We start from the raw sequence: 71,830 nt of genomic DNA, 5'->3' as shown, positions 1-71,830 counted from the left end.
CCCTTTTAGAACCCCAAGTAATAAGAAGTTACAATGGGCCAACACTGCACCAGGTACATTATAACAACCCAGGGAGTAAGAAAACTGAGGCATGAACTGTTAACTTGTCCAGGGCCAAATAGGATTTGAACCCAGCTATTCTAGCTTCAGAGTCTGGGCTCTTAACCATTGTGCTCTATACTATCTCTGACTAAAGTGGCTTCTTCCCCTCTATCTTTATTTGGTTATCTTCTGTGTCACCTCAGTTGGATGTCACTAGTCCATGAAAACAAGAGCCTCTTCTATCTTATTCTCTCCTGTTTCTCCAGGACCACAGCAGTACCTGGCCAAGGTGGTTACTTAATACATATCTATTGAATGAATGAATAACCAACGAATGAATGAATAAAGTGTTCCAGCTGACTCCACCTCCTCCTGCCCTTTCTCTGGAGGGCTTTGGAGTCAGGCAAATGACACAGGGAAACAGAGCCTTGCCCGCTGCATGGCATGTGGGTAGGTCTTCAAAGCCTGGGCGCTAAAGTGACTCCTTGGGAAAAGACAGGTTAGCATTTGTAGCAGTTTCCCTAATCTAGACATTCTCTTGCTGCAGCTGGTTCCCAAAGTATAAGGGAGACAAAATAGCAAGTAGAGTTTGTAGTTCCTGAATTGTGATGGGCAGCAGGGAACAAGGAAGACAAAAATGCAGAGGGAGTGCCACACGTGCTGAAGAGAATGTACCAACAGGCCATCGAACATGGAAACTGCAGAGATCTCTGAGTCCGTACAGGTGCAGGAGGGAAGAAGGGGGGGGCCCACTTAGCACATTCCTTAGGACCGTTGTGGAACAAAATCGTCACCTATTAGGACTGTTACATGATAAGAACATGTGTGAGGGCAAAGCTCTGGTGTCTGTAGGTGACCATGATATAAACATGGGCCAGCAGAGTGAGGTGACTGCTGAAGAAATTTCGTTCACTCTTAGGCGATATCAATAGGAGTATGAGAGGGCTTCCCTGGTGGCGCAGTGGTTGAGAGTCCGCCTGCCGATGCAGGGGACACGGGTTCGTGCCCCGGTCCGGGAAGATCCCACATGCCGCGGAGCGGCTGGGCCCGTGAGCCATGGCCGCTGAGCCTGCGCGTCCGGAGCCTGTGCTCCGCAACTGGAGAGGCCACAGCAGTGAGAGGCCCGTGTACCGCAAAAAAAAAAAAAAAAAAAAAAATGGAGTATGAGGTACAGATTAAAGGTCATTGCCTCCCTGCACCTGCTCTGGCCAGACTTCCTTGGAATGTTGCATGGGGTTCTTACTACACTTCAGGGGGGAACTTACCAACTTTGAATGTCCACAGGATATAGCTCCAGCCCCACAGAAGGAACTGTGGCCATCCCCCCAGGAGGAGGTAAACGCAGAAGACCTTGACCTTTGTTTGCAATCCCTGAAGGCTACCTGGAGATGGAGCTCAACCTGGCAGAGAAATGAGGATTTGAGTTATAGGATTTGTATGGTAAAGGAACCTCACCCTATGGGTAGTAACATTCCTGTCCTTAGCAGGGTTCAAGCCACTTTTGTTGGTGGGCAGTGGCAGAGGGGATGGTGGGTCTATGAAGGTTTAGCCTGAAGACAGGAGCCTTGGAACTCAGAGTGTGTCCACAGGCCAGTAGCATCTTATTGCCTGGGAGCTTGTTAGAAATGGAGAATCTCAGCCCCCAGCCCTGCAAAATCAGAATCTCCAGTTTGACAAGATCCTTGGTGAGAGGCACTGGGTTAGAGGGCTGGGAGGAGGAGCGAGGCCTGTGGAAAAGAGAATGGCTCGGTCACCTGTTTGGAGGACACCAGCTGAGCACCTCCCTGCTGTCGGGCCCCAGCAGCCCCCCTGGAGGGTGGTCCAGTCTGCGAAGGAGACAAGAAGGAGCCCCAGAGTGCTGAGACCGGGGCAGTACAATGCGGGTGGTCAGCTCCGGGGGAGGGGGAGATGGGGGCAGCTACCAGAAAAGGCTTGAAAGTAACAGGCGACCTTGCTCAAGGTCACAGAGCAAAGACGTAACAGACACAGAACTCCAGGGCGCCTGGCCCCCAGCTCACCTGGTTGTGCTGTGTGTGTGTGAGTGTGAGCTCTGTGTGTGTCTGTGTGTGCATGGTTGGCGAGTCTGTTGGTTGTGAGTGTGTGTGAGCGTTCACATCTGTGAGCTGGGACATCTGTGCTCCTGTGTCTGTGTGGGAGTTGCGTGTAAATGGGTGGGGGCGGGGAGTGGCTTTGCGTCTGTGAGTGTCTGGGTGCAGGAGAGTTTCTGCAGGCCGGCGCCCAGCCCTGCTGACCAGCACCCCCCAGTCCACAGCCCTTCGGCCACATATAGCAGGGTCTCCCACCTTGCAGTTCACGCAGCCCCAGCCTGGGCTGGCTGCTATGGCTGGCCCTGGGGAAGCAGGGTCCTCTGGGGCTGTCAGCTGTCAGGCTGGGGGCCAGGACACCAGGGTCCTTGTTCCTGACTAACTGCCCTCTGTCCATGTGGCCTCAGGCAGTTCACAGGACATCTCTGTTCCCCAGCTTCCACCCCTAAGTCAAAGTGGACAGGAGCCACTGTGACTGTCCTTTCCATCCCCTCCCACCGCCACTGCAGCCCCACCACGGGGGAGGGCTCATTAGCAATAGCAACCAGTCCCCAGGTCCCACTCTGGTGTAAGAGAGCCCTCAGCACCTCTGCCCTTCGGCTTCTAGCTCAGAGTCCTGACCCAGCTTCATCCCCGTGTGCCTGGCCTCTGACTCAGTTTATCCTAAAAACCCTCTCCCTTCCCCACCTCACCCCGTACGAGCCATCCAGGCTTGGACGTGTGACAAGAGCTCCTCAGATGAGCTTGACCAGGAAGACACCTCCACACAGACAGATAGCCCGGACTCAGGGTTCCAGCCAAACCAGGGATGGGGAGGTGAGCTAGAGGGCAATGCGGCAGCACCTCTTTCTGTCTCCAGAATGTGGACTCTGGATTCCAGAAGATCAGCTCTACTTCTTACCTTGGTCAAGCACTCATGCTCTCCAAGAGTCAGTCCACACACCTGTAAAATGGGTATGTGATACCAGCTTCCAGCATCATGCACGGACTCTGTGTCAGTGGGTCAGCGGGGTCTTCTCTGATGCTACCTAGGTAGAGGAGGAGCCTGAGGGTCAGGATGGGTCAGGAGAGGAAGGGTCAAGACCAGACGTGGGTGAGATAGCCCTGGAAATGCCCAGTGCTGCAGGGCAGTTGGCCCTTGCGGGTCCACGAAGGCTGCTAGCGGAGTCAAGAGTGAAGAGGTGTTGCTCATGGATCTGGGATTCCAGAGCCTCAGCTTCCCTGGAGGGACAGAGGTCCCCAAGGAGACACGGGTCAGGAGCCACAGAGCTCCGGCCAGCACCTTGGGTAGAGTCTGGGGGCAGCAGCTGGTTAAAAGGGAAAGAAAGAGGATGGGCAAGTTCAGGGGCAGAATCTAAAGGCCTCTCCCAGCTGAGGCCCTGTCAGCCTTCTCTTCATGCGTGCCAGGTGGCCCTCAGGGACAGCTCACAGCCCAGAGCGGTCAGACTATGAAAATGTCACTCAGAGACATCGGGATTGGTGACCCGCACGGTCTGCTGCCCATAGGCCTCCGAGAGGGCCAAGGGTGAGCATAAGACTGAGTGGCCTCAACAGCCTAGGAGCCAGCCCCTGGGGCCCCCTTGGGGGTGGGAGTGCGGTGCTCAGGAAGTCGGCTCTGAGTCTCACAAGCTGCACGACACCAGGCTTGTCTGACTTGTCTCTTCCGAGCTGCATTGCCCCATCTGGCAGAGGGGGTCCTAAGCCAGCTTTCTGGGGCCACTCGGGTGACGAAGTGACATGATGAACAGCAAGTGCTTTGCAAAATCTCCGGTGCCCCAGGTGCGCTCAGGGTCTACCTAGCATCCCTCAGCTGCCCCTTTATTCCTCTTCCATGGCTCACATCACAATTTGCTAGTGTATACTCATTTGTATGGTTAGTAAACGTGCTGACCTTGTAGCCAAGCAGCCCAGGTTCAGAAGCCAGTTCTACTACTTCTTAGCTGGTCTAGGGCCAGTCATTTAACCTTGAGGTGCCTCTATTTTCCCATCTGTAAAATGGGGAGAATAGGAGCACCACCAAAGGGCTGCAGTGAGGATTAAATGAGGTAATAAGAGCTCCATCAGCACTGGCTACAATCATTCCTGCCAGTATTGTGATTAACATTGCCCACCTCCTCCCACCATGCACACATGCCCACGCACATGCACGCATACACATGTACACACACATGCACACTCACACACTGGGCAGTAAGTGTGAGTGGGCAAGCAGTCTGCTTGGCTCACCGAGGTAGCTCAGAGCCTTATACACAGCACTTTCCCAGTAAACACCTGCTGGCTGAGCGACAGGTAAATATTTGAGTTCGGCAGCTCAGCGAACTGACTCTGCTTCATGCCCCTCCTCAAAGCCGGGGCTCCTGACTATGGCTGCTCCCCCGCACCTCCCCCCACTCCAGCCTCTGCTGTGTCTTACAGGGAAACAAGGGTGAACTTCAGCACAAAGCAGAATCTGGACTTGCCCCTCCCTCGTGTGTGACCTTGAACAGCTCCTTTTGTAGCTCTCTGAGCCTCAGTTTCGTTGGTTGCACAATGAGGGTAATTACCTTCATTCCCCAGCACATGGGCTGGAACAAAATAGGCCCCAATACAAATGAACTTATCTACAAAACAGAAATAGCGTTACAGATGTAGAAAACAAACTTATGGTTACCAGGGGGGAAGGGGGGTGGGGGGATAAATTGGGAGATTGGGACGGACCTATACACACTACTATGTATAAAATAGATAACTAATAAGGACCTACTGTATAGCACAGGGAACACTACTCAGTACTCTGTAACGGCCTATATGGGAAAAGACTCTTAAAAAGAGTGGATATATGAATATGTATAACTGATTCACTTTGCTGTACACCTGAAACGAACACAACATTGTAAATCAACTATACTCCAATAAAAATTAAAAAAAAAAAATTAGGCCCCAAAACTGTTCCCAGGCACGTTGCCTCTCCCAATCCCACCCCTGCTGGATTCTACCCCTTCCTGACTCAGATCTGACCACAGCCCCTCCCAAGGCCATTTCCCTACTCTTGACCCCAAGGTCAAGGCCACGGTCCACATCTTTTCTGCTCAACTCCTGCTCCAACTGGATGATGCTCCCTAATAACCCCAGCCCCCAAGCTCCCTTGAAAACAAAGACTGTGGCTCCTGCATCATGTCTCTTCCCAGACCCTTCAGCCCTTTCTCAGCACCCAGGAGGCTCGTCTAAGATGGGCTGGTGCTTGTGGCATGCACTTAAGTTTGGGTACACTTCAGTGCATGCACAGGGGAACACAGACTGATGTGTGAGCACCCACAACAAGGACAAAGGTTCACACACGTGGCTACCTACACATGCACTCAGATTGACCAGATGTGCACACGCACAGTGTGGATTGAGATGGGCCGCACCACCCAAGAATGCAGCTGAGTGACCCAGGTAAATAGGTCTCCATCAGGGAAGATCACCAACGCCCCCACCTTCCCCTCATGCTCAAGAAGGATCCAGAGAAGCAATGTAGGAACAAGGGCTTCAAGCCTGGCTTCAAGGCCAGGCATACCAGTCTTTCTTTTAATGGGAGGCACAGCCAGTCTTTCTGGACCCCAGGCCCAGGCCACCATGTTCTCAGAACATCAGGGGGGCCAAGCCTCACCCCCCAAAGAAGCTGCCTCTCCCACAGCAAGAGGAGCTGCCCAGGGGCCTGCTCACCCTGCCCCCCCAGCAATGTGTGTTGCCCCCTAGAGTCTTCCTCAGCATCTCCAGACCCCACTGGCTTCCCAGCCCCACCTCCAGCTCCCCTCTGTCTCCCACACTTGGGGGTGGGGGACAGCAATTGGGCAGTGCCCGGGCTGGGCACTGCTAGGCTGGGGCGGCAGAGCTGGGCTCCAGCTTCAGGTGGGTCAATAGCTCTTGAAGTGGCCTCAGGCATGTCCCTTCCCTCCTCGGGTCTCAGTTTCCCCACCTGTAAAAGGACAAACATTCACACACGTGTCTGTGTGACTACAGACACTCACGGCCATTTCTCTAGCTGCGGGTGTCCAGGGCTAGGACCTCATGGGGAGTGATGGGAGGTCTTCTAACCAGGAAGTGGCCGCCCAAGGCCGGGCCAAGGTGGAAACCGCTGCTCAGCCTGTCTCCTCCACCAGAGTCCAGAAGCTGGCCCTGCCCTGGGGTCGAATCCCAGCTCCTGCACTCTCTCACCGCGGGACTTGGAGCAGGCGCTCCATCTTTCTTCCTCCATACAACGGATGCAGACAAAACACTTGGCATGGTTCCTGGGTCACAGCACGTCCCCAGTGGACGCTAACTGTGATTAGCTACTATTGCCTGCCCAAGAGGACGAGAGATGGCTTCACTGGGGACCAGACACTCCACATGTGCTTCTCTTGTGCTCCATTTTAACTGAATGGAATCTGCCGGAAGCTGAGTGGAGGGACAACCATTTCTCTGAATTGGAAGGATTTGGGTCACACAGTGGAAACCCTGGCAACCAGCTCCAAAGGATGGGGGTGTGGGAGCGCCTGTCTGCCACATCCCAACCGCCTCCATGGTGGTCTCCTAGACAGCAGGATAAGCGCGACCCGAGCCCAGGCCCCAGCACCCTGCTGGAGGCCGGCCCGAGCTGTCTCCCCTACCTCCGCCAAGGAAGGGGCGGCCCTCGCGATGGGGACTTTACCCACTGCCAGCATCTCTTCACATTTGTCCTGTGCAGCTCACAAAGCCCGTCCCCCACCCAAGTCGAGGCCAAAGGGTACTCCCCCATCCTGGATACTGGGACCCCCAATGCTGCAGCGGCACCCACAGCCCCTGAATCCCCACCACCCTTCTCCAGGATCTGCCGCGGGCTCCCTGATTGCTAATTTAGACTTTCCTGCCATCCCACGCAGGGGAATCAGGGGAAATCAAATTACCGAGTTATTCACTCTTTTTGTGCAGCTGATGGGCTGATTAGCTGTCAATCACAGCCCACATTAACATCTGACACTGTGTGCATAACAATTACCAGTCACATTAAGGAAATCTTTCCCTTTCTCTCTAAAGGGAGAGGGGAGGGGAGAGACAGGAGAGAGGAGGGGGCAGAAGGAGGCCCTGAAGAGAGGAGGGAATTCAATCAGCATAATTAGCTCAATCAGAGAACATCACTTCACCAGCTGAGCAGAACTGCCGCCACTGCCAAAGGCCCCCAGATGCCCAGCTGCTCCGGAGCCTCTGCCCACCCACCCTGCCCTGCAGTAAGTGCCTGGTCTCTCCCCGAAGCCACAGCTCTGGCCGAGGCAGTCCACCCTTCCTGTCAGTAAGCCACTTGGCCCCACCCACAGGTGCTCCCTGCTCCAATCAGGTAGGCCTGTTCCTGCCTGCTTCTCTGGGATTGGCTCTGACTGAAGAAGGGGCCTATAAGACTCCAAGGATGAGGCAGAGTTGGGAGTTGGGGGTGAGGTGGATGGAAGGGGTCGCCACCTGTTGGAATCCAAATTTATGGTTATTTTGTGGAAGAGACGTCCTCACATTTTGTAAACCATCCTGCCGTTCTTCCTGCTCCTTCCCTAGAGCCCCCATCTGCATCCTCTGGCCCTCGGCAATCCTGAACTGTCTGACCTTCTCCAGGCTGAATTATTTGTTCTTTTCACTTGATTTTCCAGGATAGTTTCAAGCCCCCTTTTCCTATCCTAACTTCCACTTCCTAACCCTCTCCAGTTTGTCACTATCCCTGAAACTCATCAGTATTCCTGGTATATTATAACCAGTGGGGCTTCCTTGGGGACTCAGTTTCCCCATCTGTAAAATAGGATGCCCCTACGGGCCCTCCAGACTCGCTTTCTGAGAGCCTCTCAGTCTGAGGAACCCCACTTCGGGTGCTGCAGCTGCCCCACCACCACAGGGATGGGTGCTTCGAGCTATTTCCCCTGTCTGGACGTGGGGAAGGTTGGTACGGAGTCAGCCATACGCTCCCATTCAGTCTCCTCAGGGCATCCTTGCGACTGAAGCAAAATAAACTGATAACATCCTTGGAAAGGGCTGAGCTCGGCCCCGGCCCACAGACCAATGATCAAGAGGTTGTGTTTATGGAGCTGCCCAAGAAGGCAGCCTTCTTACTTGCTCGCTTTCTTATCAACCAGGCCCAGATCTCAGGAAGGCTGACCTCAGCCTCCTTAGCTGCTCTGATTCGGTGAGCGAGTCAGAGGCAGATCAAGGGATGCAATTACAACCACATTGATGATGACCTTCAGGAAGGAGGGAGAGCTGAGGCCCAGGAGCTGTTGGTGGACTCAGGGAGGTCCAGGCAGAGGGAGGCCTGGGCTGCGCAGTGGCTGTCCCCGTCCTTGGAACGTCCCAGAGGGTGGAGACGCTCAGCCCAGTTCTCCGGGTCTCTGAATTTCCTCACCTAGTATATTAGTCTGCTCGGGCTGCCATATCAAAATACCGCACCCGGATGGCTTTACCAACAGAGGTATTTATTTTCTCACAGTTCTGGAGGCTGGAAGCCCAAGATCAAGGTGTCAGCCAGTGTGGTTTCGCCTGAGGCCTCTCCTTAGCTGCAGATGTCTGTCTTCTCTCTGTGTCCTGTCATGGCCCTTCCCCTGTGTGCCCACATCCCTGGTGGATCCCTGTGTGTCCAATCTCCTCTTCTTATAAGAACACCGGTCAGATTGGATTAGGACCCACCCTAATGCCTCATTTTAATGTAATCACCTCTTTAAAGGCCTTATCTCCAAATAGGGTCCCATTCTGAGTTACTAGGGGTGGGAGCTTCAACGGATGAGCTCTGTGGGAGGAGGGGGAGAAAGGCACAGTTCAGCCCAAAACACCCAGAGAATCAACAACAAAATCATCGTTGTTGATGTTGATGTAACTGGCCAACAGCCATGTAGCACTTACGTCATGCCGGGTGTGAGTCTAAGTGCTTTACTCATTCTCATTAAGCCCTCAGGGAGCCGAGTAGGTCCTATGAGGCAGATGTTACTACTGTCCCAACTTCACAGATGTGAAAACCAACGTATAGGGAGGTTCGGTAACCTGCCAACTAGTAAAGGGTAGAGCCAGGATTCAAATTCAGGCAGCTGGCTCCAGAGTCCACACTCTCAGCAACTGTATTCTATGCCTGGCTACAAGGTCCTTAGAGGCTCACAGGCAGTGCAGGCGGTCTCTCCCAGCAGCAGGAAGCTGCTGGCCTCCACCCCAGCAGCCTCCACAGTCGGGCCAACTCAGGCAACCTCCAGCGCAGGCCTGGTACCCAGCCATCTTCAGCCCAGAGAGCCCAGGCACCACCCCCAGCACTCAGGAGGGTCTCCCACGTGGAGCATCACGGAGCACATCTGAGCCTAACAGCCAACACTTACCCTCAGTGACGTTCTGACCCCATGCTAAGTGCTTTGCAGACGTTATGTCATTCAACCCTTGCATCAGCTCGTGATCCAGAGCCCGGTATTAAGCCCATGCTCTCCCTTCTCCCAGCAGGATCTCCCAAACTGACCTCAGCTAAGCCCACACAGGGTCACTTCTGGTCTACCATAACTTGCATGTTAACTAATTTACTCACTCATTCAAAAAATTACTTAACATACACACACTACTATATATAAAATAGATAACCAACAAGGACCTGCTGTATAGCACAGGGGACTCTACTCGGTACTCTGTAATAACCTATATGGGAGAAGAATCTGAAAAAGAATGAATATATGTGTATGTGTAACTGAATCACTTTGCTCTACATCTGAAACTAACACAACATTGTATTGAATAAATCAACTACACCAATAAAATTTAAAGTAATAAAATAAAATTATGAGTGAGTGCCTCGTATGATCCAGTCGCTGCTCTGGGTGTCAGGTATGAGTGGGAATGCGATAGAAAGGATTTCTGCCTTTGTGAAACTTATAATCTAGTAGGTGGACACTTTAGATATAGAGGTTGGGGAAGGCCTCACTGAGGAGGGGAACTAGCATCTGAAGGAGCCAGTCGTGAGGGGGAAGGTCAGGCAAGGCAGAGAAGACAGTAAGTGTAAAGGCACGTTCAAGGGACAAAATGAAGACCAGCTGGGCTGGAGTAGAGGGACCAGGGAGACTGGTAGGAGATAATATTGATGAGGTTTGAACCTGCGTCTACCTTCACATCATCGTCCACGGTGAGGTGACAGTTCCTCCCAATGTCTAATCCAAATCGTCCTAACTGCCGTGTAAACCTCATTGCCTTGCTCTGTCTTCAGTGAAGCCCAAACTAAAACTGGAGAACACTCACAGCAATCCCTCTCTGACAGAGCATCATCCCACCCAAAAAAAAATTAAAAAAACAGGACCCTCCCCTCTCCCCCCACACATTTCCAGGTGGCATTTAAGAGGGTGACAGGGGATGGGCTGGGAGCCTCTACCAGCTTGAGAAAATCTTTCTGATGTTTTCAGTTGCCGTCCTCCATAGGCTGTCAGAGTGTGACAAGGAGCATTTCTCACCAAAGGTTCCCTCGTGTTACTGCCTAAACTCACGCATAAATCCTTGCCTGAACCAAAAGCAAGGCCCTGCATTTAATATAAGAGAGGCAGAGAGGCTCGTAGGGAACCCTCCACCCCCTGCACTCTGTTTTCCTCTCCCTTTCTTCCCAGCTCCCAGCTGCAGAAGGTGGAAGAAACATTGCCACGAGTCAGGATGTCTGGATTCTCAAGTCTGCATACCCAACTACCAGCTGCGTCTCATGGCCAAGAGAGATGAATCCACAAACAAATGCAATGCATGCTATAGTCAATTAATGACTGAGGAGCCAGGGAAGACCGTGGTTAGAGGGGACGGGAAGCTCCATTCATTTATTCATTCAACAGCTATTTACTGAACACATACTCTATGCCAAGTACTAGGCTAGGCACTTGAATCGGTTAGGGTCTGGTTAAGAAAACAGAAACCATTTTAAGTGTTTCACACAGTGCGAATTTAATGCAGGGGATTAGTTACACAGATGATATAAGAGTTGAGAGGTCAAATTTGCACCATCAAAACATTTGCAAAGGCAGGAAGCCTCTAGCACCCCTAGGAATGAAAGAACCAGAAACCAGAAACCATATTTTCCCTACAGAGAGCTCGACCGCATGAAACGCTGCACAGAAGAATCTGGAACCTCAGTGGGGTCACTGTCTGGCAGAAGATGTAGTTGCTGCCAGAGATGGCTGCTCCTGGCAAAGAAAAAGGTGAGAAATGCCCCCAGCTTCTCCCTTCCATCCTCCGGTCTACTGCCAATGCCTCTGATTGGTCAAACCCAGCCAAAAGGCAGCTTGCCAGGAGCCCAGAAAACACAGCCTGCAGGAGTAAGCAATCCCCTACCCCCAGTGATAAGAAGAGAAGAGGAAGAACAAAGGATGGACTTGAGGGCAAATAGTCAAATAAGTGGCACAGTTCTAAAACCTTCACAGAGAAGGGACATTTGATGTGGGTTTTAAAGCATGAATAGTATCTTTGCAAGCAGAAAAGAGAGAAAAGTAGAGGAAAAGACAAGTTCAAAGACAGAGAATGTGGCTTATTCAGCTAACAGCAAAATATGCTGCCTGGCTGCCAGGAAGAGCATATGAGCAGAAGCAACGAGAGATTGGGCACCATCCTGAAGGGTCTTGAAGGCTGAGCTCAAGGGGTTGGACTTTATCCTGTAGGCAGTGGGGACCCCATTGGATCTCAATCATGAGCAACTCATTAGCAAAAAGGAGGGACCACAGATTGGGAAAAGAGGCAGTGAGGAGCCTTTGCAATGATGACCCTAGTGAGTGATGATGAAGTCTGAACTAGGGCTGTCTCCACAGACACTGGGGCGAGAGTGTGGATTTAAGAGAATTTTAGGTTATAGAGCCAACAGGACTTGGTGGCTGACTGGTTATGGAGGAGAGAGACAGGGGGAGAAAGAAAAACAAAATCTAATGTGTGTGGTAGTTTCTGGGTCTCTCTCCCTGCCTTCTTCCTCTTCCTCTTCTTCCTTCCACAGGGCCACCTGTGGCAGAGCCTCCACTTATCGCCTAATATCCAGTTTCTCTTTTTTCCATTGCATTAGAATCCCCAGTTTTTGGTGGGACAAAACCAAAGGGATGTCTTATCCCAGAATAAAGACTACATTTCCCAGCGTCCTCTGCAGTCAGATATGGTCATATGACTGAGTTCTAGCTAATGAGATCAGTGGAAGTGCCATGTGGTTGCTTTGGGGAGCCTCCCTTAAAGGTAGCTGGCACGTGTCCTTTGACACCCTCTTTGTCTCCCTTCTTCATCCTGCTGCCTGGACAGTAGGTATGATGGGTGGAGCTTTGGCCACTGTTATAGACCAGGGACCTAGAAATAGCCTGGGTCCCTGAGGACTTGATGGAGCAGAATTGGCACCAGCCTTGCATTGCCTACATCAGACTTGTAGAGAAATAAACATCCTCTTGTTAAGCCACTGTTACTTTGAGTTTGTCACAGCCAGACTTAATCCTAAATGTTACGATACTCCATCTCTCTAGAAATAATTTAAATATCTTATTTACTCCTCAACAATCCAATGATGTAGATAATATGTATGTACCCAATTTACAGATAAGGAGACTGAGGCTTGATGAGGTTGAGTCACTTGTCCAAGGCCACACAACGAGCAGGTGGTGCAGGTGAAATCTGTACTCTGGAAGGTTGACTCCAAATGCTCTGACTTCCCCAGAGGCTCCCCCTTTTCCCTTCCCAGACGTTTTTCATCTTCCCTCCTGCTTCTCTCCACCTGACACAAGCTTCTAGCAATAATAATGGCCTCAATAATAAGGACCATAATAATAAGAGCACAGAGGTTTGTTCTTTTGTAGAAATGAACAACTTCCCATTATTTCTGCCAACAAATGAGTCTTAGTTGCACTGTGGTATCATTAGGCAGCATTTGGGAAAACATAGAAAGTCCCCAAAATGTCAGGAATATAATTTGTTCAACAAAACATCTGAAAGAGAAAGAAATCAGTAGATGCTTATTTAAAAAAAAAAAGCCACTGGGCTGAGTTTTATAATCTGTCCTTTTAGCTCCTCTCTTTGTAAAAGACGAATTACACCTTGGTGGCTTCTGGGCTCTGCCTCACTGAACAGTCAGTGAGCCGCCTATGACACTTCCAGCTGAAATGCTCCCTGCTGTCAGCTGGAGGGAAGGGGTTATTTCACTGAGAGAAAAAAAAGTGTTATTTGGGTTATTTCTCTACTTCTACTCTTGCCCCTCTACAGTCTAATGAGCAGAGAAAAGCCAGATGAGGCATTAAACGGCTAAGTCAGATCACGCGACTCTTCAGCTCAAAAACGGACAGTAGCTGCCCATCCTATTTAGAATAAAAAAGCAAATTTTCATCATGGCCTACCAGACCCTGCACGACTGGTCCTTGCCCATCTCTCCGGCCTCATTGCCAAATCTCTGCTCTTCACTTATGATGTTGCTGCCACAATACACCAATATGTTCCTGCCTCAGGGCCTTTGCACTTGCTGCTCCTGCATTGGCACATTCCCCCACCACCCCCACCCCACAGATACCCATGTGACCTCATTCAGCTCTCTACTAAGAGTTACCTCCTCAAAGAGGCTGTCGCTGCCCACCAGAAAAAGCATCCCTTATTGCTATTCACCTCCTTGTTCTGCCTTTTTCCATTGAATTGATCACTACCTGTCATTATAATATGAATGTATGTGTATTTCTTTATTGTCTTGTTCCCCAAGTAGAATGTAAGCTCCATGAGGGCAGGGACTTTATCTGGTTTGTTCAACGTCTAGCCTCTATGCCTAAAACAATACATGACACATGGTGGGTTCTCAATAAATATTTGTTGGAGGAAGGGAAGGAGAGAAAGAGAAGGAAAGGAAGGCAAGAAGGAAGGAAGAGGGAGCAAAGCGGGAAGAAGGGAAGCAGGAATACAGGGATGCTGGGAGGGAGGGAGGGGAAGGCTGGCCAGTATTTGCAGAGGAAGGCATCAGAGAAGATGGGAATAAATTATTCTTGCAAACCAACCAAAATAAAATTCATTAAGAGGGATTGGAGTTAGACATAGAAAGTATTTTTTTGGCAGTGTGAGACGTAAGGTACTGGATCTAGATGGGGTGGTGGGTTAGGAGGAGATTTGCAATTAGGAATGTGGGTTCCCAGAGCGAGGGTCAGAGTGAGAGAGGCTATCTGATTTTGACCCGGCCCATGTAGGGAGGGCCCAGCTATAGCTGCATCCTTTTTTCCCTCTTCCTGCCTTTCTGTGGGAGCAAAGGGAACAGAAGGGATCTGGGAGCTTGGGGAGGGAAGGGGGAAGAGGAGAGGTAGTTCTTTTCTCTTAACCTCCCCACAAAGTTACAGAATAAATCTCAAGTGTGAATCATCCCTCTTTACAATCAAGCAGTTATTTAAAATGGGGAAAGGAAAAGAGACACAGAGAAAGTATCGCCCGCCAGCTCTCTCCCAAATTCCCAGCAATCAGCCTCTGAGCTGTGTCTAATCTCACGATGAGCTGCTTTCCTGATTGAGGGAGCTAATTGCAGGGCTGACACAGCTTCCCAGGAAAGTACTTGTAGACAAAAATGCCAAGTGCTACCACCACCAGCAAAAATACATCCAAGCGCACCCGTAAAGGCTCAGGACCCAAAAGGCCTGTGCTGACGGAGACCGTGCCTCACCCGACAAAGGAAGAGGATGCTCTGAGGCTGGTCAAACCACCAGGAAATCCTCGGGGAGAAATGGGCAGAGGACAGAAACAGCAGGTCCACAGAAGTGGAGGGACAATAGCCAATAAACCTAGGAAGAAAGGTTCAACCTTGCCAATTATAACAACCATTTTTGTGGGTCAAATTAGAACAGATTTTGAGAAAAAAAAAAAAAAATGTGCGTGTTAGCTTGCGTCTGTAGGGAAACAGAGACGAGACCCTGGGCAGATTTCTTTGCTGTGGAGGGTTCATCATCAAGACACCTAAGTGGAATGGGTCACAAGGGAACCATCTTTTCGGCCACTGTGGGCACAGAACCCAGTGGAAATAGAAAGAAATAGCTCAGCCTGCTCTGGGATGCAGCTAAGCCGCAGCCACTGCTTTCTGGTTGTCCATGTCCACCTGCATGGCAGCCAGAGAGAGGACTCGATGGGCATCCACCCAGAACGGAGCCTCCGCCCTGGACTCCCATACCCTAGGGGTCATGCTGAGATCTAGCTAAGGTCTAGCTATTTCCCCAGTCCCAGATCTAATCCACTGTGGCAGAAGTGCTCAGTTTCATTTCACCCAGGCAGACATCAGAGTCATAGCAACTTAGGCAAGAAAGAACAAGTTCTGGAGATGGTGTCCAAGGCAAGCAACTTACAGCTTCATAGCCTGCCTGACAAAATAATAATAATCATTTCTGGCAGAGATGTGGTAAGATGCACTTTCCTCTGTGCTGTTGGTGAGAATGGAAATTGATGCGATCTTTCTGGAGGACAGTTTGACCAAAACCTTCAAAATGTTCATTCCCTTTGCCTTTCTTGGAATCAGGAGTGGGAAGAAATGCTTCAGCTACTCCCCCATACAAGTCATCCCCTGCCTGATCCCTTTAGGACTCCACACTGCCCCCCAAAGAAGGAGAAGCTGCCGTCTGATTGACCAGAGCTAGGTGGGTGTTGACCTGCCCCATGTCCTTTGGCAGATGAGGTCATTGTGCATTCAAGTCAGCATCCCTGTGGCGAGCTCTTGATGGTACTTCCTGCTTCTATCCTGGGGGATGGAATTAGTGGGCTCCCCTAAAGATGTTGTTCTCAAGGCTTAAATCCAAGGAGAAGGGAAGTACTTGGCCTCGCTCGAGACTCAAGCTTCAGCTATGCATCCTGTGATGGTGAATTTTGTGTGGCCATCCGACCGGATCATGAGGTGCCCAGAGATTTAGCTCAACGTTACTCTGAATGTGTCTGTCACAGTGTTTTGGATGAAAATAGCATTTGAATTGGTGGACTCTGTAAAATGGTTTGCCCTCCCCCATGGGGGTGGACATCATCCAATTCACTGAGGGCCTGAATTAAAACAAAAGGTGGAGGAAGGAAGAATTCAACACTTCTTGCCTGATTGCTTGAGCTGGGATGTCGACCTCTCCCTGCCCTCGGATCTCCTGTCTCTCAGGCCTTTGGACTCATCCTGAATTACACCAACAGCTTTCCTGGGTCTTCAGCTTGCACATGGCAGATTGTAGATCTTCTCAGCCTCCATAATTACATGAGTCAATCCCTTATAATAAATCTCTTCCTATATATATATATCCTATCGGTTCTGTTTCCCTAGAGAACCCTGACTAATACACACCCCCCTCCGCCTTGCACTAGAGTACTGAATTTGGGACTTCGGGTACTTTCATAGCTATGAACAAAACGGTACTTGATTCCAGTTTTGCTGTCGTTTCTGGTGTTATGCTTCTTTAAGTCCTCAAATACAGGTGACAGTGACTAGGGAGGCTGGATTCTAGCATTTCTGAATTTCTGGCAGAAATACCTTCTGATGTCATAGAAATTCCTCCCCAATTTCTTTTCTTTTTTATTTTTAATGAAATGTAACCTACACACAGAAAAGCATATAAAGTGTATTTGTTTTCATTATACAGCTTGATAAATGTTTTACTTTTCTCTACACCCGTGTATCTCCACCAAGATCAAGATAAGGAATAATTCTGGAACTGCATAAGCTTCCTTCGTGCACTTTTGGAGTCTGTATCTCCCCACAGAAGTAACACCATTCTGATTTTAATAAACATTGATTCATTTTGCCTGTTCTTGAACTTCCTATAAACAAAGTTATACAGAATTTTTTTTCTGGCTTTTCTCACTCAACTTAATATCTATGAGATTCATCCATATGTTTGCATGTACCAGAAGTTCATTCCTTTTTGTTGCTGTATAATATTCCATTGTGTGAAAGCGCTACAATTTACTTATTCAGTTAACTATTGATGAGTATTTAGATTATTTCTAGCGTGTGGCTATGATGGAGTGGAACTGCTATGAGTATTCTTGTATATATTTTTTATAGACACACACACTCATTTCTCTTGAGTACAGACCTAGAAGTAAAATTTCTGGGCCATAGTGTATGTTTGTGTTTATCTTCAGGAGAAACCATTTTCCAAAATAGTTGCACCATTTTCAACTGCACCAGCAATGTCCGAGAGGTCCAGGTGCTCCTTACCTTTGCCAACACTTGATGCTGTTAGTCTTTTTAATTTTATCCGTCTGGCGTATCACGTAATCTCATTGTGGTTTGAATGTGCATCTCTATGGTGGGTAACGATCTTGTACTGCTTCATGGGCTTATGGCTATTTGCACAGCTTGTGAAGTGTCTCTTCGAATTGTCTGGCTGTTTTTTCTAACTCTAAATTTCTAAAGGGATCAATACTAAGGAAATAATCAGAGGAGCAGACAAAACTTCATCCATGAAGATGGACGCACAGCATTGCTTATAATATCAAAAAACCAGAAGCAACCTAAATGCTTCACATAGAAAATTAGTTGAAAATTATGATATGCATGTATTCAAATTCAAAAGATGTCATTTTAAATGATGCTTATAGGGCTTCCCTGGTGGCGCAGTGGTTCGGAGTCCGCCTGCCGATGCAGGGGGCGTGGGTTCGTGCCCCGGTCCGGGAAGATCCCACATGCCGCGGAGCGGCTGGGCCCGTGAGCCATGGCCGCTGAGCCTGCGCGTCCGGAGCCTGTGCTCCACAACGGGAGAGGCCACAACGGTGAGAGGCCCGCGTACCGCAAAAAAAAAAAAAAAAAAAAGATGCTTATAGTAAATGTTAATAAAAGGAGACAATGCTTATAATGTAATGTTTTGATAGTGACTTTTTTTAATGTAAGCATTAGTGGAAAACACTGGAAGGAGAAACACCAAAGTGTTACTGCTGGTTATTTCTCAAAGGTAAGACTACGGGTGATCACTATTTTCTCCCTCCTGCTTTCTTTGTTTCCCAAATGTTCTACTTTTATATATTACTTTATAATCAGAAACACAATAAAATCCTTTTTTTTAAACTGCTAAGACTATTGAGTCTGACTGAAATGGAATGTCACAAACAAACCATTGCCTCCGCGAAAACTAGCCCTGTGACTTTCACCATCTTTGGGCAAAATTTTCAAAGCCCGAACGCCCTACAAACACTTTCTCAAGAGGAAATTGTTTGGTTTACTCCACACAATGTAAAGGTACCTTTGTGTCTATGTTCCAATTAGTTCTCTATCAAAGGATGCCAATGGATGGCTTGAATTTGAATAGCCCTAAATGGGGCTCCGTAATGGGCATTTCAGAACAGGTAGAATCATCTGCAAAAGAACACATTTCTGAGTCTAGGCAAAGGAAAGAAAGGCCACGAGCTCCTTGAGGGCCAGGAACTCTAAGCCTGTCCTGCTCACTGTTGTGTCCCCAAGGCCTGGCATCCGACCTGGGCTCCATAAGTATTTGTTAGATAAATGAGTGAATACATTTAACTACGAAGTACTTCTTCCCCCTTACAAAAACACCAGACCTTGTATACACAAAGGAGTGTTTCCCTCACAAAAGTATCCCCTTGGGAGACTAAATAGTTCTTACATGCCCCCCCCCCATGGCATAAAACATTAGAAATTAGTTTTGTAGAATTGCTTCCAGAGTCTATAATGTATTCCTCTGAATAGTCTCAGGATGGCCAATCACGAAGAGTCAAAGGAAGACCTCCTAGAAGGGGGGCATGTTAGACGTAAAGCAGGAGGCAGGCTCCATCTCTTCCTCTTGGAAACAAACCATGGAACCCCACTATCTGCCAGGCACTCTGATTCTCCCTAAAGGTTTTGTCCCTAAAGCTAGCGGAGACTCAGCTTCTCTCCTACCCACGGCCATCACTCTCTTGGACACTGAAGAGACCCCGGACCAGGCAGGACCATTCAGAGAGCCTGGTCCAAACACAACGGACCTGTAGCCTCACCTCCTCCAGGCTTCTGCACAACCAGATTGTTCCTCCTGAAGCTCATTTCCATCCTGCCGCTTGCCCGCCTCCAAATCTTTGATAGCTCAGAGCAGAGGCCAAGCCTCCCAGGCTGACCCCTCTGGGGTCATCCTCACCTCCCATCACTCCCTTGTGTGGACCTCCCCAGGGGAGGAGGGCGGCCTCCTGAGATTCTCTGCAGGTTCCCACCCATCCTCTATGCTGGGCTGGGAGAAACAGCATGATGTTGGAAGGCATGGCAACCCAGGAGGGTGTTCATCTGCAGCTCCATCACACTAGACTGAGTGGCGAGGATTTGGAACAATATTCTGATCAAGTCGTGAAGCTCTGGACCAGTGCTTCTCAACCCTGCCTACACGTTAGGATCACCTGGGAAGCTGTGACAGAGTGGCCAGCTGGCTACCAAGACTTATGACTCCCTCCTCGGGTGGCTAGGAAGTGGCCTCCCTGCCAAGGACTAAACTTTCCAATTTCCCTTGCATGTAGATGGGACCACTGACTGAGCTCTAGCCAATGGAATGTGGGTGGGAGTCGTGTGCATCACTTCTAGAGCTGGCCCGTAAAAATCTTCCCAAGCAATCCTCCACTCTCTCGTCCCCCATCTGCTGACTAGATGTTGAAACCCAGATGACGTTGGACACCATGAACTGAGGATGCCAGAGCCTCCCTCACCTGGGTCCTAAATGACCACAGGGGAGATAACCACCCCCAGGCAGAATGGACTTTACGTAAGCAAGAAATCCTTCTCCCGCACTAGGCCATTAAGATGTAAAGGTCTGGGCTTCCCTGGTGGCGCGGTGGTTAAGAATCTGCTTGCTAATGCAGGGGACACGGGTTTGAGCCCTGGTCCGGGAAGATCCCACATGCTGCGGAGCTACTGAGCCTGTGCGCCACAACTACTGAGCCTGCGCTCTAGAGCCCGCGTGCCACAACTACTGAGCCTGAGCACCACAACTACTGAACGAAGCCCTTGTGCCTAGAGCCTGTGCTCCGCAACAAGAGAAGCCACCGCAATGAGAAGCCCGTGCACCGCAACGAAATGTAGCCCCTCTCTATGCAACTAGAGAAAGCCTGCACGCAGCAACGAAGACTCAACGCAGCCAAAAATAAATAAATAAAATAAATTTTTTTTAAAAGATGCAAAGTTTTGTCTGTTACAGATCTAAGGTTACCTTAATTAACATAGGACTTTTTGGAAAATGGTGTGTTTGAGCCCCAACCCCAGATTCTGACTTCACTGGTCCAGGGTGGAGCCAGGCTCTGGTGTGTTTTAAAAGCTCCCCCAGGTGATTCTAATGTCAAGGTTGAGAAGCAGGCTTTAGGCTCGTAAGTATTCATAGATCTTCCTGCAGTTCACTCAGCACATCATGGAGCCCCACTGTGTGCCAGGCATTCTGCTTCTCGCTGAAAGTTTTGCCCCTAAAGCTGGCAGAGACTCAGCTTCTCTCCCACCCATGACCATGGCCCAGAATTCTGCCGTCTCAGACTTGAAGGCAAGTGCAGATCTTCCTTAGCCAGTGCCTCCCTGGGGGGCTGGCACGCCTCTTTGGCTCCTAAAGGAGCCCTACCTCTCTCCCCCGCTACCCACCTTAAAACCCTGCCTGCCCCCTGGACCAGAGTGTAGAGGACAGAGTATGCAGTTTCCAGCAGGAAAGAGGATGAAGAGCTTCCTCCGGGCAGCCCATGGTGCTACCCCAAAACACACCAGTGCCTTCGTATAGTCACCCCAAACACCAGCTGATCCTTCCTCTGGGACAGCCAGTCCTCAGGCTGGCAACTGGGACACAGAGATGGGTAGGATGCAGCCCCAACCTTGAAAGAGCCCCCCGTCCAGTTGAAGACACAGACTATGGTATTGGGATAGGGGTCATCCGAAGCCATCCTGAGTTCCCCTACCCTCGAGGCAGCTGGTGTGGTGAAAAGGGCACTGAACTCACTGGCTCCAATGCTGCCTCTAGCACTTTCTGCAGATGGCTTCAACACAGCATGGCGAGAGCTACACCAGAGGCTGCTCGGGGCCCTGTGGGATCCCAGATGGGGGAGGTGGCTCTTGGAGGAAAGGTAGGAGTTAGCCGGCCAGACAAGAGGGACGAGCGATACAGGCTGAGTCACAGAGACAAGAGAGTGCGGGGAAGGTTTTAGAAAGATGTTTGGTCTGGTTGGAGAGAAAGGAGCAAGGAAGATGGGGCAGGAAACAAAGCTGGGGAGCGGGGGTGATGGGCTGATTTGGAGAGAGCCTGAAATCCGAGGTTCAGGGCCTTGGACTGCGTCCTATAGGCCCTCAGGGGCTCTTAAAGGGCTCTGAGCAAAGCATGACATAGTCAGACTCATGGTTCACAAAGGGGCTCTGTGATGGGGGTGTACCAATTGGAAGGAGAGAGTTCAGATGTAGGAGCCCAGTTGGGGAGTTATTAGTCATCCAGACAGAGGTGATGAGGACAGTGGCCATGCTGATGGACGAAAGGGGTCACCCTAAGGCTCCCCAGGCTCCTCCCCCTAGGAGGCAGCAGGGTAGCTTGGAGAGAGCACCGAATTTGAAGTCTACACTTGCTGTATCCTGGGTCTGAGACACTCTTCCTCCATCTCTTTATTCTTACCCTTTCACTCTGTTCAAACACCACCTCCTCTGAGAGGCTGTCCCAGACCATCAAAGCGGATGCCTCAGTTTCTCCCCATCTCACCCCCTGTGATTTCCTTTATTTTAATTTCACGATCTGTGACTCTATTGTTTATTCATTATTCACATGTTTGTTGCAAGCTCCATGAGGTGGCCCCTTTGTCCTGTTTACTTTGAATCCCTAACTCTGGGCACAGTGCCTGGCACAGAGTAGGTGCTTTTGCTAGATCACATCATTGGCCTCAACTCCTTGCCTCTTCCTTTATTCGTGCCCTCGCCACGAACTCTGCAGTGCCCTCTCACTGCGGGTGGGGTGTGCTGCCTCTTCTCTTCATTTGAGTTTGGCCAGGCGACTTGCTTCAGCCAGTAGCGTAAGGTCGAAGCGGGGGCGAGCTGGCTCCACGTTCTCTCCTGGGCCTCAGGAGGACGTGTGTGTTTTTGCTTGTCTCTTACCTCTGCTACGGCCATGGAAAGGACATACCCAGGTCTCAGGAGAAGGAGGGGAGACACATGATGCACTGCTGCCCCCAGCCAAGCTCAGGCCAGATCAGCTGACCCACAAACCTATAAACAAAAATGACTTATTTGAAGCCACTGAGTTTTGGTGGTGCTCTCTTATGTAGCGTTTTCCTCTATCTGTAAAATTAAGGGGCCGGTTTAAGCATCTCCCTCCAAGGTCCCTGGTTCTCCTTTAAGCATGGCAGCTCCCAGCTTCCCAGTCCTGCTCCCTCCACCTTTCCTCCTTCTCACACACGCCACCCCGCCTCAGCCCTCATAAATAACCAGGCAGCATCCACTTTCACAGGGCCAGGTTCGTAGCTCCTGAGAGCCCCACGTTCGAGGCTGCCTCTTTGCTGCTGCTTCCTCTTCTCCATCAGCTTCACCAAGGCCGGGGGGCATGGGCCGCTAAAATCCCTCCCTGAGCTCTGAGGTGCAAATCAGAGAGCCCCAGGAAGCCCCAGGAAGAGCCCTGTCCTTGCCAGGATGGCTGGCCCACAACCCAGGGGCCCGGGAAGGGCGGCTCGGCTGCATTTGGAATATGAGGGGCCATCTGAGCGGGGTACAAGACAGGAGGGAGGCAGGGTCTAAAGTCATGGAACCCTACACCTGAGAGACCATTTGGAAACAACCCCCGCCGCCACCACCCCACAGCATCTGGGGAAACAGAGGCAGGAGGAAGTAAACAGACTTGTCCAAGTCAACCATTCAGTGGTTGACTGAGTCAGGACTGGATTTCCTGACTCCCAGCCCAGAGCTCCTTCCACTGCCCCCTGCTGGTCACAGGCAGGATAGATCACAAGGCAAAGGTTTGGAGGCTGGAATGGACTCCTTTATGGATTTTCTTTCCTTTTCTTCCTTCCTTCCTTTCTTTCTTTCTTCCTTTCTTCTCTCCCTCTCTCGCCCCCTCCCTCCCTCCCTCTCTCTCTCTTTCTTTCCTTTGCCACGCAGCATGCAGGATCTTAGTTCCCCAACCAGGGATTGAACCCACACCCCCTGCAGTTGAAGCCCTGAGTCTTAACCACCAGCCTGCCAGGGAAACACCATGTCCCACCCACCCCTAGTTGGGGCCACCTACCATAGGCCAGATCTGTGCTGGCGGAGGGGCATCTCTAGTAGGTGCCAGGTCCTGTACTGGGGAGCTTACGCCAGGATCTGTGCTGGGGGAGCAGCCAGGCGCCAGGTCGTGTGTGGGTTTGCTGAATGCTTTACTACGTGCAGGTTCTGTGCCAGGTGCCGCCTGCTGGATGGCAGATGGACCGAGAGCTGTGACTGCCTCTGCCTCCCCGCCAGTCACTCTGCTCTGTGTGCCTCTCTCTCCAGGTCACCCCGTGGCCTCTCTGCCTCTCTCTGACTCTCTCTGGGTATTTTGTCTTCATCCTATTGCTCTCAATGAGTTTCTGCCCTCTCTCCCTCTCTTGTTCTCTCACTTTCGTCTTCCCTCGGCCTCTTTATGTTTTCTCTTTTGTTCTATCTTTTCTCTGCCTCTGACCCTTTCTGTATCTTTCTGTCTGTGTGTCTGTCTGCCCGTCTCCTGTGTGCACGTCTCTGTCTCTGCCTCCCCCCGTCCTGTTTCTCCGGAGCCCCTCACCACACCTCTGACTCCACCTGGGTCTCTGGCTGAATCCACCTTTCTCTCTTGCTCTTGCTTTTTATTTTCTTCTTTCTCTGTGTCTCTAGGTCTCTGTGACTCTAGCACTCTCTGTATCTCTGTCTCCTTTCCCAGCCGGTCTCCCTTCCCCCACCCCCCTCCACACCCACCCCAAGGTTCTGTCCAACGCCTCCCCACTCCCCGGGTCCTGTTCTCTGCCAGCTACAATTACAAGTGCGTCTACTGAAGTGGACCACCTTGACAGGTAACAAGAGGCTTTATGTTTGCAGTCAGAGACTGGAAACACTGAATTCCTTTTCAGCAAAGAAAGACAAGCACCCTCTTGGTTTATAAATATTAATTATAGGTACCCGGTAATGAGAGAACAGGGCAGCTGTTGGCTGTGATCTCTGATTGTTTGACTAATCCTAGAGACAGTTTAAACAAGACAGTTATTACCTGACGGGAAGAGAAATTAGGGTGCCGTTGTCCTTTCATAAGGATCAGCTTAGGAGATCGGCGAGAGATCTGGACTTACTGAGGACACTAGGAGAGTGACCTCGGGCAAAGCCTCTTCCCCTTTCTGGGCCTCAGTTTCCCCTCTTGTTCTAGGATGCCCTTCTAGCTCTGACCTGTATGATGTGGCAGAGCGACTTTGGGAGGGGATCAGGCAGACCATTTCAGAGCATCTGCGAAGCAGGAATCATGGACCAACAGAGGGAAGGCCCAGCTCAGGGGAGAGGAAGCTTGGGAGTCATGGGGGGAAAGCAGGAATCATGGACCAACAGAGGGAAGGCCCAGCTCAGGGGAGAGGAAGCTTGGGAGTCATGGGGGGAAAGCAGGACTCATGGACCAGCAGAGGGAAGGCCCAGCTCAGGGGAGAGGAAGCTTGGGAGTCATGGGGGGAAAGCAGGAATCATGGACCAGCAGAGGGAAGGCCCAGCTCAGGGGAGAGGAAGCTTGGGAGTCATGGGGGGATGGGGGGAGCATCTGGCCCCTCTGGATCTTTGGGGTGATTCCTAGGTCTGTCCTGGTTTGAGTCAAACTCCTCCCAGGGCTTGAGGCAAAATATTGAGCAAGGACTGAGGCGTGTCCCGTATTGCAAGTCAGAATTTCCAGACCTACCACCGACTGGTCCAGCCTTCCAGGTACCTCAGTTTTACTTCCTGCAAAATGGGAGTAAAGAAGGGTAACTTTATGCAGCTCTTCCTGATGCCAGAGTTAAAAGTTTATCTAAATTGAATCTGAGAAGTCCCAGACTGGGCATGCCGACAAGAGGCCATTTCAACAGTTGTCCTATTTCCAAGTTCACGTCTCGATTCCGTAGTTATTGACATCGTTATGTGCAAAGCAGAGAAGCGATTCCTGATGTACAGGACACAGGCTTGATGGTGGAAGTGGAGCACATCGGGAGCAGGGAGTGTGCCTGTAAGAGGTCCCTGCTCAAGGTCCCCACATTGAGTAAAAGTGGGCTATTCCTTCTAGAACGTGTACTTTCTAAAACTCCCTCTCCTCTGGGGAGATCAGTACATTTATAAAACACGAAGCCGTTTATCACCTCTGGGGAATGCAGGTCAGCCTGCAGGAGAGCCGTCGTGAAATACGTGTTTCCCATTTGGCAGAAGAAGGACCCAAGCTAGGAGGCATCCTTGTCTCTTACCCGAGACCATGCAAGTAGAAAGTAATGGAGCTGGGAATCAAACCCTGGTCTGCGATCCCAAAACTCAGCTCCAGGTCATTACTGGGTTCCCAGCCCCATCTGCCTGCAACTCATCCAAGGGGCATGAGAGCCCGGCAGGCATCCTTGGAGGCTGGAACCGGCCTCTCCTGCTCTGGGATCCTACCCTCCCATCATCACAGCGGAGCCCAGGCTGGCCCGTGGAAGGTGCTCACAAATGTTATTGATCGAATGTTCTTCAAGGTTCCGGTCGTGTTTCCGCCAGTCACTCCTTGCCTGGTAGTTAAAAGAGCGTGAACCTGAATTCAAATCCCGGCTCCACCATGTGTGTGTGAGACCTTGGGCAAATGACTTAACCTCTCTGTGCCTCAGTTTTCTAACCTGTAAAATGGGAACAATATTAGGACTTCACTGTCGTGTAGTAAGCGCTATATAAGCATTGGCTGTTATAATTAATAATCACCTCCTGTCATCTCTCTTTCCAGAGCCTCTGAAGTCAGTTTACCCAATCTCACATAAAGGCAAATGTGGAAGGAACATCAGACTGCTCTCCGTTACTGTGTGGTGAGGGAGGTTGGGCACAGAGTCTGGCTCAACTCCAGCCCCTGTGAAGCCAGAGGCTGGGCGGGAGCCACCTCCACTGCCCTCAGCCTCCTGCAGACCTTGATCTGTGGAAAGGCCCTGCAGGCCCCATCCTGGTTGACCCTGAACAGAGCCGAGGGCTCTGCTTTGCCCTGGGCTCTATGCTTTGCAGCAGACTCCTGCCACAATCCTGCAGGACTGAGAGGGGTAGAGGCGACGACTCACTTAAAAAAAAAACCCAACATTCTGAGTGTCCCCAAGGCCCCCCTTGTAGGCTCAGGCCCAACTAAGTGCTTCTCTGGAACCATTTTAACTCCAAGTACAGACGCCACTAAGCGGGTCCTGAGGGAGCCGTGGGCTGGGCTTACACACGAATGAGAGCACAGCCGGTCCAGGCGGCAAGGCAGGCGGCTGTCAGCAGAAAGAAGCTGAGTGGTCTTCCAACTTGTCCCTGTGTTTTCTATTCTCACCTTCACCTTCCCAGCATCTTGACAATGCTGGCCCATCTTAATCTTTCATGGGGCCCAGACACACATCAGACCCTCTCTAACCCCCCGAGAGGAGTCAAGACTGGCTCAAGGGCTGAAGTGAGAGCCCATTTTCCGGCTGGACTGCTCAAGGCTCCAGCCCCTTTATCCCAGGTCTTCTTGACAGTTCCCCGGACATTCGCAGCATCAGCAAAATCTGTGTCTGCAGCTCCCTCACATCTGTGCTCCCCTCCCATCCTCCCTCCTTCCAGCACCCCCTACCCCCTCCTCCCCACTGTGCCATACATAGACAAGAACCACTTTTGCCTGCAACCAAAGCCCTCACAGCTCCCCCTAAAGATTTCCAAGAAAAGCTTCCTACAGATTCAAAAGGAGGCCATGAGCTCAGAGCCAGTCATTCAAATGTGCCACCTGAATTCATCCTTCTTCGCATTCCATTAACCAACTTTGTCATCTGCGCCCAGTATCTTGACCCCTTTGAGCCTCAGTTTGCTCCTCTGTAAAATGGGGAGAATGATGGTACCTCATAGGGTACGATACCTCCGTGGTCACTCATCAGGAGAGTGAGGGGCAGTGAGAAGATGCACATACAGTGTTTAGTGGAGTGGCTGGCACATGGAGAAAGTGAGCCATCCTTGGTAGCTGTTACCATATATATTTTTATTTCACTGAGTACGTGCTATGTGCCAGGCCCTGGAGCCACACAGCTGAACTCAACAGGCATCCCTGTTCTTAAAGAGCTCACTCGGGCATGGGAGAGAAAGAAAGAAACAGAAATGTTGATATGGTGGGATATATTTGCATAAGAGAAGAATGTACAAGTTACAGGAAAGCCTAAAAAAGGAAGATGTTGAGGGAGGGATGTGGGCGTGCTTGGACAGACTCTTGAAGTCTGAGTAGGAGCTCACCAGGTAGCCCAAGGTAGGAAAGGCGTTGCAGGCAGATGGAAGAGCATATGCAAAGACTCAAAGGCAAGAAACATCATTTTAAGGCCAAAACCTTAGAGAAGGAGAGGCCCGGAGACAAGACAGAACAGGGGATTAGGGGTCAGTTCTGGACTCACCCTGCCAGCTCTGAGTTCGCAGTAAAGGGAGACTTTTAAGCAGGAAAGTGACATGATCACACTCGTGTCTTAAGCTGCGCTCACGTTCAAGCTTGCAGGGTTTACATAACTTTTCCTTTCCTTCTCGAGCATTTATCCAGCCTAGAAATTTGAGAGCAAGCACTTTCCCTTATTTCTATTCAACCTGAAAGCGGCAGTCGAATCCAGCTCGCATCGTATTGAAATGCAGGTGGCCTGTGCAACAGTGTTGCTAAAATTACCAAAACTAACCACAGCCAGGGAAGGGCCATTATCGGAAACAGATTTTATTACCATGGAAACCAACAGATAATGCCAAGTCCAGTCATTTTTGTTCTCTGAAAAGAGAGAGAGACAAGGGGAGAGAAACAGAGAAACAGAGAAAGCAGCAGGAGAGAGAAAGCTATTGAAAGGAAGCGAGAACCCGGAACAGACTAGAAGGGGACAGAGAAAGCAGGGGAATCTGCCTGAAGGTTTCATGCCACACATGCCTCCTGACCGGCCATCCAGCTCGGATCACATTGACGGAACTCATACTACATGACGCAAGCTGGCAGGAAGCAGCCAGAAAGGGCTCTGCGGTGTGACTTCCACTCCTGGTCCAAAATGCAGAAAAAGCTGTAAATGCCCCCAGAAAGAGCTGGCCCGGGTGTATTTCAAGGCACTTCTGATGATCTCCACTAAGAGCTTCAGATTTGGGGTCAGAAGACCTGCTTAGAGTTCAGGCTCTGCCCGAAGTGGCTTGTGACCTTGGGCAAGGTCACAGAGGTTCTCGGAGCCTCAGTTGCTTCACGTGTCCCAAGAGGGAGCTCCTGGGCTGGTTGTGAGGATCCGGTGTGCATGGCTGCCAAAACACTTTGTAACTGTAGAGCGCTGTGCGCACAGAAGGCCCTGCAGGCCCCATGATTCCTACATGCCTCTCCTTTGTTCCCTGATTTGAAGGGCTCTTTCACCCATCACGTAGTGCCCTGGTCCATGCAGCCAGTGAGATCCACCCCCAGCCCACATAGCTCCAAATGCTGAGGTATGGGAGGCAGGAGGCCCTGCTGAGAACTCTTGGGTGTCCAGGGAACAGTGTGGGTTTGTCAGCAGGACTGAGATGAAACATCCACCCCAGGAGAAAGGAAAAACCAAAGACAGAGGGAGAGGAGGTGGGCAGACAATTGAGGTACACCAGGACACCCTGGGGAGGGAGAGACCGTAAATATGCTAGGATCCTGGCGAAGCCGTGAGTAGGAGGTTTTAGCTGCCAAAACGGAGAGTCAGGGAGAGGGCAGTTCAAAGGAAGCCACAGAATATATGAAAACACCCATAACCACACATGCACATACACAAACATCATCAAATCTTTGCTACTCAAAGTGTGCCTCACCTGGGAATTAGAGATACAGGCTCTTTCCCCGGACCTCCTGGTGATTCACTTCTATAGGCAAGAGATGAGAGGCTCTGGTCTAAGCCACTTCCCTTCTCTGAGTCTCAGTTTCTTCGCCTATAAAATAGGAATAATTATACCCTCCCAGCCACATGGGGCTGTTAGGAGGAGTAGAGGGAAAAAAAAAAAAAAAAAAAAAAAAACAAACATTTGAATGGATCACTTTGAAAAACAAAAAGCACCGGATGAGTGTAAGATAGTGTTCTGTTGTTATGTAGTTATTACTATTATATATGGGGAGCCCAACCTCCCAGGGTAACAAGGCACTTTCTTAACCAAATGACTTGATTAGACTGTTCTCTTAAAAACGTTGCTCCCCAGCTAACGTTTTTCCTATCCGCATGCCTCTTCCTGCAGCTGCATATTAAATCTTCATGCCATCAGCACTTGACTGAATTTGTAGAAACAAAATGGAAGAGGGAACTCAGGCATGAATTAGCAGTTTAAGACAGGAATGAGATTACGATAAAATCCCCACTCTCTCCATCCATCAAAATGTAATAAGAATAGAAAACTAATGTGAAAATATCAACATGACCTATTGCTTCGAGCCTGTCATCGCCATCCTTTACGACCGAGCCTTGCAAGAGGCAAGCAACTCATTTCGCTGTAAGTGTCACGCTTTCCATAAGAGACGTAAACCATGTCCGAGACAGGCAGACATTTGGGCAGATCCCTCTGGGGGAAACAGGAAGGGACCAAATGAGACGCGGTTCCCTGACTTTCCAAGTCGTGGAGAGCAAGAATGAATGGGGGTGACTCGAGCTGAAGGGTGCTTTGTTTTCTTTTTGACTGTCTGTGGATGGGGAAGCTCCAGCCCTGTCAACGGATAGTGGCTCCTGTCCTAGATGTCCAGGAAAGGACATTTCCAAAGTTCCAAATGTCTCCAGGAGCCCCTGCTCAAGACCCAGCCTCACACCCTCGCTGCTGGCAACCTGGTCAGCTGCATGGGCACCCCAGGATACAGAGCAGGTTCCTGGAAGGGTGTGGTTCTATCATTGGTCCCTATGCCAGCAAATGAGGGACAGATGTGCTCAGAGAATCAATAGGACTTGCACAAGGACACACACCAAGTAAGGGTTAGACTCCAGGTCCGCGGACTCCTTATCCAGCATTCCTTGCATGGCACGCCGTTGCACTGAGCTTGGGCTGGAGGTATGTGAATCAGGAGCAGAGGCTCCTGCCCTCAGGGAGCTCACAGCCTCGCTCCCATCCTGAGCGCCGTCCCTCCAACCCCTTCCCCCTCCACTCTGCCCTGGTCACCCTGGCTTCCTACTGTTCCATAAAAGCACTGACTTTTTCCCAGTCAGAGACTTCGAGCATGCTCTTGCTTCACCCAGACGGCTTTCCCCCTCCCTGTTCATTGAGACAACTCCGCATCCTTCAAGTCTCACCTGAAATACCAGCTTCTCAAGGAAACCCTCCCAGATATACCTTCACCCTACACCCTTTCCTCTGCTTCAGGGCCCTTGGTTAATTCACTGTCATATCAGTGCTATTCCCCTGTAGCATATTTCTCAATAGTAATTAAATCATCATTTGTTTTAATGTATTTAATAGTAATTAAATCAAAATTATTTAATATTCATCACTCTCAAGGCAGAGCAAACTATAAAGGGCTGGGACCACTCGGCTGTGTTTACTGGTGTGTTCCCCAGCACCTGGCATTGCACCTGGCATGTATCCATCCATTCATTCAAAAATTTTTTATTGAGCACCTAGTATGTGCCAGGCATTCACAGCATGCCAGCTCTCGTGGGGGCTTCACTCCAGTGAATGTCAGGCGGTGAGGAGTGCAAGAACTAAAACAGAGCAGGGCACTCGAAGCTTATATCTGATATGCTGGAATCCTCTTTGAGAAGGGGACACCTGAGCAGAGCCTGGAATGAGCCGCACTGATACTTAAAGGAACAGCCTTCCATGCCGCAGGAGTGGTAACGGCAGATGCTCTGAGGCTGGTTTGTGCTTGGCACGTTCCGGAGACAGGAGGGAGGGGGCTGTGGAGGAGGAGGTCAGGGAGGTGGAGAGCCCAGTGGGGAGGATTCGGATTCTACTGTGTGATGGCGGAAGCCTTGGAGGCTTATGGGCAGAGGAGTGACGTGATATGACTTCAGCTCTAAAAGGACAGTTCCAGGTGCTGTGCAGAGACCCACAGCAGGGGTCAAGGGCAGGAGCAGGGAGGCTCGGTAAGAGGCTGTTACAACCATCCAGGTGAGAGATGGTGGTGGCTTGCACTGGAAGAGCAGCCGTGGGGGAGGGAGAAGAGCGTGAATTCCGGATGTAACCTGAAGACGGAGCCAACAGGGTTTGCTAATGGATGGAAAGTGAGGTATGAGAGAGAGAGAGGCGTCAAGGACGAAAGGTGCCTAGAATTTTGGCCTGAGCACCAGGAAGAATGCAGTTGCCATGAACCAATAAATTGCCTTTTATGCTGAAGCCCATTTGAGTTGGAGTTTTATCACTTGAAAAATTTTTTAAAACCTTGACTAATTCAGAGACTAACAGGTAGGGCAGAGGTAGCAGGGTAGGGAGTGGAGAGGAGGGGACAGATGGGAGAGGCAAGGGAAGGTGCCTGCTTGGATGTAGCAGAGATGGGGTCTCAGGATGGAACTAGAACGACTGTGGGGTTTCCAGCCCAGGTGCTTGGGAGTCCGGCAGCCTCACTGATGGGACGTACAGGCTCAGACCAGCGTTCGGCTTTTCCTTCTTAGCATCTTAACTTTTAGGTACCAGCTGCTGGAGCCTTGGAGAGAGCCCAGGACTGGAGATAAAACATTTGTTGCACGCCTCCAATGAGCCAAGCACAGGGCCAGGCTCACTGTGTACAATTTTTCCAACCGTGACAAAACGCTAATCAGATTAGTATGCTATTTGACAGATGAGGAAACAGAAGCTTACAGAAGTTATGGGGCTTGCCCAAAAACATACAGTTAGAACTAAAGATTTGCGAACCACCCAGGAGAAACAAAGCCCTTTGCCTCTAGGTTTCATTATGAACCCCCGGGATGGAGGTCAAGAGACTTAGGGTCCAGCCCTCGCTCTGCCACTTTCTCCCGTGTGACCTTGGGTGAGGTCGCATCCCACTTCACGCTCGGCTTTCCCGTCCGGGAAACGTCAAGATTGGGCACAATGACGTCCCCAACTCATTACAACCCTCATCCCCCCAGCTCTGCTCGGGCTTCGAAGAACCAGGGTAGGCAGAAGCGATGTTTGCCACATAGGTTGAGCACCTACTGTGCGTGGCACCTTCTCCTGGGACGAGACCAGAGGAAGGAGGGGCTGTGACCTTGCCACGGTCTGCGGTCTGATGAGGACTCCCAGAATGGTGGGGGCTGGGAGCACAGGGCTGCAGCAAACAGCTCTGCAGGGAGACACCGGGGAACCCAGCCAAGCTCTCGCGCACGAAGGCTCACAGCATATGGTCTGCATTTCATACATCATTTACAAGGAGCCGCAGCCATTTTGCAAAGTCTCTTCCTGCTCCCAGAGCGTTTGGGCTTTGGTTTCTGCCTTTGCTGATCCAGCTTCTGACCTTGACACTGTCCGCTTCCACCACTACCAGTCACCACAGACAGTATTTTCCTGTAAGTTTGGGAGATCCAGGTCAAAGTGAACTGAGTCGCTTCCCCGTGATGGACTCGCTAATGTAAAGAGTGTGCGTGATGCAGGTCCTGGGAGATGGGCCTGGAGAAGGTAAAGCAGCATGTGAGGGCTGCCAAGGATGTCTGGGAGGGCACCCTGAGCGGTGAGCAGCAGGGCACGGAGGGCACACGGAGTCATGCAAGTAACGCTCGCATGGGACCTGCTGAGCAATGCTGACGCTGCCAGGGTAAGGTCTCCACTCGGAGCTACTGTGACACAGCAATGTGGAAAAACGCCCACGGCAGAGTCCACTGCCTCTCTTAAGTTACGTTTTAGCAAGCACATCGCTGTGACAGAACAGCTGGGGAGATGCGCGTAATACCAGGGAGCCCTGGAAACGCGGGCCATGTGCGGGTGGGGCAGGCCCGTGCCTGGTTCATGGTTCTCTCCAGAGCTTGGAACATAGTACGTGCTCAGTGAATAGCTGCTAAGCAAATGAATGGATGACCTGAGGGAACAGCCTGCAGCCGTATGCACCAAGTGATGGGCCCCACATGGCGGAGGGCTCCTCCCAGGACCTACCCAGGACCCGCCCAGGACTTCAGGGACCCCAGATACGATGGAAACAGGTCACCTGCCCCAAAGAGAGGAAAAAACCCATCTCTCATTCTTGCTCACTCTCTCTCTTCCCCTTTCAGTCTCTGGCTCTGCGGCTGGAAGAAAACAAGAAGGGTCCCCTCGCCCATGCTAGGACCTTCTCCCCAAGCCCGGAGCTTCCCAGCTCCGCCATCCTTCCAAAGCTGGACCAGCAGCTTACCGCCTAGGACAAGGGGAAGAGGGGAGCTCTGGGCTTCCACCCCACCTCTTAGGCTCAATTCCTACTTGGCTACCGTGGCCACGGAGCCTGCTAGGCCAGTGTCAGCCTCCAATGTGGCGGAACGCACACACATCCCCTCCCTGTCCTGGGGTGCCCATCCCCAGGCTGAACCCAAGGGGGATGAAGATGGCCCAGGGAATCCTAAGCAACAGAGCTGCTGGCCTGAAGGAACCATGAGCCTCACGCAGATTCTCATTCTCTCCTCATTCTTTCATTCCACAGAGTTATGGAAGATCTGCCCTGTTCCAGGCACCTTGCCCAGCACTGGGGTGGGTCCCACAGGGGCCAAGCAAAAAGTTCCCTGTCCTTGTGGAGCTGACACTCCAGTAGAAAAGAGAGTCAGTAAACCACCAGCCAACAAAAGAAAAAGACTATTTCAGGTGGTGATAAGCACAACAAAGGCAACACGAGGTGTGCTGGGTTTTCCGTTTCTTCCCTTGAAATCGATTCCGTTCTCAGACCCCCACGCCTGCTCTGTGCTCTGGGGTTCGAGCCCTGTGGACTGCATCCCAGGGCTCCCTTGCTGGCGGCTTCGAGGATTCAGACAACAAGGAACCGGGCAGGAAACGAGGGCACCAGAGGAGAGAGGTACAGTGTTTCTTCTCCTGCCCCCTCCCTGCCTTGCTGCCTGGGTCTGCAACGCTGATCCTTCTGTGACAGAGCCTCCAGTGTCTCCAGGCTCTGACAGCACCCCTTCCTCCAGGGTCCCCAAGGTCCCTGGGTGCTAACAGCTTCCCTCATTTGCTGGTCACCAGATTCCCTTATACTTGTCACATCTCTTCAGATTCCCAGCTGAACGGGACTTGCCCTTCCTGCTGGGCCCCTGACTGATACAGGCAGATGCGATAGAAGGTGCTGGGAGATAGGGGTGGTCAGGGAAGCGGCGGGTTCAGGCCCGGGTTCTTCAAGGAAAAGAACAACAGTCAATGTGGCTGGGACGTACTAGGTGAGGGGGAGACAGAGAGAAGGTGAAGTCAGGGGTGACATTCATAGTATTCAACAACGAGCTGGGCACGGGCATAATCCAGCCAGAAGAGACTCCCAGCTCTAAAGGGCTGTCACACCTGCTGGACAGGAGTCCTGGGTGATCAGACAGGTGGGCAGGGGTGTACCAGCCAGGATCCCAGCAGGACAACGATGCTGCACGTGCGCGGGCTCACGTGAGGACAGTTTAATAAAGGACTGTTTAAACAGGTGTGTGCAGGGACATCACAAGGATGGTACGGATCTCTAGGACTGCAGAATCCCCAGCAAGAGGGTGCAGGAGAGAGCAGTTGCCAGATGCAGACAGAGCTGTGTAGAGAGGAATGGAACACACCCAAGCTGCAGTGGCCCCACGGGGAGAGCACCCATGACATCGACACCCAGCCTCACTCTCTCCCTCCCCCCACCCTCCTGTTGGTGACACCCACTGGCCATGGCCACCCAGGAGCCAGAGAACATCCTGATGGATCACCCTCCTAGATCTAGAACAGTGTGGAGAAGACTGAAGCCTGGATCTTAGGAGACAAATGGGAAATTTCCAGCTCTCTGATAGGTAAGACCTTGAAAGTCACAGTAAGAGGTTTGGATTTCAGGCTAAGCAGAGTGGAAGAATACTGGGAATGAGAGTCACAGAATCTCACTTGCACCCTTTTTCTCCATCCACGGGGAGGCGATGGAAGGAGCTCTGCTCTTGACATCCTGGACCAAACACCTCCCAGAAGCACTTTGTGGTGGTGGTTGGGAGACAGGAGGAGGTTAAGGGAGTGTCCTGAGAACTAAGCCACCAGGGCAGGCCTGTGGTGACAAACAGCTCAAGAACCTCAGGGACCTCCAGCCTGCAGGGGACAAACCCACAAGCTCAGCATACAGGACCATCTCAAATATGATGGAATTTCACCAGCCCTAAGAAACCAGAAAATGCCCAAGGTTTTCCTTGAGGGGAACAGGGGAGGAGAGCCTGAGGAAGCGGGCAGAAGTCCCCCCCAGACCCACACTTGCCAGGCTGAGAAATGGGAGGCTGGTTTTGAAAGCCTGCCCGCGTGTTTCTTTCTCTAACCATCACGAGGTTTCGGCAGGGATGCAGGAGACAGAAGAGGCTACCACCTTCCTGTACTCTGTCTATGAGACAGGGGGATGAACTATACACTGAATGACCCCCTTGGGTCCTAGGACTGTTTGGAGTTTACAATCCCAAGATTCTACAGACCACCAGGAAGGATCTGGGGCTTAAATTTTCCATAGCCTGTACGTTGGGGTCAGGAAAATTCCTAGACTTGGACTCAGAAGCCCAGGGTTCAAGTCATCACCTGCATGTAACAGGTGCACAGAAATGCTGATTTAAGGTAAGAGAGAGAAACCCGATGACTAGGATAATAGCCCGTGCGTTCTCATCCCACCCATATGTGAGCCAGGCATGGGCTCTGCCTATGTCCCTTTGGTCCTTTTTCACATTATCTCACCCAGAGTCTGAGACAGATATTATGATGCTCATTTCACAGAAAAAGAAACTGAGGTTCAGAGAATCTAAGTCCCTCCCTGCCAGCCCTGCAGCTGGTCAGCAGAGGAGCCAGGAGGCAGGCCCAGGACTCTGATGGTATAAGCCTGGGCCCTCCACCACCGTCCCTCCCATCTGTAGGGAGAAGGACACAGCCCCAAAGCCTGGGTTCCCTCTGAAGATGCTGGAGTCTCTGGAGAGAGCTCAGCCCGGTTCTTCCATTCCCAGCCTCGCTAGGTGGAGGCTGGATCCTGCCTGATTCATTCTTTTAATCAGGGACAGAGTGGTGGCAGCAGCTTCCTGAAGAAGTCTTCAGACTCTTATTAAAACTAAGTTATTGCTTTAATAACCACAGGGCGGAGGCAGCTGCGGCTGGGGGCCTGTGGGCTCTCAGCCGTCCCCGGGAGTCCTGATGAGCAGGGCATTGTCACATGGCACTGGGGCACTCCTGTCCCTTCACTCCACATCATATGCCTTTCTCTCTCCTAGTCCCAAGGCCACAGTGAGCGGGGAGCTGTCTTGGCAGGTGTCTGTCTCACAATTAGCCGTGTGGACAAAACAAACACTGGGTTCTGGAGGCGCTTCTGAAAAGTATGCCCATACGCGTTCTGGCTCCAGCCCCAGAGATGGGATCAAGCTAAGCTTGAAAAAAATATGACTCAGAGAGGTTACATAATTTGTCCAAGGTCACACAGCCAGCCAGAGGATGCACAGGGGCTTTAACTCACATCCATATACTCTTTCCATTCCATCACACAGCCTCAGTGTGTCTTGCCTGGGTGCTGAAAAAGGCACCTATTCCTGGGACAGGTGTAGCATCACCTGGACAGACATACCTAGCAATGTCACTGTGATTTGGGGCCAATTGCCTCATTTGTCTATTGCTCAAATTCTTCAGCTGTTGTATGGGCTATCAGGTCATTATGGACCTTGAATGAGATAACAAATGTAAAATTGTTCTGTACACTGTAAAGTGCAGTGCACCTCGAGGATGTGTGAGCCTAGGGCTATGGGGAAAGGCAGACCTCAGCAGATGTTAGGGCAGGGGGTTGGGAGCAGCAGAGGAGAGCAGAGGGGAGGGGATGCGGACTGGGAAAGGATGACAGAGTCCCAGCAGGTTCCAGGGAAGAGGCACACACAGAGACATGTGAGGCAAGAGCCGGAGCCAGGCTCAGGGAGACAGGAGGCATCCTGGCCGGACCATACAGGGCTGGGCTGTGGCGGGGGGGATCCTGAGGTGTTAACAGCAAGGAACCAGAAGACCACACTTTTCTGGAATAGAGCAAGAAATGGCCAGCGCCGTGCCACACCTCCAGCCTCTGAGCCTCAGTCTTCCCTCTGCCCAATCGAGAAAATATGTCTACTTTCCCGGGCTGTTGTGAGGATCAGCATGTATGTAAAGTGCCTGAGTATAATAGGTGTTCAATAAATCATTTCCATTATGATAAGGATGGTGAGGATTTTGTAAAATGGTGAGGATTATGTAAAAATTACTTAAGATCTCTGAGTCTGTTTTCTAGTCTGTGGAATATAAGTAACCAGATCTACGTCACAGTGTCCTTGTCCTCTTTCCAACCCATGGAGTAGATAGGGAACCTACAGATGGACATGGTAGTCAGACAGGCTTTGGCTCCTTCCAAGAGCTCTCAGCTCCCCATGAAAGGTGGTGAGCTCCCCATCCTTGGAGACATCCAAGGAGACATGAGATGACCTTGTGTCAGTGAGGGAAGGTGATCAATTTCAGGCAAGGGGCTGGGCTCAAGGCCAAGAGCGCTTCCAGCTTGGAGGATACACGATTCTACAACTCTGCAAGCTCTCATATAATCAGACTGCCCAGGCTGGCCCGTGGTAAACACGACCCTACACTTGGAGTCAGAAGGCAGTGAGCTGAATCTCTTCTCAGCTTCTTGGTTTTTCTCAGAAGCTGCCTGTTCCTGCCGCTGGCTGGCTCCACACCTGCAGGTGCCCCTGCTCCCCGTCCCGGCAGCCCCAGGCCCAGACCCAGCAGGTGTGTTTGGAGAAGTACAACCCAAGTGTCACCCTGTACATGTTCCCCAGCTCAATTATAGTCCCAGTTTTCTTTGCTGTTTAATCCCCAAATCAATATGGGTTCATACATATTTAATCGGGAGGCTGTTTTTATTAAAGTGGGGATAGTTCTACATCTCTCTCCCCACCACTTAGAAGACTTCTGCCAGTCACGAGGAAGATGAGTAGATTAATGGAGGAAAGGCTTAAGCACGGGCTGGGCCTGGTACCCCAGCCAAGCCAGAGAAACTGAGAGCACCACTCCTGGGCCGTCCCTTCTGCATGGGGCTGGCGTCCTGCTGCTTCCCAGCTTCCTCTCCCCCAGGCCACCTGCAGCTCATCCATCACCCCCAATTCCCACTGGAGGTCCCTGCCCAGGGATGCTCCCTGGGGTCCTTCCAGACCTGCCCTCCAGCTTCTCCCCACTAAGGAGCCAGAAGAACAGGGGCCAGCTGCCTGTTGGATGTCAGAGAGTGGAGGTCACCCTCAGCCTTGCCTTCCAGAAGTAATAGATTTCTCCTTCCAACTCCGAGTCAAGGCTGAACAGAATAAATTATCGCCCTTTCACAGTGTAATCACTGTCACACTTAGCCCCAGCTGCCATCTGCTTCTTCACCAGAATCCCCACGTAGCCAGGCTGGAAGGAACGAGAGGAAGCGTGGACCTGGCAGTCACCATGCTGGCCAAAGAAGGACAAAGGGAAGAACACTCTGGGGCCTGGAGCAGGAAAGAGGCAGCCCGGACAAGCTTCTCAGCCCTCTGTTAAAACAGGGCTGGAACAGTCATAAGCGGGTGGCAACATGTCAAGTCCCAGCTACACGACATCACATTTCATCCTGGTTGCATCTCTAAGAGATAGAGCCTATACTATTTTTTTTAAGTATAGTTGATTTACAGTGTTGTATTACAATGCACAGTGACTCGGATATATACACTCTTTTTCAGATTCTTTTCCATTATAGGTTATTATTGAATATAGTTCCCTGTGCTCTACGGTAGGTCCTTGTTGTTTATTTTATATACAGTAGTGTGTATCTGCTAATCCCAGACTCCTAATATATCCCTCCCCCTCCTTTCCCCTCCAGTAACTGTAAGTTTGTTTTCTCTGTCTGTGAGTCCATTTTTGTTTTGAAATAAGTTCTTTTGTATCATTTTTTTAGATTCTACATACAAGTGATGTCACGTGATATTTGTCTTTCTCAAGACAGAGCCTATTCTTATCATGCACATTTTACAGAGCAGGAAACTGAGGATCTGGGGTCCCACAAATAGGAAGTAGCAGATGCTGGATTGGGGACAGGACCCACGGCTGCCGAGTCTGTGCTCTTAGCTGTTGGGCTGCCCTATCCCCCACTCCATTATGCAATAGTACTCTCCTGCTCTATACAAGCTGGGGGCCATTTAAGGTGACACCTAGAAACCAGACTAGTTCAGGAGCACCAGTTCCTGGCAGGAAATTGCCAGCCACAGAGGAACCTGGGGACTTCGGGTGGGGTCAGTGCCTCAGCTCACAGCCATCACCTCCCTCTTCTACCCCTTTGGGGACTCATGCCTAACTTCCACCTGCTCTGTGCTCGGAGCTGGGCTGCACGGATGAGCAAAACCCGGCACGGTCCCTCCCTCATACGACGAACTGTATTACAGGCGAGACTGACATCAAACAGTGACACCATGGAGGTGTGTCTGCAGACACAGCCGAGGGTCCTGGTACAGCGTGCCTCTGCCTGGTGTCCTCTTTTCATCTCTGAGCCCCCCCTGTTTGTCACCTAGCCTCCTGCAGCTCGCCCTTCAGCCGAGGCACCGTGCTATGGGCTCTGGGACTGCCCTGTGCCTCCCCTTCCAAGAACTCACCCCGCTCTGCTCGCAACGACTGGGTTGCAGAGACCAGGTCTGTCTTATTCACCATCGCATCTTAGGCGTCACTGCAGGAGAGAATAAACTTGAGGGAGGAGGAAAGAAGGAAGGCAGGGAGGAAGGGAGAAAGGACAGGAGAGGGAAAGGAAGGGAGAGAAGGTGAAATCGGAGGAGAAAGAAAGAATAAGGGGAGAAATGGGGAGAAGGGGAAGAAACTTGGGCCACTTTTGAAAGACCAGATGCACCCCCAGAGGCCCTACGCTCTCCTCTCATCCTGGGCTGAAGTTTGACCTGGTTGCCAGGAACTGGCCAAGATGGTAACAGCAGGAGACCAGCTGCAGTAGGAAATAGTTAGGTCTTCCATGGGTTTCCCAAGAGGATAACTGGGAATTAACCCCTTTGCAGAGGTCTGGGGTCCACACCTCTCTTCCCAAACCTGCCAGAGGCAGAGGGAGGGACACCATGACCTCCAACCATTGACTTTATATCTAATGACTCCGTGAGCTTGACAAGAGACTGAGGCAGAACCACCGCAGGGTGCCCTTCCGGCCAAGGAGCCTATGGCCAGTGCTCAGGGACATGCAGAGCTTCTCCAGAAGCTTGTGTGTCTCCCAAAGGAAGCCTTTCCCACGCAAGGTCCTCAGGACCACCAGCCAGAAGGGCCCCACGGACACTGCGCTGTCCTGGGCTGACACAACCAGCCAGCCCCCGCTAACCGCTTGACAGTTCGTGTTCGACAACGGGATTAATTCCTGAACGAAACAGATAACGTAGGCAGTGCGATTCCTCATTTAGCTGTCAGATCAGGATAAAAAATGTGTGAGAGAGAAAAACCCAAGGGAAAAAAAATTGGATAATGATAAATTGTGACTGAACGCTCCAAAGAAACACAAGCCGTCTCTCCCATCGTGTTGTGCCCACTGTCACTTAATTTTGAAAATATTCTAAGTGCTCGGGGCCTTCTCCTTGGCACTTGCCAGCTTTGCCTGAGAAGCGCCTCATCCACTTTGGTCCACAATCTCATTTCCTCTGCAAATACAGCACATACAGCAATGCATCAGAGACCCAGGTGGACACACGAGCCCAGACGCCCTCCTGCCTCTCCTCCCTGCCCCGCCAGGCTCTCCCATCACACAGCCCCTCTTGCTGCCACTCCCCAGAGGAGAGGCCTTCGTTCTGCAGATTTTTACAGTATCATTACGATGCTGGCTCAGAAGGGAGACGGAGGAAAGAGAAAAAAAATGTTTTTGCTGTGATAAGCGTCAACTCTGCCAGTACCTTAAGAGGACTGTTGTTTGCAAAATGCATCATTATCCAAACGTACGGAAGCTGTACAGTGGAGCAAGTTTTCCCAGATCAGAAATTGTTTGGCTGTCCCCGGGGGGCAACAGAGGAAAAGCTCTTCTTTAGATGTTTCGTCGCACCACACAAGGGTCAGGTGAAACATTAGCAGGCCCTCAGGGACTCCTCAGGGCCTGACCAGCGCCCTCTCCCCCGGGAAGGCCTAGAACCTCATGCCTTGGCCAAGGAAGCTCGTCTCCCTGATAATCTCTAAGAACAGGAAGCGGCCTGCTGAGCAGAGATACTTTGGGTCTGAAGGCGGGGGTGGGACGTGGTGAGTTGTAGAGAGTCAGCCTGCCTGAGGATGTGTCTGTGGCCTCTTGGACACCAACAAGGGTCGATGACAGGTCCTTTCCTCTCTGAGTGCCTGTTTGCCCATCTGTGGTCTGGAGGAGCTCAGGGGCTAAAAGGAGCGGGCTTCTGGGACAGGCACCATAGTGCAAGGATGGCCTGGGGTTTGGGTTAAGAAACACCCACCTGGGGTGGATCAGCCCAAAACCTCCTAGAAAAGAGCAAATCAGGAGATGGCTCATCCAGTGGGAGAGGAAAAATAGACGTGCCATTGTCAAAGGAGATCCTAATGCTGGCCAGAAACGGAGAATGAGTCAGACAGCCTCACATCAACCCTACGGAGCAGGAACTGTCGCCCCCATTTTAGAGATGGAAAACTGAGGTTGAGAGAGATAGAATACCTTGCCCAGAAACGTAGGCCCATGCTTGCCACTGTCTCACCACAATATCCAGTCTATCATCAAGCTCTGAGTCTCCGGACTCAGCCCACATCCCTCTATCCTAACCACCGCCTTAATCCAAGCCACCACCATCCTTCCTGGAACTGCTACAGGGTCCTCCTGGCTGGCCACCCTGCCTCCAGTCTAGTCTCCCACCATCAACCAGAGACTGACTTATAAGATGCAGTATCGTATTAGCCCCACCTAAACGCATCATTGGCTCCATGTTTCCCTCCAGGTGAAACCCAGCCTCCTTAACAAGGTACTCCAGGCTCTCTCCAGTCTCCACCCACTTCCATACACCTTCATCTCTTGCCGTTTCATCTTCACACTCCAGCCTCAGCCATCAGAACCACTCTTAGTTTTCCCCAAGGGGCAAATTCTGTTTGCTTCTGGCCCTTTGCCCACGCTGTTCCCTCTGCCTGGTACACCCTCTCCGTTCCCTTTTATCTGGTTCTATCACCCTGAGGTGTCACCTCGTTTAGGAGCCTTCTGTGAGCCCCAGCTCACACTAATTTCCCACGCCCCTCTATTCTCTCCTGCATCACATCTACTGAAATCACTAGCATGTTGTCGGGGACCCCAATGGCCCAGAACTTAGAGAAATTGAGGACTGTGTCTACCTTCTTCCTCATTGTACCCTGAGCACCCAGGACCATTCCTGGCACACAGTAGGCACACAAGAACTATTTGCTGGGCCAATGATTGATTTAATGAATAAATGAATGAGAGAATGAACGATGAGGCCAGAGGGGGCTCTCCTCTGTATATCCAAATGTACAAAAAGCCCAGGCAAGTCCATCAATAAGGCAAGCATTCGCTCCTCACAGCCTGTCCTTGACTGGGAGTCGGGTGATGGATTTCCAGAGGTGATGCATGGGAGCGTGAGAAGGGCGTCGTGGATGCGTGGAAGAATAGAGTATAGATTTCTATAGATTAATCATTTGTCATTCCTGCCGCTTGGCACACTCGTACACACACACTCCTTCCCTCCCCGGACCTCCCCGTTCCCATGAAGAAGCACAACTCATCCTGGCCTTGGACCTTGCAACAGGGGCACACACACTCACAACACACACACACAGCAACATAAACACATTCAGAGAGACACGTGACGCAAGTTTGTCCATCACAAAACCCCTCAAACACACAAATTCAGACACATACTCTGCGCCGAATCTTAATTCACAGCTTCCCTGCCACCTAGGACACACACACACACACACACACACACACGCGCGCGCGCGCGTGCGAGAAGTGCACACTTACTGTGACACACACACACTCACAAATCTTCTCTCATTGCCCTTACTGTCTTCACCTTATTCCAAGCTCCCCTCTGTCTTCCTTACAGAGTCCCTCCGGGACTGAGGCTGGGGCACTGAGCCCTCTCTCCTTTTTCTCTAGGGGAGAACACAGACATCACCTCTCTGGACACCCCCGAGACCCAGCTATCCAAGCCACTGGGCTGCTCCCCAGCAGTCCCCTCCAGAACTGTGTCCTGTATCCTCACATCAAATCCCCTACATCATAGGTGAAGGACAGAGGGGAAGGCAGGTAGACTCAGAGTGAAGCCCCTGGTTTTCTCCACTCGCCGTGTGGGTTACATGTGCCTTGTGAGTTGCTTCCTGTCTTATGCAGAGTTGCTGAGGAAGAAATTGAAAAGGGACAGACTCTCTTTCATCCCAAATGAAGAGGGAAGAGCCCCAGCCTCTCCCTGGCCAGCCAGTCTGCTTACTGCAGGGAAGATAAGGGTCAAAGGACATCGCTCCCCTCAACATCCAATAGGCCCTGTACCTGCTGTCCCAGAGGTCCCTTCCCTGGCACCCAGGGCCCGAGGTATCTCCACCCTTCTCAGGGCCACACCCTCTACTCCAACACCTCCCAAAGACCACCCCCGCAAATGCCTCCTGGGGCCACAGACCCAGCGTCTTCATGCATCTCTCCAAACTATAGAGTAGTTATTTCACACACACACACACACACACACACTCCCCCAAGCTCCATACCCACCAGCCATGTAAGTGCTCTGAGTTCCCTGAAGCCCATAGGGTCATCTTGGGGCTCCCTCTGTCTCAACAACACTTGAAGACACTCAGCCGTGTCCTAGTCACTCTCTGAGGCCCTCTTAACTCTCAGGTTTCCCCACACTCCCTGTGCTGGTCATCTGCAGAAACACTGAGGTTTCACCCTGTGCTGCCAGGGAACATGGCTCTCGGCCCTCTTCCAATCTACCATCCTGACTTCTTCTTATTGGAAACTAAACCCCTTACATGCCCCACCCTCCCCAAAGCCCAAAGACCCAGACACCCAGGTCTCCGCCTACTCCCAGTAGGAGCTACTTCATTGCCCTGGTCACAGCCCAACAGGAATGTCAGTTATTATGTCCATTCACTTATTCCCTCATTTGTTTACTAAGCAAACACATCACTGCTCGCTCTGCACTGTGCCCGAAAGAATGGGCAGTACCTCTACCAAGGGCCCGGCCCATGGAGCTTGCCATCCACAGAGACCCAGACACTCACAGAAGAACCAAGTCCAAGCGCAGGGAGATAGCTCAGAGCAGGAGGAGGGCACTGCTGGCTGCAAGTCAGCAGGCAATGACCTCGGCCCAGGTCCAGGGTCCCCTTCAAGACTTACGAAGAAGAGCCTTCTTACAACAAAATGGCAAACGAGTTCTGCCCCCGCTCCCAAGCATGGTGGATCACAAACCTGCCATGCAGAGGGGGGCGATCTCCAACCATGAAGCAACCCCAGAGATGCAGCAGAAGAATCAGCCCTTCCTGACCTCGTCTATTTGGTCCCTGCTTACACTCTGCCTACCAACTGACACACCAACTTCTTAACTTTCTGAGGGACTGGATGAGAACAAAGAGCAGACACAGACCCACACAGAGGGCTCCACTGAGGCGCACAGAGATAGTTATTTCCTGCAGGGGATGCCTGTTCGTTGCCAGGGGCTTTACAAGCATTAAAATGCAGGGACCTTGAGCTCCGCAGACCCTGCCTCTCCCAGAGAGGCTGAGCTGGCCTGGGCTGGGCTGGGCTGAAAGGGGCTTCTGGTGCCCCTGCTACTGGACTCAGTTTCCTGGAGCCTCTATTTCCTCCCTGGAAAGCCCTTTCAGTCCAGCACCTCTGTGGACGCTGAGGTCCAGAAGGGGGTACGTGGCACCAGATTCCACTGCTTTTCATCTCAGTCGCACTCAAGTTGTTTCAGCATCCTGCCTGCTGCCTCTCTCTCTCCCCATCTCCCTTTGAAGTCGTTAAATAAAGATGGCTGTAAATTACAGCCCTTTCAGCTGCCTGGAGTGGAAACTTCGCAGGCTGCCTTCCCTTTTGGTATTAGCCTGTTGCTTTGTTGGGGGGGAGGGGAGCCTGAAACCCCTGCTCCAGGTTGGCCAACACCAGGCCTTGTCCCTCCCACAAGTCATGTGCATTTGTGCAGGAATGACTTGGCCTCTCTTTGTTTACCATCCTCCCAGGAAACTTTGCAATGGCTTTACTGGCCCTGTGAGCACCGAGCTGGGCATCTGTGGAGATGCTGTCAAGGTCCCCAACATGGGCTCCCAAGAATGGCTTGGGGAGCCCTCTGTGGTGCTGAAGACAGGTTCCACACCTCCGTCATCTGAGAGTTTAAAATCAGCCTCCTGGGCTTCCCTGGTGGCGCAGTGGTTGAGAGTCCACCTGCCGATGCAGGGGACATGGGTTCGTGCCCTGGTCCAGGAAGATCCCACATGCCGCAGAGCGGCTAGGCCCATAAGCCATGGCCGCTGAGCCAGCATGTCCGGAGCCTGTGCTCCGCAACGAGAGAGGCCACGACAGTGAGAGGCCCACATAACTCAAAAAAAAAAAAAAAAAAAAAAAAAAAAAATCAGCCTCCTGATTAGGGTCTGCTCAGCACTGCACTGTGGGAAGATGGCCAGCACCTCACCTCCCTTGAAAGTACAAATTTGACTTCCTTTGGGCAAATTTCCTCTCCCCCACCCTTACCAAGCTTCTGTCTTCCATCCTGCTCTCTCTATTGGCCCTGCCATCCTTCTCTGCAGCTCAAACCTTCCAGTGGTACCTCTGTCAGTGGCAGCAGAGTGAAGTTTTCAGAATGCAAGTCATGTCACCCCACTGCTGTAAACACACAGTGGCTTCCCTTTGCTCCTACAGTAAAAATTAAATTCCTTAATTTCTTGACGTACAAGGCCGCGCATGCACTGGTCCTAGGCCACCATCCCAGCCTCACCCCTACTGGCTTTTTGCTGTCCTGCTACCATCCCTTGGCCTTCCCTGGGGTGGGTCTTTGTCCAAACTTGCCCCTCCCCTTCTTTGTCTAACACATTCACCTTACAGAGCTCGGCTCCTGTGTTGCATTCTCTAGGAAGTCTTCTCTGGTCCCACCATCCAGGCTAGGTCCTCCTAGGATTGCTGTCTTAGAATTGCTCTTTCTTTCTAAGCACTTGCCTTGGTTTTAATTAATCACTCATTTCTGTGACTATTTGACTAGTACCTGCCCTTACATTCCCAATAGACTGTAAGTTCCATGAGAATAAAGACTTTGTGTGTTTTTACTCAGAGTCATCACCAAGACCTAACACAATGTCTTGACCATTATGGGCTCTCAGTACACATTTATTGGATGGACGGACGGATGGACGGATGGATGGTTGAGAAGATGCTCATTTCTGCGGGTATGAGGGAGCCGGCAGCTTCCTTCCAGGCCATCCCAGTTCTTAGATCATGCCATTTTATCAGACCAAATGGGAGCGTGGCTCCTGGGAAAAGAAATAAGAAACAGACCCTTCCTTGCAGCCCCACTTTGATTGCTCAGTGCCGTAGAATGTCAAGGGCAAGGGCCTGGGCGTGAGACTGGATCCCTGAGCAATACACCCTTTACGACATGAAACACGATGACTGCAGAAGCCCCAGAGCTAACAATCCCGGAACCTCACAGACCAGCCCACCTCCTGGTAGGACTCAACTTAAACAAGCCAGCTTCAGGTTTAGAACCAAGGCCAGAAAAATAGACTAGGAAAATTCTGGAAGTCACAGAGATGTTGTGGTGCTAAGAGGGACCAGAACCTAGAAATCCAGACCCTTGATTTCAAACCTGATATTCACCCTCTCAAAACATGACCCAGGCTGTCTTCTCTCACTCTCATTCCTGTCCCCAAGCCAGGCCCCGTAGACGGGTTTCAACCTGCAGAACCCAGCACTGAGGCCTTTGGTTATTTCCTCCACCCCTTTGAGGGGTGGCAGTGACTGACAGCTCATTCCTCGGTCCCCACCCATCCGCAACACACACCCCACCCCATCAAGCCCCAGGTTTTGTTCTGAAGATACCACGCTCTTCGATGCTGCTAGAAATTACAATGCACTTTCCCTGGTTAGTCACCCCTGTCACTAAAACCAGGGAAAGAACCTGCTTCTTGTCTTCCAACCCTCTCCTCCCAATGCCTTTTCAAAGAGAAGGGGAAAACCACACAGCGACAAGAGCGACACCCCCTTGCCGCTCCAGGCATTTTAATGAATTCCAGCCTTCAGGGAGAAGGACGGCTGTGTTAACGGTGCCGGTGAAAAATGAGGGGAGGAACAGTGAAGCAAATTTCTTTTTATTGACTTTTAGTGAGCTATTTAATCCAAACAGCTCATTATCTGCAATATAAATATACTATATAATGGATTTTGCAATAAGAACAATTAGTTTTGCAATTAGCATGAGAATAAGCTCTCCCCCACTGCAGAGCAGGCAAGGTCCAGACAGTGGGAGCTGGGGGAAGCTGGGGGATGGGGGGAGAGGTGGGAGGGAGGGAAGAAAGCAGCTCTCCAGGTGGAGAGGGCAGGGCTGCCCCCAATCCCAACCCCACTGCCCAGTGGGGCCCCAGATGGGCAGGAGCATTGCCAGTAGACAAGAGAGCAGAGCCACGCAGGTAGCCGTGAAAAGCACAAGCTTCCGGCAGATCTGCGCTCAAGGCTCAGCTCCATCACTTACCAGCTGTGCAACCTTGGGCAAGTCACTTAGGGTCTCTGAGACTCTGCTTCCTCATTTGAAAACACAGGCATCACTCTAATATCTCCTCATGGAGTCGTTAGGAGGATGACGGGAGGGGATGCGTCCGTCCTTGGCACAAGAGTACGTCCTCAGCGAACATACCTGAGGGCGCTGAGCTGGAATTTCTTTGCATCTCCAGGGCTCACCTCCGGGAAGGAAGGAATGATGTCTGTCTAGCTCACCACTGCATCCAGCCAGTACACAGTGGGCACTTGATAAATATTTGTTGAATCAATGTTGCTAAGTGAATGAAACTCAGTGGCTGCTTCCCTGCTGTTGGTAGCAGCAGCCTTGTCTCAGGGAACCTTGCAGACAAGCATACTGGCTGGGACCAGCCTGCGAAAAAAAGCACCTCTGCAACCCCATTTCTTTTTTTTTTAATTGAAGTATAGTTGATTTACAATATTATGTTAGTTTCAGGTGTACAGCAAAATGATTCAGTTATACATATATATGTATATATCTGTGTTCTTATTTTTCGATTCTATTCCATTATGGTTTATTACAAGATACTGAATAGAGTTCCTTGTGCTCTACGGTAAATCCCTGTTGTTTATCTATTTTATATGTGGTAGTGCACGTCTGCTAATCCCCTACTCCTAATATATTCAACACACACCCCCTTCCCCTTTGGTAACCATAAGTTTGTTTTCTATGTCTGTGAGTCTGTTTCTGTTTTGTAAATAAGTTCATTTGTATCATTTTTTTAGATTCCACATGTAAGCGATATCACGTGCTATTTGTCTTTCTCTTCTGACTTCACTTAGCGTGATAATGTCTAGGCCCATCCATGTTGCTGCAAAGGCCATTATTCCGTTCTTTTTACGGCTGAGTAACATTTCCTTCTGTGTGTGTATGTGTGTGTATATATATATCACATCTTCTTTACCCGTTCATCTGTTATGGACACCTAGGTTGCATCCACGTCTTGGCCATTGTAAATAGTGCTGCTATGAATGTTGGGATACGTGCATCTTTTCTAATTAGAGCTTTTGTCTTTTCCGGATACATGCTCAGGAGTGGGATTGCTGGATCACATGGTACCTCTATTTTCAGTCTTTTAAGGAACCACCCTACTGTTTTCCATGGTGGCTGTACCCATTTACATTCCCAGTAGCCCCACTTCTTGACTCTCCCAACCTGCTCTCTCTGCTGCCCCTCCGCCAGCTTCTCAGCGTCAGGGCCTCCCACCATGCCCCCACCTCTCGGTGGCCCCAGAGCTTTCCTGAACATCACTTACCTTCAGCCCTTGTCCCTCCAGCTGCCCACAGACCCTCACCCCTGCCCTGAACGGGAAAGGTGAGCACACTGATGCGCTCACCAGATATAACGAGGAGGTGTGCCCATTATATCTCACAGGCAAAGAGGTCAGGCTGGCTGTGGGGCTTTCCAAATGTCCCCAAGGTGGTAGAGAGCACCAGTTAAGGCAGAGACTCTCAGCCAGACAGCCTATGTCTGGATCCAGGAGCTCCACTTTCTAGCTATGTGACACTGACCAGGCCCCTAACCTCATTTGCCTCATCTCTAAAATGGAAACAATAATAGGTTACTTATGGCTTAGAGTTTGGGGAGGATTAAACGAGAAATCTGTGGGAGGCACTAGTGCCCGTCACACGGTACGATTTCAACAAGTGTTAACTACCATTGTCACCACCATCTCACTGTGGGTTTTCAAGAGCACACAGACCACACTCTTGGGATCCAGCTCAGCCACCATCTGGCCTCTCTCCAGGGAGCTTTGCTGAAAGTCTTTCACATCTTAGCTAGTCCTGACCAGGTCACAGGCTCGCTTTCGATACTACACATATGTGATGTCCTTTAATCCTCACACCTCTACGAGGCAGGTTTAGGTGTTGTACAGGTGAGCAAACTGAGGCTCAGGGAGATAAGGAAACCTGTCCAGGTAAGTGATGGAACCAGGTCTCAACCCCAAATCTGCCTAAGCTCCAGCCTCTTCTCCAGGCACTGAATGTGATGCTGAACACCTAAACGAAGGCAGGGAAGGAAGGGCCCTTTTATCCTCCTGCTCGAGTCTCCAGATGTTCCAACCCGGACTCTGCTTGGTAACTGCCCCAGTGGCACAGGCGGGACCCCTTGAAGGAAAGGGGGTGGTGCCCTGGAATCCTGAACCCCAGGATTCCCCTAGAGTCAGCCCCAGGGACACAGAGTCTGGGCAGAAGCAAAGAGCAGCCTCCTGTGCTCACCAGGGACTTCCTGACCTTGGGCTGCAGCTGAAGTGACCTTCAGGGCCCCACTACAGCTGGCTACCACGTTGGGGACATTTGGAAAGCCCCACAGCCAGCCTGACCTCTTTGCCTTAAAGATAGAATGGGGGGGCTGCCCTGGTGGTGTAGTGGTTGAGAGTCCGCCTGCCAATGCAGGGGATGCGGGTTCGTGCCCCGGTCCGGGAAGATCCCACATGCCGCGGAGCGGCTGGGCCCGTGAGCCATGGCCGCTGAGCCTGCGCGTCCGGAGCCTGTGCTCCGCAACAGGAGAGACCACAACAGTGAGAGGCCCACGTACCGCAAAAAAAAAAAAAAGCTATAATGGGAACACCTCCCCATGGCCTCTGCGCGCCAGTGTGCTCACCATTCCTGTTCAGGGCAGTGGTGAGGGGCTGCGGGGAGCTGGAGGGACAAGGGCTGAACTTAAGAGATGTTCAGGGAAGCTGTGGGTGGGTGGTGAACGCCTGGCACACACAGCCTCCAGGCAGAAAACAGAAGTCTCCCTGGCATGTGAACACGTGGGTGCAGAACACACAGCTCCTGCCCTGCTTGGGAAGGGGGACGGTGCTGGGACCCCCAAAGGCTGATGGGAGACTCTCCGGACATAATGGCTAAGAACGCTGACTTCAGGGCTCACAGCCTGAGGCCAATTCCCAGTCTTGTTATTTACCTGCTCTGTGACCTTGGGCTAGTCAAGCGTTCTTCTGAGCCTCCGTTTCCTCATCTGTAAAGTGGGACGATGATAATACCCTACCTCCTAGGGCTGGAGCACGATAAGGTGTGGAAAGTGCCAAACACAGGTTCTAGCGCCCCCCAGATGGAAGCTGTTGCTCACTAGCTTTCTGCCTTAAATGCAAGGTTCTGGGAAAAGAAGTAAGACGGGGCCTTGTGAGGCATCCTCTCCGGGTCTCAGTTTCCCCGCCTGTCCAAGCCGATGGGGCCCATGGTCTCAGCACCCTTCTCCTCTCCCCGCTCTTGCCCTTGCTCCTGCCTGCAGCCTCCCCTGATAGCTGCCTGGTTCAGTGTCCCGGCTGGGCCCAGTAGCCCTTTGGCAGGAGAGCAGAACGGAGCGCTGTTAGTCACGGTGTAGAGCGGTACCATCCATTGGGGGAGGCCAGCGGGACACAGAGAGGTCATCTCCATTACAAACTGGCTGTGATTAAGCCATTACTTGCCATAATGGGATCCTTTCAGTTGGAGGTGATGCCTGCCACAGCCGATAACGCTGCCGGCGGCCACTTCGGCCTGGCAGTCTGCAATAACACAGGCTCTCCCCTCTGTGACATGCTCAAGTTCTCACACTCATCAAATAGTCCATTTTCCAGCACAACTGGGTACACTTCCCCGTGACAAATACCTGTTTGCTTTTAATCTGTTACAAGCCGAAGAGGCCCAAAGGAAGCACTCCATCACGGGAGGAATGTTTTCATAAGCGTGCCCGTGAGGGGTCCCCGAGGGAGGGGCCGAACAGCGTGCGTGGCTGGGATGTCTGAGCACTTACGGGGTGTTCTGCGAGTCCAGAGCTGAGTTTGGGCGGAGGGGGTGTGCTGGGGTTGCTTGCTTCTGGGGTGAGTGGGGAGGGTCACACAGACGCGCAAGGCATACTTTCACGTGTCTGTGCTTGGGGAGGGTGTGGAGAGCGGTGCCCGGGGGGACTCAGCCCTTGGTGTGTGCATGGGTGTGACTGCAAATGTGTGTCCCCGAGTAAGGGCAGGAGGTGTATGAAACCTGCAGTGTGTAAGGAAGGATAAGCGCCCAGGGGTGTGTTCACATATGTGCATCGGACCTGGAGCTCCCACAGTGTGCAACAGTAGCCCTGCGTATGGGTGTGCCTGGGTGAGGACCCGTGAGTGTGCGTGCTCGAATTCCTGGTAGGGAACGTAGGTGTGTGTGAGCGTGCGTGCGTCCACCTGAAGAGGGTCGGGGCGCGGTCTGACAGCACGACCAGCTTGCCTGGGGCCTCCTGGGAAGACAAACAGGGGCCCTGAGCACACACCCTTAAGTCTTCAGATTTCAGGCCAAGACTGTTCCAACACCTGGAAGCTGGGGATTCACTCTGAGCCAGGGTTGGGGGACAGGGATGGATGGGAGTGCTTCAGAGACCAGAGGGGCCCTCCCCACGCCTAGATTCTGGATGCAAAGTCAGGGCCTCAGGTGCGCTCTGTTCCAGATTGAAACCAGAGGCTGCAAGAGCTTGTGCATCTGCAGACGGCCATGGGGCGGGAGGAGTAAGGAGGCTTGGAGGACAGCCCAGAGGAGTCGGCCACGCTGGAGCCACGCAGCAGCCCAGCAGCAGCCCAGACCCAGGGCTCGGAGGAGCCACGGAGGAGGAGGGAGCTCGGATGGTGGAGAGGACGGCAGCTTCATGCCCAGGAGTTACTAAAAGGGACACTACAGCTTGGGGCTCCCCAGTTTTCTGATCCGAAGAATGTGCTGGAGGGCAACAATGGGAGGAAATGTGCCCTGGGCATCAGCACATGCCCGGCCCCGGGCCAGCCACACCGTTAGTAGCGTCCACACCACTGCGCACTCAGCCCTCGGCATGCAGAGGCCCTCAGAGACGGGTTTACATCAGAATCTCCCAGGACTTCCTAAAAATCTTTACTGAGGACCAACTCTGAACCCCCCAAGCGTGTGGTGTGCATTATTTATGATGACCACAGCAGGACGATGATAAATAGCTGCTGTGGGTCAGGCATGGGCATGTGCTTCACACGCACAATTTCATTTATAAATAACAATTCCTAGTGATAACAGTGGCCCACTGAGGGCCTGAGGGGAGCTTCCCACATGCCAGGCACGAGGCTTTGTACCTACAATAATCTTAAAACCTCGCTGAGGGGTGAGGGGCAGGGCAGGGCAGCTGAATGCCCCCCGGTCCCACAAGCAACAAGCTGAGGACCCGACACTGAACTCTGGCCGTTCTTCAAGGAACGTCCTTGAGGCAAGTATTCCAGCAGGATCATCTCCTGTTCCTGCCTTCACCCTGGAGCCTTACACAGCCGAGCAGAAGGTGAAGCTTAGGGCGCTGGTTCACGGACTGATGGAGACTGTGCTCATTAAACAATCAGATGGGTGGAAATGACCCGAGTCCTCCGCGTCAACCGAAAAAAGTAGGAAAATGCCAAGGAAAAGCTCCTGATCCTTATATTCTACACAATACAAACAGTAGCATTCCCAAAGCGTTTCACTTTCATAAGTTTTTTTCCTGCCAAGGTCACACAGAGAGGGGATGTCAGAGCCAGGGTGAGGCTGAACCTCCTTCTACCACGCACTGTGCCAGACATCCCAGGCTGGGAGTGAGCATGGACTTATTTTTCTCAGTTCTGAAGAGAACGTACTGGAAAATGTATGGTTGTGTCATCTCTTGAATGTTTAGTCTGTTTTCTAAAGAGATGTGTGCAAAAAACGTGGTCAGGATAAGGTCCGGATGAGGCTGGGGGTGGAGAGGAGGTATGGGTGGGAGTGGAGACCTTTGACCTTGAGGATGTCCCTTGTGACCTTGAGGACTTGGGGGTAGAAACACAAGTTCTGGATTGGTGGATGTGAGGACAGCAGAAGGCAGGAACTTCCTGCCAACAGTGGTACCACTGAGAAGGGAAGAAGGGGAGAACGCAGATATACTGACCACCAGCTGTGGGCCAGGCCCGGGGCAAGGCCCTTATACGGAAGATCCTACGGTATCACCCTACTCCACCACCCAGAGCGTAAAATGCCCATCGTAAATGAGGACACTGAGACTCAGGAAGCTGAAGTGATTTCCCCCAGATCGCACAACTCGGCAGCGGGGAAACAGGATATGCAGCCAGATCTGGTGGGTTCTTTCTCCCGTATGTCAAACTTGGGGGTACTGTGTACCCCACTTCTGAGCCCTCTTGGTGCAGCTGTGGGCCCTGAGCATCCTTACCCTCCCTGTCCTCAGCTTTCGGCTCCATTACAAGCGCCACTCATCACAGAACCTGAAATCTCCTTGCCCTGGGAGCCAGGGGTCAATGCTTCCATCTCTGCCCTGTCCTCCTTCCCAAAACACTGACCAGGGACCCTCTCTCGGTTCTTTGAAGGAGCTGGTTGCTCCTCCCAGCCTCTCCCAGGTGCCCTCCTCCACAGTACGTGCCCCAGATCAGCGCAGGAGAAACCTCTCTCGTCCCTCTTCTCATCCCCAGTGGATTGCTGCTCTGTCCAGCACATTCCAGGGGAGGAAAAGGATCCAACACTGACCATCTGGGACTCCTGCCTGAGAAATGGCCCTTTCTCAAGACCATGACCCTCCCCCAATGGACATTTAGTTCACCTCTAGAAGAAGAAATGGCTGGCCTGGTAAATGAATAGTTAAACTCCTAGTTATCCTCCAGATCTCAGACTAAACATCACTTCCTCAGGGAAGCCCTCCCTGACTCATCCTCAGACTCTGATTGCACGGCACACCAGTCCTTCAGATAACACCAGTTTACAGCCAAACCATAAATAGTGTGACACAGTGTTGGACATCTGTCCCCCCTACTGTGCCCCATGAAAGGGGAGCTGGGCTTATCATGAATCCCCAGCATTCAGCACAGAGCTCTGCACATGATAGGAAGGCAACCAGTAATTGCTGAATGAATGAATGAACGTATGCTCCGGGCAGAGCTGGGGCACCCTCCTCTGGGCCCCTGTAGCCCCCTGGACATAACGTCCTCACTGCCCTATCACCCCATACTCACGTCTCTCTTTCACAGTCTCAAACTCACAGCTCAAGAGCCAAGTCTGGCTCAGCAACAGTTTTAAAGTAAGTAATTTTGTATTTTAAAAATCAATACAGTAGGGCTTCCCTGGTGGCGCAGTGGTTGAGAGTCCGCCTGCCGATGCAGGGGACACGGGTTCGTGCCCCGGTCTGGGAAGATCCCACATGCCGTGGAGCGGCTGGGCCCGTGAGCCATGGCCGCTGAGCCTGCGCGTCCGGAGCCTGTGCTCCGCAACGGAAGAGACCACAGCAGTGAGAGGCCCGCGTACCACACACACACACACAAAAAAAATCAATACAGTAATTTCTCTTGAAGAATAGGAAGATCTGGCAACAATCAGGTGGAGCTGAGTGGTAGGTGCCCCTCTTTAGATGAGCCTCAAGTCTCAGATGGCCAAAGACCCCCAACTCCCTGTTCTTCTTACTCCAGACCTGCTTCACTCATCCCTGTTACCTGCCTGGACACTGTGAGCATTTGGGCTTGTGACCTCCTGCTATTTCCATAACCCTGCCCTCCCCCCAAGGCCGTGAGCTTCCTGAGGTCAGAGCAACCCTCATGGGGCCTGGTGCAGAGAAGAGGAACAGTAAATGTTGGCTGAGTGAGTGAATATAAGCAAGAACTGGAGGAAACTCCAGGGAGTGGTAAGACCAAGTGGAGCAAACTTGTGCGTAAGGAGGAGAAAGCCTTGCCTAAAGGAATGGAAGCACTCGATCAGACGCTCTTTAAGGATTAGTTAAGAAAAGATAGGGCTTCACTGGCGGCGCAGTGGTTGAGGGTCCGCCTGCCGATGCAGGGGACACGGGCTCGTGCCCCGGTCTGGGAAGATCCCACATGCCGCGGAGCGGCTGGGCCCATGAGCCATGGCCGCTGAGCCTGCGCGTCCGGAGCCTGTGCTCCGCAACAGAAGAGGCCACAGCGGTGAGAGGTCCGCGTACCGCAAAAAAATAATAATAATAAAAATAAAGAAAGGATAATTGAGTGCACCAAACACTTTGTATTTTGTCTAACTACCTTGCCGTCCTTAAAGTTGGGGTGGTGAGTAGGTTAATCTCACTGAACTGATTTAATAAATAGAAATCCATTTTAAATTTATTTATTTTATTTATTTATTTTTGGCTGTGTTGGGTCTTCGTTGCTGCGCGTGGGCTTCCTCTAGTTGTGGCGAGCGGGTACTACTCTTCGTTGCAGTGCGCAGGCACGGGCTCCAGGCACGTGGGCTCAGTAGTTGTGGCTCATGGGCTCTAGAGCACAAGCTCAGTAGTTGTGGCACACGGCCTTAGTTGCTCCACGGCATGTGGGATCTTCCCGGACCAGGGCTTGAACCCCTGTCCCCTGCATTGGCAGGTGGATTCTTAACCACTGTGCCACCAGGGAAGCCCATAGAAATCCATTTTTAAATGTCTCCCAAGGATGAAAATCCTCTGCTGTGTTCTGGTTTCCAAAATCGGCCTGGGACTCTTCTGCCACCTGGTGGTAATAAGTACATATTGCAGGAAGAGTATTCTAAAAGGAAAACGCAGCCAACGTGGACCCACCCACCCCCACCCCCACCCCCACCGCCAGGCAGAGCCACCCTTCACAAAAGGAAGGCACAGAATAGGGCAGAAGTGACTGGTTTAAAAAAGAAATTAAATTCAAACCGCAATTACTGAGTATTTGAGGCACCTGAGTTGGGCTAAGTCTGCCCCAACCCTATGCCCCAACCCTTGATAACCTTAACTATAATCAAGACAGACATAAATAATTCTAACGCAAGGCAGACTGAAGTCCAAGTCCAGAACTATCACATCAACAATACTCAGTAATATAGGCCAGGCATCGAGCAAAGTGATTTCTCTTTTTTTTTTTTTTCTCCAGCAAAACTTTACAACAATCTTTTGAAGTAAGTCCAATTAGCATCCCATTCTGCAGATGAGTCAACTGAGGCTCAAAGAAGTGAAGCCTCTTACCCAAACAGCTAGTGAGTGGTAGAGAAAGGATTCAGATCAGGCTTAGATTTGACTGACTCCAGACTCCTCGCCACTTCTTTAGAGTCTCCTACCTGCTGTAGACCCAAAGTGGCCTCTTGAGATTCCAGGGCCCACCGGAAATCAGAATCTCCCCTCCTTGTAACCTCAGCAGGTCTCTGGAAGGACTAGACAAGCACAAAGAAAAGTGGTAGAAGTGTCTGGCTCATACCTTTGTTCTAGCCTACCTTCTTGCCCGCCCCCCCTCGGCCTCTATTCCACAAAACCCTCACCCTCTGCAGGTTCTCCCAGGTCTGCCTGCCCCAGGGGGAGAGAGGCTGCCTGTCCTGAGCCTCAAGCCCTGGCTCTGCGTCATCTCCATGCCAAGTCCACAGCCCATCTGGGCAGCTCAGAGCCTTGTTTGCTGATTCGCAAGTTCATAGTAGGGGCCAGTGCTCCCCAGAGAGAAATACAAAACCATAATTGTCCCCGGATTGGCTTGTGTTCTTTGTGGAAAGAAACAATACACAGCCTTTGTGTTTTAAAAAAAAAAAAATTACTGAAACAAAAAATTTCCAGTTCACACTCTTTTGAATTGAGAGAAATAAGTAAACACTATTTCCCAAATCTATGTTCAGTGGGAAGCCTCCTTTTATTATATTTATACAAAAACATGAGCCGAATATCATCCTACACCACTATAAAACACATTCAATAATAAAATGCAAACGCTATTTGCAAAGAATTACTGAGGATCAAGTTCTGGCCGATTGCAAGGAGTAGTTTAAAATTAAGACTTTTAAGCTTCACGTATCCCAATTTTATTTTGTAATAATCTATGCCTTTAACTTACCCTGTTTATATTTGCTCCGAATAATGTAGCCAGAAATCCACTGCACACTGATTGTGAAAAGGGTAACTCATTATCTGCTTTTGCCCAGAAATAACAGCGGAAGAAAAGAAGGTGTTTGCTTGCACTCCCACAATTCTTTGGAAATATTTACTTTCAGACATTTTGTATTATTGTGCAGTGCGCATATTTCTGCATGGGAGCTTTGCAATTTTGAAAAGATACTGAGAGGAGCAGAAAAAGAAACTAAAGAAGTTTTGCTCATTCTTTAGCCCAGGTTAACGTGGAGCCTAATCTGCATACCTACCTGAGGGATTCTGGGACATTGCTGTGGCTCTCCTGGGAGTATTTACACGAAGGGCCTGCAAGGAGGATTTTAGGTGGTTGCTGGAGGGATCTTACACCTTATGCCATTAAAGGAATATGGAGAGCCAACCCGCAGCACTAAAGAAGACACTCTGGGGAGGATGGCAATTGGAGGAAAGACACCCTAAGCCAAAGGAGTGGATGAGTATATGGCTGACTGTGCCAGTGAACAGGTAAGTGTCTCTTTAGTGCTGTCAAGAGCCTTGGTCACCCAGTAGGGAAGGACAGGAGACCCTAGCAGTGCCAGGGTGGAGTCCAGCTCCTGTGCCTGCTGACCAGTCCCTAGGAACGGACCCCAGATCCACCCAAATTTTTACATAAACCCTCTGGGATTTATAGACCACAGAGGCTTGGAGGTCTCCTCCCTCTAAACTGAGGGAGAGAGGAGGTGTACCCAGCAGGAGGATGGGCAAGGTCTAGGAACCAACACTGAAGCCTGGTCCATCCAGGGTTTCCATTCATGGCCTGATCACCATCCAGTCCCCATTTCCACTCCTCCATCTCTGCCTGCCTCCTTCCTTCTGCCTCCTTCCTTCATCCATCTTGCTCACTGTTCCTCTTCCCATTACCGCCAACAGTCACATTAAAATCTCTGACCTTTTTGTAGCATTTTTTGCTTTCTCCAGAGCACTTTTTGTACACAAATACTTCTTAAACTGGGGTGCATAGCCCTTGGGGGACTCCCATCCATGGGCCAGGGAATTTGCAGAGCCACGTGACACACATGGCCCATCTTGCTGGCATTAAAATTACCCAGTGGTAAATAACTTAAAACACTGGCTTTGTGTTAAAAGAAACAACATGGGTATATTATGGAGCAGAATGCAAAATGCACATAAAATTTTTAGCTACAGTAAGACTTCAGATAAATGGTGAGCCTGTGGCAGGCTGCTTTAAGCTACGCCCTCAAACCCCCAGGGTACCTCTTTACTCTCTTTTGCCATTGGGTTTGGCTTTGGTGGAAAAGGTGGAGAAGCTCTGACTTACTTTATCCCATGAAATCCTCACAACAGCCCTTTCAAAGCAAGGCAGTTTTAGAGATGGAGGAACGGGGACCAGATATGCTGAGTAACTTGCCCCAAGTTACCCAGCAAGCAGGTGTCAGAGCCTAAACATCATCCAGGTATTCTAACTCCAAGTCCAGTATTGACTCCACACCGAGGTACTGCCAGGCACATTGAACCACTGGGGGCAACAGGTCCAGGAGACAGGTAGTGATATGCCCACAGCTAGGGAGGATCCTCTGCAAATGTATGAAGTCCTCCCCCATAATCCATGCCTTCAAAATTCATAGGCAAGCGGTGCTCCAAGCGTGGGGAGCCAAGACGCAGATGGCTGCAATTCTGACATCACCCAGATAAGCCACTGTCAGCTCTGGACCGCCAGCCTCAGAAGCTGAGGGCAGGGAGATTGGGAATTCTTGGTTGTTGAGATAGACAGTTCCTTCTGGTAAGACTCAAAAGGCAAGAAGTTGACACATGGGGACCCAGGTGGCCCTGCTCTCTTCCTCAGTGCTCAGTGCTATCAGGGCAGATACTCGGCTCCCAAGCCACTGGGCCCCGCAGGACTGGAGTCAGTTGCCGAATGGTTGGCTGGAGAAGGATTTGAACCCAGGTCGGCTGACTCCCAACCCCCAGCCCTTCCCACGCTGCCTGAGGTTATGAAAGGAGTCCCATCCTGGAGTCAGGATACCTGAGTTCTAGCCCAGCTTCTCCAAAAGGAGCTGTATGACTTGGGCCAGTGCCTTCCGATTCTAGTAGAGCGGGAAACACTCTAGCACCCAGGGGTTCTAGAGCCAGAGCCACCTGGGTTCAAATCCCAGTTTTTCCACTCACTAGCTGTATGGTCTCAGGCAAGCTTTCACAGGCCTGTGCGTCAGTCTCCACATCTGTAAATGGGGACACGATTGGTGCCCAGCTCACAGGATCGTTGTGAGGATTAAATGTCATCCACACAAGGCACTCGGAAGAGAGCCCGGTATGGAGCCGTGCTCAATAAAGGTGAGATGTTATTGTATAAAAATGAGAGTGAAGGGGGTCAAGTGGCAGCCCCAAGGACCCACATCCTCGCAGCAGTGAGTCTGATTGGCAGGTGGGATGGGAGCCGCTGTGTCGGACCTAAACACCTGCCTCTCCCATTGTCCCCCAGCAGCTCAAGCCCCGAGTCCCATGGCTGGTATTCATTCAACAACTTTTTACTAAGTATCTGTTGCAGGAAGGGGGACCCCTTCCAGGGCCTGAGGGTGGGCTCTTGTCTAACACTCAGAAATGAATTGTCCGAGGAGACGTGCTGACAAAGCAGGAGACTTTATTGGGAGGGGGCGCCCGGGTGGAGGGCAGGAAGGTAAGGGAACCCAGGAGGAATGCTCTGCTACATGGCTTGCAGTCTCGGGTTTTATGGTGATGGGATTAGTTTCTGGGTTGTCTCTGGCCAATCATTCTGACTCAAGGTCCTTCCTGGTGGCGCGCACGTCGCTCAGCCAAGATGGATTCCAGCGAGAAGGATTCTGGGAGAACATATGGACTGGCATCTCCTGTTTCCTTTTGACCTTTCCGGAATTCTTATTGTTGGTGGTGACTTGTCAGTTCTGTGTTTTTACCAGGACCTCCTGTTGTTACAATAGCTCATGCAAGTGGCTACTATCTTGCCTGGCCAGGGCGGGTGGTTTCAGTCAGTGTTTCCCCTAACATATCTACCCTGGGCCAGGCATGGCTACTGGATGGGGGACACAAAGGAGAGCAAAACCAGACGCAAACCCTGTGTGTCTAGAAGAGAGACAGTGAACAGACCCACAAGGAAATGACAGCCAGTGGTAAATACTACATGGGAAAATAAATCGGGGGAAGGGATAGCGATGGGGAGGTGTTTTAGATGAGCTGTTTCGGGAAGCCCTCTCTGATAAACAAAGACGTATTTATCATTTGTAAATAGTATTTAGCCACCCTCAGCTTCAGAGCTCAGCCAATTTCCCAGCTGGGGGAATCGTTGGCGTGGTGGTCACCCATGTGATCCCAGAGGCCCGCAAGGAAGACGGGGAGGGTTTGAGCATTGCAGAAGGGGACGCCCTGATATCAGTGGATTGTGACATTTTGGGGAAGGTGCTGGGGGTGATGGTCCACGAGTACAGTCAGGTTGAAGGTAAAAAGCTGGGATTGGGAGGCTGGATCCAGAGTACCGACTGGAACACAGTACAAGGCCAATTGCAGGGTCCCATCTCTGAGGTGCGTCATCCGCAGGAATGCTTGAGACACAAGGAGGTCTCAGATCACACACCGACAGGGCCAGCTTCAACAGTGAGAAAGTCATCTTAAAGTCAGACTGCTCAGCTTTCCAAATTGTGACATAGTGGCCTGAATTTAAATTTTCCAAGATAAATTCAGTGGCTTTATTTTTTACTGTTAATAGAGGTAGACCTATTCTGTGTTGTGTTAGAATTTACCTGTAAGTTATTTTAGTATCAACTACACGAATGTTACTGTATATTTTACGTATGATAGGATTACAACTGCACACAATTCTAATCTAATTCTAATAAAAACACACTAGAGCCTTAAAAATATTGATAACGTTAACAATATTGTAATACTATAAACAATAATTATTAAGAAATAGAGAAGCAAGAAGATATAGAACTCTGAGAGAAGAACATTCCCGGCAGAGGAAACAGCACATGCAAAGGCTCTGAGAATGGGACAAGCCAAGGACTTTGGCTTTTATTCTCAGTGTGAGAAGGTAGATTGCTCTTTTTTTTTTTTTTTTTTACTTTTGGCTGCGTTCGGTCTTCATTGCTGTGCGTGGGCTTTCTCTAGTTGCGGCGAGCAGGGACTACTCTTCATTGTGGTGCGCGGGCTTCTCATTGCAGTGGCTTCTCTTGTTGCAGAGCACGGGCTCTAGGTGCACGGGCTTCAGTAGTTGCGGCACGCGGGCTTCAGTAGTTGCGGCACGCGGGCTCTAGAGCGCAGGCTCTAGATTGCTCTTTAAAACAGACAACATAGCAGATGTTTTTCATGCCTATCAAATTCAAAATGCTAATCCACGAGTCCAGGGGGTTGACCCACCTTGTCCAAGGTCACTCACCACCCAAAAGTCCCTTCCTATTGAGACAGAAAAAAATAAAAATAGACTACATAGTAGCCCAATGAATGTGAAAAGCCTTGTTTTCATCAACAGAAAGGGGGGAAAAATGAATCAACACAGCCTCCTCTTCACGCTGAACAGTCAGTCATAGTTAATGTACAGATCACAGAGGCAGGTAACTCATACATGCTTAGTAGCAAATGGAAAAATCAAAGCAAAATAAGTTAAAAAGGGATACAGCAAAGAGAAGGCACCTCTTAAATCAGCCTTTTCGAACTGCTTCGGGGCACCCTGGAGGGTCCTGTGAAATGCCATGCTCAAGCCTGCCAGTATTTCTGATGCGGGAGTGGCCCGGCCGAGGGCATGCGCAGCTTCTCCCGTGCCGCCTGGGAGTTCAGATCGCTGTCCAGAGATGTTGAGATGACGTGAAGCATGTGCCTCAGGCTGGCCATTGTGCTAGATGCCTTACCTGCCTTGTCTCCTTTAATCCCCCCCAAGATCCTGGGAGGTAGGCAGGATCTTCCCCATTTTACAGATAAGAACACTGAGTCCCAGAGAAGTTAAGCTAAACGTATGAAGTTTACATTAATTTGAATCCTGGCCAATTCAGGAAATTTGTAAGATCTTAGTTAAGAGTGGAAAGGTTGGAGCTTCCCTGGTAGCACAGTGGTTGAGGGTCCGCCTGCCGATGCAGGGGACGTGGGTTCGTGCCCTGGTCCGGGAAGATCCCACATGCCGCGGAGCGGCTGGACCCGTGAGCCATGGCCGCTGAGCCTGCGCATCCGGAGCCTGTGCTCCGCGACGGGAGAGGCCACAGCAGCGAGAGGCCCGTGTACTGCAAAAAGAAAAATGACAAGGCAGATCTATAGATATTGCTGAGAGGTGATTACAGTCTACTGTAAAGTAAGAAGTTCAGATGAGATCCAGTTTGTTTAATCTGACTCCATCCAGGCAAAGATGGAACCAGTCTGAATGTCTGCACACCAAAAGGTCGTGGGGTCCACTTCTGGATGGTGGGGATTATGGGTTATGTTTACCTTTGTCTTCACACTTTTATACTGTCTGATCTTTTTACAAAGAGCATGAAATTTTATGTTCAGAAAAATAATGCTATTTTCATATTGAAAGAAGAGGACAAGGTAGAGGGCGGAGAGGAGAGGAGAGAAGGAAAAGCTAAATAAGAAACAGGTGAAGACAAAGATGACTGCCCCCCAAAGACCCTCTGAACCTCTCCTGCCAACCCGCCTGGCATGCCCACTGTCCAGGAAAGACCCCCTGATCGTGATTCCAGAATCTAGTCTCCGGCCTGCAGGCCACTCTCCAGGGAGCAGGTTCCTGTCATCTAACACACAGCTCCAGATTACACCCTTGTGCCTTTTAGCTGAGGGATAAGATAGCTCATCAAGACTGCTGGCTCAGACCATCCCCATTTGTTCATATTCCTCTGAATGAAACTCCAGGGCAGGAACCCAACCCCTTACCCCTGTGCCCATGAGGAGAGACTCACGTGGAAACACTGTACCAGTGACCAGCTTGGCACCATCTGAAGTCACATTCCTTTAAGGCACACGACGAGAACCCACAATGGAGGGTTTGAATTGGTTAAAGCCTGGATGGGAATCTGCAGGGCACCTGGCTTCCATACAGAGGCTGTTAAGTCCTGGCCCCTCTCCCTAATGTCGGGATTGCATTGACCTGGCTACTTAACTTCACTGAGCCTCTGTTTCCACGCTTGTAAAGTGGGGTTAAGAACAGCACAGGCAGACCTTGGAGATATTGAAGGTTCAGTTCCAGACCACTGCAATAAAGTGAACATTGCAATAAAGAGTGTCATATGAATTTCTTTGGTTACCTGGTGCATATAAAAGGTATGTTTACACTATACTTAGTCTATTAGGTGTGTAAAAGCATTATGTCTAAAAAACAATTTTAAAATACTTTATTGCTGGGCTTCCCTGGTGGCGCAGTGGTTGAGAGTCCACCTGCCGATGCAGGGGACACGGGTTCATGCCCCGGTCCGGGAAGATCCCACGTGCCGCAGAGCAGCTGGGCCCGTGAGCCATGGCCGCTGAGCCTACGCGTCCGGAGCCTGTGCTCCGCAACGGGAGAGGCCACAACAGTGAGAGGCCCGTGTACCGCAAAAAAATAAATAAATAAATAAAATACTTTATTGTTAAACAATACTAACCATCATCTGAGCCTTCAGCGAGTTGTAATCTTTTTGCAATAGTAACGTCAAAGATCACTGACTACAGATCACCATAACAAGCATAATAATAATGAAAAAAATTTTAATAGACTATTTTTTAAAGCAGTTTTGAGTTCCCAGCAAAGTTGGGCAGAGGATACAGAGATTTCCCACATACCCCATGAGCTCGCACAGGCGTCGCCTCCCCGACCAGAGTGGTACATTTGTTACAATTGAGGATCCTGTGTCGGCACATCGTTATCATCCACAGTTCATAGTTTACATCAGGGCTCTCACCCTGGGTGATGTACATTCAATAGGTTTGGACAAATTTATGATGACGTCTCCCCCATGATAGTGTCATACAGAGTAGCTTCATTGCCATATAATTTTTGTTTTAAAATTCAGTTAGCTCATATTTTATTTGAGATTTCTACATTTTTTTTAAATTGAAGGATAGTTCATGAAATATTGCGGGAATTACCAAAATGCAACACAGGGACATGAAGTGAGCAGATGCTGCTGGAAAAATGGCACCGGCAGGTTTGCTCGATGCAGAGTTGCCACGAACCTTCCATTTGTAAAAAACGTGACATCTGCAAAGCGTAGTAAAACGAGGTCTGCCTATACAGATGTCACAGGACTAATGAGGGCTGAACCAGATGACACATGTACAGCACTGAGTACAGTGCCTGGCACACAGTAGGCACTTAATAGATGGTAGCTTTTATTATTATTGACAGAGTTGTTGTAAACCTGCCGCGGGTGGGTCATAGACATGCCCAGGCCATTGGCAGCCCCTCTAACAACAGGAGTCAAGTGTGCCCCATAAGTTACCATTAGGAGGCTGGCAACGCCTGAGGGATTCTGACGGAGGGAAAATCGATTGGGGTTCATGCACAAGGGAAAGAACTACATTTGTCAGAGGAGGGCTGTTGCACAAGAGAAATATCAAGGGCTCCTTTTAGCTCATTCTCTTTCCTCCTCGAGAACATTTAGTCTTATTAAAAATACAACGAGGAGCACGGTTCCCACCTCCATCATGGCTAGTTGGGAAGCAGAAGACGCCCAGGCAAAGGAGAAGAAGGAAGCCATCTGTCTCTTGGGGCCGATGCCTCAGGGCATCTCTAAGGAGCAGGATAGAGAGAAGCCGTGTGTGTGGTCAGCAGCAGTCAGTTTCAGGGAACGCATATAGGTCTGGGTCCTGAGCATGGGGGAGGTTTTCGTGGTCCTGAATCACCTTTTAACACCAGCACCTCTCCTCTTCCTTCCTGAATCCCACCTGTCCCAACCAAGGCTCTCAACTCAAAGCCACACAGTATTTTCAGCCAGCATTGGCCAGTCCCATCTGTGGGTCTGGACCCATTTTTTTCATTCAGTCCACAAATATGTGTGGATGCCTACTGGGTGCTGGGAGAGACATGGAAATGAAACTGATATAGACCCTAAGGGGGCATGTGCTCTCATCAGTGAGATGTGGCAGGTGCACCAATACACCCAACGGTGTCAATCCATCATGTCACTCTTCTGCTGAAAAATCTTCAGGGGCTCCCAAGTGCCCGCATGATGGCGTCCAAATGCCTGAGCCCAGCATCACAATCAGCCATAACTGACCAGCTCCAGCCGCATCCCTCCTCCTCTTCCGTCACTCTATCTCCTCTATACCAGCCTGCTGAACACCAACTTGTTCATGCCTCTGGGTCTTTGCCCATGCTGTACCCTCCTCCACTGGACAAACTTCTACACTTCCTTCAATACCCTATTCAAATGCCCATTTCTCCACCTATCTTCTCAAGCAACCCCAGGAAATTTTGGTCTCTTTTACTTCTGTGTTTCCAGAACATTGGATGCAAATATGCATTTCAGCACTTACCATGCTATTATATATATTTACATATGTTCATCTTCCCCACTGATCTGTGAGCTCTTTGAAGGCAAGGCCCATGTCCTATTAATATCTTAATAAGAGAACCTGGCACACAGTAGGGGTTTAATAAATGTTTGCCTAATTAAATACATATAGACAATAACTATAAGTAAAAATGCTCAGCCTCCCTAATAGTAAAGGAAATGCAAATGATAACAAAAATAAGATGCCTTTTTCACCCACTGGAGTAGCAAAAATTGTAAATGATTGATAATATTTGGTTCTGATGAATATGTAAAGGGCAAGGGCTGGAGAGAACGGGAATTGCTACAATCTTATAGAAGAAATATAGCTCCATCTGTTAACAGTTAGGATGTGTATACCTGTTGACTCTTCACTAACTCTATTATGAATTTCTCCTATAGAAATAAAAGCACCAGCACATAAGGGATGTTTGTTATCTATTGTTGCATAACAAATTGCCCCGAAGCTTAGCAGCTTGAAACACACACATGTATTATCTCACAGTTTCTATGAGTCAAGAATCCAGGCACTTCTTAGCTGGGTCCTCTGGCTCAGAGTCTCTGGTGAGACTGCAATCAAGGTGTCTGCCGGGGCTGCAGTCATCTGAAGGCTTGACTGTGGAAGGATCCGTTTCCAGGCTCACTTACATGGTTGTTGGCAGGGTTTGACTTCTCCAGGACTTTTGGATGGAGGTCTTCAGTTCCTCACTGGTGGTTGGCCAGAAGCCACCCTCACTTCCTTGCCAGGTGGCTCTCTCTATCAGCCCATGAGAAGAGCCAGAGAGAGAATACCGAGAAAGCAGAAGTTACAGTCTCTTGTAACTAATGCCAGAAGTGACGTCGTATCAATGTTGCCATAGTCTATCCATTAGAAGCAAGTCACTAGGTCCAGCTCACACTCAAAGAGAGGAGAATGCACAAGGGCGTGAATACAGGAGGTGAGGGTCATTGGGAGCCATGTCAGAAGCTGTCTATGCAGGGTGTGTGTGTGTGTGTGTGTGTGTGTGTGTGTGTGTGTGTGTGTGTGTAAGCATGAATCACAAAGAAAGCTATGAAAAGAACTCTCCAAACCCTTAACAAGGATTACTGGGGAGAGGGGCAGGATTGGAGAGGGAAAAAAATTGGAAGAAACAAATTCTTATTTTTTTTTTTTTACAAATCCCTATTTTGTTTGACTTTTAAGATAAGTAAGCATTTCTTTTATAACTTAAAAAATTAATTAATTATTTGAGGGAATCAAAGCCAAAAGTGTCCTGGAAATTGAAAAAGGGAAAAATCCATCCTAACTTGGAGAGAGAGGCAGAAAATCAGGGAAGGCTTCATGGAGGAGAGAATATTTGAAGTGAGGCTTGAAATACAAGCTGGGTCAGGATGTGCAGAAATGGCGGGAATGACAGGGGAAGGGAAGAATGCAACAGAAGGCAAATTAACTGTCCTAGAGACAAAGAGTGGTCAAGGTGACACAGAGAGACAGAAGCATGTGTCTACCCGGTTTTCTCCATCCCCAAGTCAGAGGGGCTACAGAAGGCTCTTCAGAGGATTCGGCTGCCACTTAACTGCCGGGATCTGTGGCAGAAGGTTCTAGACATTTGTACCTTCTCATACTGCTTCCAAACTCCAGTCACAAGCACCAGTCCCGTTCTGAGAGGTCCGCAGACAAAGGCCCTTAGGAGCCTGAAGCTTGTCCTACTGATTCTCTGCAAAGGGACACGGCAGGGGAGGAGAAACGCCAACACCTCCTTCCTCTCTCCATGGCTGCACTTAAGGGAACCTCCATTCATCTCAGAGACAGAGTCCATGCTCTGTTTGTCACGTGGAGCAAATCCCTCCCTGGCCATTAACTTCGTTAAATTTACCCAACCTACCACCTCCAGGGAGAGCCAGCTTCATCAGAGTCAAAGGGCTGGGCTGGCCCTAGCTCAGTGGTCCCTGGGACAAAAGGGAAATAGAACCACAAGGCTGGATCCAGGAAAAGGGTTGTGGTTAATATGTAAATGTAAACCACAAGAAACATAATCCTTCAAAGACTTTCCTTATCACCTGCTCTGGAACAGGCCTCACGTTGGGCTTTGGGGGAGAGGAGAGGCTGAGACCCAGCTCCCTGGCCTGACGCAGTCTTTGGCCACATGGGGGCCAAGAAAACTGTATCAGGCAATCCAGCAGGATGGTGTGGTGGATAAGGGAGGTGAGGAATCAAGGACAGTTTCATAAAGAAAAGAGACCTGTCGACTGGGTTTTGAAGAGTGAGTAGGAGTTTGATGAGAAGAAAAGGAGGCCAAGCTCTTCAAGCAGAGGAAACAGCACAGGCAAAGACATGGCATCTGGACCAGCAGTTCAGTGGAGCTGGAATAGGAAAGAGGAGAGGGGGAGGGGAGGGGCAGGGTTGTCAGGAAGTGAAAGAGGAAAGGGCCAGGGCCAGCCAGTGAGAGAGTTTATAAGGCAAAGCCTGACAAGGTTTCTTGACTGTAACCTAGGGGCTGTGACTCATTAAAGACAATTTTTAAGATGTGTAACCTTGGACTTTCCTGGTGGTGCAGTGGTTAAGAATCCGCCTGCCAATGCAGGGGACAGTTTTGAGCCCTGGTCCAGGAAGATCCCACATGCTGTGGAGCAACTAAACCCATGCACCACAACTACTGAGCCTGTGCTCTAGAGCCCGTGAGCCACAACTACTGAGCCCACGTGCTACAACTACTGAAGCCCGCGTGCCTAGAGCCCATGCTCTGCAACAAGAGAAGCCACCGCAATGAGAGGCCCGTGCACCACAATGAAGAGTAGCCCCCGCTCGCCGCAACTAGAGAAAGCCTGCGCGCGGCAGTGAAGACCCAATGCAGCCAAAAATAAATTAATTCGTTAATTAAATTTATTTAAAAACAAAAAAGAAGTGTAATCTCTGGGGAGAGATATGGGGGTGGATGGAGAAGGGAAGACAAGATGGGAAAGAGACTTTTACTTATATCCTTCGGGGTTTTTATAGCAAGACTATTACTATTACATTTTTTAGAATTTTAAACTTTCTCTCTTGGCTAGGATGGCAAATAATTGACAATAGCTGTCATTTATTGAGGGCTTCCTCTAAGGGCTTTCCACACATTATCTTGCTTAATCGTCACACTAATACTCTGAAAACGGTACTATTATCCGCATTTTTCAAGCGAGAACCAGAACGCCTGGGAGATCAGGCGACGCTGAAGGTCACACACACAAATAGGCAAATGAGCCAGGACTGAACCCGGGTCTGCTGACACCAAGCCTAACACTCAGCCCCACAGCCTCCTGGTAGCGCGTGGGACGGGGAGCAAGCACAACACTTTCACAGATGCGGTGAGGCCGAGGAGAGGAGAGCCAGACTCGAACCACCTGGATAGGCTGGGGCTCGGGACGCGGGGCCAGCGTGCCAGGACGGAACGTAGTCCTGACCTTGGGAACCGACCTGGGAACAAGGCCCCTGCCCAAGCACAGGTGGGAAATGTGCATCGCACCTGGGACTCGCGCGCCCTGCTGATCCCAGAGGCTGCTCCTGCCCGCCCAGCCCCAGGCCAGGAGAGGCAGTCTCGGAAGGCCTCATGCCATTGGAGGCGGAGGCAGCTGGTGGACTGGGGACAAGCTCTGGGCTGACTTCAGCCCATGGCCTCTCAGGACTGCTGGTCTTCCTGTCTCTTCTGTCTCCGTCGCCATCCCAGCTAGTGTCCCCGCTTGTGGCCCTGATGAAGCTGGGGCCCAGCCCTGAACCACCCAACCAAGAGACAAGGTTGAGATGAGGGAAGTGGAAGACCCTGCTGTGTGACTTTAGGGATCGCCCTAGTGGTCAACAAGTGGTTTTTAAGTTTGTTTAAGCTGCAGACCCTTCTCTTCAATTGAATCTTATCTAGAGCCCTGTATGTGAACTGGGGGACGTAGGAGTGTCTCTGGTTGAGACCAGGTGGGGGCTGGACTCCCCACTCATCTTCCAACACCCCCAGGGTCCCCGAGAGGTCTGGAAGAGGTCAACGGAACACAGTGTGAAACCCAATGAGCTAGATCACTTCAAAAGGCTTCCAGTTCAGAAGTGCTCTGACCCTTTAATTCCTCGTGAATAATCATAGCACAAACTAACATATGTCAAAGCACTAACTATGCATCAGGCACTAAGCTAAGGGCTTTACACAAATTCTCTCATTTAATCCTCATCACAAACCTATGAAGTAGGTTCTACCACGTGGCAGAGGCTGCCAGCTGCCCACCAAACTCTGTTCTCCCTTTCCTATCATTAGACTTAAAGCTAGACACATGGTTAGAATCCCTTTCAGTGAGGTAAGACCATGTGACCAAGCTTTGTCCAATAGGGTGTAAGCAAGAGGCACGTGCCCCACGTCCAGGCCAGGGCAGTTAAGGGAGTGAGTGAACCTCCCCCAAACTCTCTTGGCCTCCCACCATCTAGCAGGGCCCGGGACAACCAGAGCAACTGTGGAAGCCTGGGGTTGACATGGTGGGTCTGGGTCCCTGAATTTGCCCAGTCTGACAGCACCCTCTGCTGCCCTGGAGCCCATCCCACCTGGCCTATTACCTGCGAGAGACATTTCTATGCTGCTTAAGCCATTGCAGTGTAGATGTCTGTGTGACAGCAGTCTGGCCTTTCATACACCCATTTCTTGGAGGAGGAAGGTGAAAGAGATTAAATAACTTTCTAAGATCACCCAACTAGTGGCAGAATCTGGAGCCATTCAGTCTGATTCTAAAGTCTGCCCTCAAATCATGACACTTACCTCCCAGATGTTATGAAATTAATAATGACAAAACTTAGAGCAACCAAAATGTCTTTCAGTAGGTGAATGAATAAGTAAACTGTGGTACGCCCGTACAATGGAATATTATTCAGAGGCTAATATGAGCTATCAAGCCATGAGAAGATATGGAGGAGCCTTAAATGCATCTTACTAAGGGAAAGGAGCCCACCTAAAAAGGCTACCTACTGCAGAAGTCCAACCATGTGACATTCTGGAAAGCGCAGAACTATGGAGACAGTGGTTGCCAGGCATTCAGGGGGAGGGAGGGACAAACAAATGGAGCAGAGATTTTTAGGGCAGTGAAACTACTCTGTACGACACTGTAATGGTGACATTTGTCAAAACCCACAGAACATACAACACAAAGAGTGAACCCTAATGTAAACTAGAGACTTTAAATAATAATAAAGTATCAATATTGATTCATCAACTATAGCAAATGTTATAATACAAGATGAAAATAATAGGGAAATACAAGATGAAATAATACAAGATGAAATAATACAATACAAGATGAAAATAATAGGGAAAACTGGGGGAAGAACAGTATATGGGAACACTCTATACTTTCTGATCAATTTTTCTGTAAAACTTCCGTAAAAAATAGTCTATCAGAGGAGATTGGTTCAAGATGGCGTAGTAGAAGGACATGCTCTCACTTCCTCTTGCGAGAGCACTGGAATCACAACTAACTGCTGAACAATCATCAACAGGAAGACACTGGAACTCACCAAAAAAGATACCCCACATCCAAAGACAAAGGAGAAGCCATAATGAGATGGTAGGAGGGGCGCAATCACAATAAAATCAAATCCCATAACTGCTGGGTGAGTGACTCACAAACTGGAGAATACTTATACCACAGAAGTCCACCCACTGGAGTGAAGGTTCTGAGCCCCACATCAGG

General features: G+C 50.6%; 1 pseudogene; it reads left to right on the top strand.

The window, feature by feature from the left end:
• The first annotated feature begins 29,495 nt into the window (after window positions 1-29,495).
• Window positions 29,496-61,348, top strand: LOC101339008 (acylphosphatase-1 pseudogene; annotated as a pseudogene).
• Window positions 61,349-71,830: the final 10,482 nt, after the last annotated feature.

This window comes from Tursiops truncatus, chromosome 1 (genome assembly GCF_011762595.2).
Source record: "Tursiops truncatus isolate mTurTru1 chromosome 1, mTurTru1.mat.Y, whole genome shotgun sequence".
Taxonomy (NCBI): domain Eukaryota; kingdom Metazoa; phylum Chordata; class Mammalia; order Artiodactyla; family Delphinidae; genus Tursiops; species Tursiops truncatus.
Note: the sequence above shows the minus strand (reverse complement) of the source record. Positions and strands in the feature narration are given on the sequence as shown.